Source organism: Benincasa hispida, chromosome 11 (assembly GCF_027475165.1).
Source record: "Benincasa hispida cultivar pf3 chromosome 11, pf3_genome.v1.1, whole genome shotgun sequence".
NCBI lineage: Eukaryota > Viridiplantae > Streptophyta > Magnoliopsida > Cucurbitales > Cucurbitaceae > Benincasa > Benincasa hispida.
The window spans coordinates 79510104-79565568 of NC_143488.1; the positions used below are offsets into that span (position 1 = coordinate 79510104).

Sequence of the window (55465 nt, forward strand, 5' to 3'; positions counted from 1 at the left end):
ATTATATATCCCATATACATGCTTAAGTTTACATATAATAACCATGGAGCTTTTTTTATTGGATATGAGTAAATACTAAATAAAATAACTCTTATTTTATTCATAATAATGTGTACAAATTACAAGCTACGAAACTCCGAGTGAATTAGGACACCAATCCCAACAATCTCCCACTTGTTCTAATGCCTCAGGAGACTAATGTACAATACATGATAAAATACAAGTACAATATGCAATAAACTAGGGCATATTTTATACCCCAGTATCATCTCCCACTTTCCCTAGACAAGATGCTACATGTCCCGTAGACCCAGACTCTCTAGGTGACCCTCAAACACTTTAGTCGTGAGGGCCGTTGTACATGGATCAGCAACATTGTGCGCCGACGCGATCTTCGTGACTATCACATCACCGTGATGCACAATCTCCCTGATCAAATGATATTTTCATTCTATATGCTTGCCTTGACGATGACTCCAAGATTCCTTCGAATTTTCCATAGCCCCGTTGTTATCACAATAAAGAGTGATCGAAAAATCCATATTTGGAACAACTTCCAAATTTGTAAGGAATTTCCTTGGCTAAATAACTTTCTTAGCAGCTTCACAAGTGGCTACGTATTCAGCTTCCATAGTGGAGCCTGCGATGCATCCTTTCTTGATACTTTGCCACATTGCAACCCCTCTATTCAGAGTGAACACTGACCCCGATGTCGATTTACGAGAATCTCTATCGGTCTGAAAGTCAGAGTCTATGTATCCTGTAAGGATTAGATCTTTATCTTCATACACGAGCATGTAGTTCCTCGTTTTTTGAAGATACTTGAGGATCGTCTTGACCGCTGTCCAGTGATCTAATCATGGATTCGACCGATAACGACTAACAATCCCTACTGCATAGCAAATGTCAGGTCTGGTACACAACATTGCATACATTAAGCTTCCAACGGCTGAAGCATAGGGAATCTGTCTCATATCCTCAACTTCTTGTGGTGTTGTAGGACATAGATATTTAGGCAAAACGATTCCATGCCTGAAGGGTAACAAACCCCTCTTGGAATCCTGTATCATGTACCTTATCAATATTTGATCTATGTACGATGCCTGAGACAAGGCTAACCTTTTGTTCTTACAGTCCCGAGTGATCTGAATCCTTAGAACATACTGAGCCTCACCCAAATCTTTACTTTGGAATTGGGCAGCTAGCCACTTTTTAATGCCAGTCAAAAACCCTACATCATTTCCAATGAGTAGGATATCATCCACATACAGTACCAGGAAAGCTACTGAGCTGTTGATGATCTTCTTGTAAACACAAGGCTCATCAATGTTCTGATCAAAACCAAACGATTTGACCACACTATCAAAGCTAATATTCCAAGATCTAGACGCTTGTTCCTATTAAGCTTGCAAACTCTTTGCTCTTGATCTGGAACTACGAACCCCTCTAGTTGAGCCATGTAGATGGTCTCCTCAAGATCACCATTAAGAAAGGCAGTCTTGACGTCCATTTGCCATATCTCGTAATCATAAAATGTGGCTATGGACAGGAGTATCCTGATAGACTTGAGCATGACAACAGGTGAGAAAGTTTCCTCATAGTCCACTCCCTCAACATGGGTATAACCCTTTGCCACGAGTCTAGCCTTAAAGGTTTGCACATTTCCATCTACACCTCGCTTTTTCTTATAGATCCACTTACACCTTATAGGTTTTACCCCATCAGGCCGATCCACAAGCTTCCAGACTTGATTGAAGTACATAGACTCCATCTCCTGGTTCATGGCCTTAATCCACCCATCCTTATCAACATCCTCCATTGTTTGCTTAAAAGATAATGGATCCTCGACCCATCATTAAAAATGACGTTCTGGGATTCAGTCAAACCCATGTAGCGATCTGGTGGGTTCATAACCTTCCCACTACGTCGAGGCAATCTCAACTGTTGAGCTGGTTGACTAGATGTACCGACATCAACAACTCTTGTTGATCTATCAACCTGTTCAACAACTCTTGTTGAACCCTCAGTAGTCTCAGTCTCACTAAAAATTTCACGTAAAACAAGCTTACTTCATGGCTTATGATCTTGGATGTGATCTTTCTTTCAAGAAGATAGCATTTGTAGAAATAAACACTTTGTTCTCACTCAGATCATAGAAGTATCCACCCCTTGTTACCCTAGGGTAGCCTACAAAGAGGCAAACATTCGAACGCGGTTCCAACTTTGGGATAATCACAAGCATATGAGTCGGACATCCTCAAATCCTGAAGTGGCGTAACTACCTTTACGGCCTCTCCACAACTCAAAAGTTGTTTCGGAAACACTTTTGTGAGGGAACGTTGTTCAAAATATAACATGCAGTCTCCACTGCAAAACCCCAAAACGAGTCTGGAAGATGAGCATAACTCATCATAGACCGAACCTTGTCCAACAAGGTTCTGTTTCTCTTTTCCGATACACCATTCTACTGAGGTGTACCCAAGGCCGAGAGTTGGGACGTAATTCCATATTCTATCATATAGTTCTGGAATTGGAGGTCCATATACTCTCCACCACGATCAGATCGTAGTGTTTTTATCTTCTTACCTTACAAGTTTTCAATTTTAGCCTTATACACCTCGAACTTGTCAAGGGCTTCAGTCTTACGTTGCATTAGGTAGATGATAACTTGTAGAAATATAAGTTATTTATACTGTTTTATTTAGATATTGCGGTCAAAAGAAAGGAAAGTTGTGTCAATTGTATGGAAATTAGCGAAGAAATGCAAGAATTATAAATTGTCGTCAATACACCCACTGACACCATTGTGATGGTAGAAAAGAATGTTTCAATTCTGTTTTGCAAGAATCAAGTCACCGCATGCGTTCATGGCCCAAGATAAATTGAACAACGCATCTACGTCGCATTGCGCCCATCATTAAGGAATGAATAGACGATCAACACAATGACGGCGCATGCAAAAATTGATCAAGAACTAAGCGATCAACGCAATCTCAACCGCATGAGATAATAAAAAACAACATCGCATGCAGGCAAACGATCGAAGATGTAAAGAGCAACGCAATTGCGGAAGATTCTGACGCGTGTACAGCTGATCGTTGTGCATTTCTGAAGGGATTGATTGCGTAACGAAAGGAATATTCACTCCACCATTTCCAGAATTGCCTTAACAATACAGTGAGGATCACAATGCAGAGAGTCAAAGCTTAGCCTATAAATAGCTCCGGCCATTCCACTGAGAAAAGATGCTTGAATATAGAGAAAAGTGTACATACTGATCTGAGAGAGAGACTGGTTGAGCGACTAATTAGAGTAGATCCGGGAAGAATTAAGAGACAAGGCCGAGAGGTGAGTCTCAGGGCAAGAATCCTTCTGATCCCCGTTGTTGAAGCTCTGTACGAAGGTCACTTCTACAGGACGAGCAAGCCTAAGAGGGAAGCTCTTCTCTTCATCCACTCCACATGCTGGCAAGCAAAACCACCGCCCAGATCTGTGTCAAGACGTTGACACTCTTCTGTATTTGTTTCTATCTCTTTATCATCAATTGTATTCATCTTCTTAGTCTATCATTCACACCATTTATCAGACGCTTAATTCTATAATTAAATGTTATGATCATTTTCATTTCCATCTCTTTGACTATTTCGGTTCATCCATATTTCACTTTCTCCACGATGTTTTCTTAATCCCTTGGATAATTAGAAATAATTGAGAAAATGAATTAATTGGGTTAAGGAAATAATTATGTTTAGTCAAAGCATGCTAGACGACATCTTCACTTGTGAGAGCAGAAGTGAAGAAGCCATTCTGCCTATCGAGAGAGGGTTGGGAGAATGTGTTAACTAAAGCGAGAAGTACTTTCAAAGATGGAAGCAACCTTGCGTTCACCACGTTCATCCTTGTTTCACCATAGAGATATGGAGACGCGATCAATCACCATGATGTGTATGCTAAGGGAAAACGGAACATTAGTTGTATCTTTAACGCAATTAACAAACTTGCGATGTTTGTACTAATTATTCTTTCTCTTTATGATTCATCCATTAAGCCTTGCCATCACATACCACGATCCTTTGTATAAACTTCATAGTCAGTCTCGAACTCAGCATCATGTATATCATGTATCCTGCATCTTGCATCACGTTAGCTTAGGTTTATTTTTATCGCACTCTATTTTATTACCACAACTTTAGTTTTTCTACACAATTTTACTTTACCACAATTGACTTTTCTGTACAAACACAACCTTTACTAATTGTAAAAACACCGGTCGCTATATCACAACTGTAACACATTAACGAAAACAATCCCTGTGTTCGACCTTGGATCACTTCGAGAAACTTGCGTTGGAATTATACTTGGTTTTAGCGCAAGGAAACTTGTGACAACGCATAGCATACTACAAGCATTTAGTTAACAACGCATATATCTAAAAGTAGTATCGCATAAAGTGTAAATAAGCATAACATAGCATCCATACTCCATCTCCATCTTTCCAAGTCAACAAGTTTATGGCAACATGAGCTTATAAGTTTCACATTCATATTTATCCACATGCTTATTTAAAGACAATCAAATTCAGCGTTACAGTAGAGATACCCATACCTTGGATAATCATCTATGAAAGAGATGAAATATTCATGTGGAGACATGCAAGTGGAGGTATCCTATACAAAGGAGTTTGTATAAGACCGGACGAAGAAGTGTTTAGTCTCGTTATATAACGCCATTTATGATAGAGATATTGAGTTGGAAACTCCTGTCTATGAGGGCAGTCCTTTGATTTGCATGGGTGTGAGTGGCCAGATTGCCAATTCAAACCTATCACTTACAAGATTCGTCTGATTTTGGAGTTGGGAATTCAGCTACACAAGATGGAATTCACTTCTTCCCTGAAGTAAGGGTAAGTAGATAAATTGTTCCCTTAAGGGCGGATTCCGGACTTGAACGATGTGGGGCCACACACCTTCTCATGGCCCAAAATGTGTCCACTCATAGTAAGACTATGATGTATTGTTCATTAGAGGAATCAGTGGTACTTAAGAAGTTAGATGTAACTATAGGGGCAAAACGGTAAATTGACCTAACTGTACTTACGAGCGATCTATGAATGGTTATCGTATTGTTGACTGGTTATATCCAATGACACAAAAATATATCTGTAGTGAGAAGAGTGCAGCTGTCGGTCTTTCGTGGAGTGTCCGATAGTTAACAGATGGTGGATCTCGTGATAAAAGAGTTTAGTCAGCTATTCACGTACCATTGGAGCTTCAAGCTACAAGTTCATAAGGTTCCCTTGGTAGCTCAATGGATTCAAGTTGAGAATCAGTTTTTTGGTTAGTTTGAAGTGTTTAAATTAACAAGAGGGAGTTTGATTATATATGATATAATTAAACAGGTTCAATTATATGTGATATAACTAATATGATGTATTACATTAATTGGAGGATTTTTATATAAATATAATTTATATTGAATAAAGGACAAAGGAACTATGGTTTAAATGTTACATATGATGTGATATTAAAACTATAGGTTATAAATATAATATGATAAGTTAATTATTATATTTATTTATAATTAAAATAATTATATGATAATTGTGTGTGGTTTCTCCTTTAACCGACGTGAAAGTGTGAGGTTATGTTCAGTTTTCATAACTAAAGGATAAAATGAAAAATGTTTTCATTTTGAATGAGATCGCTTCATTAAGTGTTTTACTAATCATCTAGCTAACTAAAGACTACACGATAGTCTTCTAAGCGATAGCCTAAACGATCGTGTAAGCGTCTTTCCCTAAACGATCGTGTAAAGTGATTTACTAAGCGATCTCGTACCAAGCAAGATTCACTAAACGATCATGTAAATGATCAAGCTTGTTTTACTAAATGATCGTGTAGCTGCTGAGTTTTACTAAACGATCAAGCACCTTAGTCTATGTCATAGACAGTATCATTCTCCCACTTGCTTGATCGTATAGTTCAGTCGTTACTTTCCTCCATCCCTTTACCAAGGTTGTCGAGTGTTGGTGTCTAAGGGGTTGCTTGTTCGTGGAGAAGATTGTTCGTGATCTAAGCGACACCGAGAGATTGGGTAGGCGTTCTAAGAGATAACGAGAGGTTGTTGTTCCAGTCTTCATGAGAGCGAAAGATCAGTAGAAGAAGAGTTCTTCAAAGGTATGTCTCTCGTTCCTTTTGTATTTAATTTTGAAAGCATGCTATAATTTGTTAGAAGATGCATAACTATTTTGTATGTTTGTGAATGCCTTTAATTATATCACAATGGGCTTAGAAAGATCATGCTTCCGCTCATGGGTTCTCTTGGATAAGAGTTCCTTCAATTGGTATCAAAGCCAAGTTCTGATATTCCAAATCCATTGTTGTATAGAATTGCATTTACTTACTTGGTGGGTGTTTAAAGCATGTCTATATTTTGTGTAAGTGTTAAATATATTTGTGGATGTGGATTAATGGAGTTTCTGGGATGATTGCCTCTGGTTATTAATTCTTTTACATTTTCAAAATTAATTGTAAAGGCCCCTGTGTTTTTGGGCATATTAACTTGCTATCGAGTCTGTAATTCAAAGTGTTTGAGTCGCTCGTGATGAAGCTTTGAGGCATGGTGATGCGCATTACTTCAAGGAAGTAGAAGACCAAGCGTTGGTCAGATCGTATAAACGATAGGGTAAGCGATCGTTGAGTATCGGATACTCGACTGCAAGGTAGATGTGTGCATACTAAACGATCGTGTAGGTCAGCATGCTTCATCACATAGTCACTGACTACACGATCGTGGGGTAAATGTTACTTAGCACCTCTTCTTCGATCGTCTAGACGATCATGCTTTATAGTATAGTAATCGTCTACACAATCGCTTAGACTTGCGTTTAAATTTGGTGCGCTAAACGATCGAGTAGCCTTCATGCTTCATCGCATAGTCAAAGGTACTCAATCGTGGCTACTCGACCATTTTACTAAACGATCAGCAAGAAGACTTCACCTGAGCAATTCAAGACTCGTTCGCTTGTGAACCAGTTTGCTCAATGGTTTTATGTAATAGATAGAATCTAATTCTGGTTTTTTAGGCTAATCATCCCGGTTCATTGATTTTTTGAATGTACATGAGATGTATGTTTTAAATTATATGTCATATAGTATGTCATATAGTTGAAATCCCACCATAGGTTATGCATTGGTCATAAATCATCTCTATATTGTAAGAGTTATAATATAATAGTTTGCATGATTAAAATTACTTCAAGATCATGTTCATGCATCATAAAATATAAGAATTATATTTATGCATGCATTAAGCATATTCATGCATCATCTTTATATTATAAATGTCATAGTATAAGGGTGTACGGAAGCATGTATGCTTAGTTCATTACAAAGTATATAAGAGTTATATATAGTAATAAATGGACATTGCATGAAGCATGATACATAGGTTAAATTTATAAGAGTTCTAAATATCTAGTTTTGCTTAGCAATGTGAATGATTTTGGTTGTTTCTTTTATAAGGGTTATATAGAAATTAGAACTAAATCAATAAGAAAGACATGCATGCAAACTTAGGCTTGAATCGTGTTTTAAAAGAGTTTTAAAATTTGATGGAGATAGAACTAAGATCACAGTTCTAATGAGATTTGAAACCTAAGGTTTAATCTTTTAGTCAGTTTAATAGGATTAAATTGACTAATAAAAGATTAAATATGTACCAAATCTATCTATAAAAGACCTTTTGTCTAAGGTAGGTTCATAAGGTCCCCTTGGTAGCTTAAAAGGATTTAGTTGAGAATCAGTTTTTTGGATTAATTTGAATTGTTCAAATTAATAAAAGGGGTTTTAATTATATATGATATAATTAAATTGATTCAATTATATATGATATAATTGATATAATGTATTTGATACATTATAATTTAATTGGAGGAATAAATATTTGAATATGATTCAAATATATTTTCTATGAATGAGATTCATAGTTGTTAAATTTAATATAAATATGATTTATGTTAAATGTCATAAAATACAGAAAAAGAACTATAGTTTATATTGTATATGTTGCAATATTAAAACTATAGGTTATAAATATAATATGATAAGTTGGTTATCATATTTATTTATATTATTTATTTTTTTGGATAATAAATTCTTTTTTCTCTCCAATCACCTTAGTAGGTGGTTAGTTGGTTTTCATGGCATAATGGAATAAATGAAAAACTAGTTTTTCTTTTATACTATACGAAACAAATCTACACGAAAAAACAGAGAGATTGTACGATTGAAGAACTTGGCTATACGATAGTGCTTCTTCTTCAACCATCTTCCTCCTCCAAACTCTCAAACTCCATCCTAACCAAAATAGTCAGAGCCCACAGCTTCTGAGTTCTCACCCCAAGTATACCAAGGAATCCAAGTGATCATGTCTAAGTTTTTGGTTCGTGATTTATTTGAAGAAGATTATCAAGTTCTTGTTGTTGTTTGAAGAGTTCGACTGTTCGAGGGTTGTACGAGAAGAAGTGTTCTTCAAAGGTATAATCACTTGAAACCTTTTTGTTGTTTAAAAAGCATGTTGTAATTTTACTTAGAATGCATAATCTGTATGTTTACTGTAAATTTTTGTTTTCAATCAAAATGGGATTCGGACGATCTGCTTTTGCACATGGATCTCTTGTAAACGAGTTCCTTTAAAGATAACTAGTCTTATCCATTTACTCGACCATTTAGGTTATCACTTAAACATGATCTACATGTATATCTCTACATACATGTTTAAGTTACAAAAGATAAAGTTGGATGTTAATTTATTGATTTTGTGGGTTAATGCTACTAAATATCAAAATAAAATATCTTAAATTTTATTAAATAAATAAATTATTGTACAATACAATTACAAACTACAGGGACCCACAAGATATAGGACATCAACCCCAACAGAAGGCACATCGAGTCAGGTACATCCTTCTTAAAAGTTGAGAGTGTCTCGATATAGTGAGAGGATTTTGAATCAACCTACATGTTACATGGGTTTAACTGAAGCCCAAGTTATCATACCAGATGATGATATTGAGGATCAATTGTCCTATAAACAGGTAATGGATGATGTTGACAAAAATGAGTGGATTAAAACCATTAATCTAAAAAAATTGAATCTATGTAATTCAATTCTGTCTGGGATCTTGTAGATCAACCTGATGGGGTAAAACCTATAAGTTGCAAATAGATCTACAAGAAGAAAAAAGTTGTAGATGGGAAGGTGTACCTGTAAGGCTAGATTAGTGGCAAAAGGTTATACCCAGGTTGAGGGAGTGGATTATGAAAAAACTTTCTCACCTGTTGCCATGTTAATATCTATCCGAATACTTTTATCCATTGTCTCATATTATGACTATGAGATATGATAAATGGATGTCAAGACTGCCTTTTTTAATGGTAATCTCAAAAAGTGTATCTATATGAAACAACTAGAGGGGTTAATTGAACAAGATCAGGAGCAAAAGTTTGCAAGCATAAACGGTCCATTTATGGGCTAAAACAAGAATCCAAATCTTAGAATATAAGGTTTGATACTGTGATCAAATCTTATGGTTTTGATCAAAATATTGATGAATTTTGTGTTCACAAGATAATCGTAATAGTTCAGTAACTTTTCTAGTGTTTTATGTGGATGATATCCTACTCATTGGGAATGATGTAGGTTTACTGGTGAATGTAAGGAAATGGCTAGTTGCCCAATTCCAAATGAAATATTTGGGTGAGACAGTTTTTTCTAAGAATCCAAATCATTAAGGATCATAAGAACAAAACATTGGCTTTGTCTCAACATCCTATATTGATAAGATGCTTGTCAAATATTCAATGCACAATTCTAAGAATGGTTTGTTACCTTTCAGGTATGGAATTTTATTGTCTAAGAAACAATGTCCTAGACTTTTCAAGAAGTAGAGGAAATAAGACGGATTTCTTACATCGGTGGTGGGCAACTATATATATGTCATGTTGTGTACAAGGCATGATATTTGCTATGCAGTGGGGATAGTCAGTAAACATCAATCCAATCCAGTTTTGATCACTGGACCGTAGTTAAGACCATCTTCAAGTATATTAGGAGAACGAGGGACTATATGTGTAGGAGGCTAAGAATTTGATCCTTATAAGATACATTGACTCTGATTGTCCACCTGATAGGGATTCTAGGAAATCCACATCAGAATCAGTGTTCAATTTTCATGGAGGAGCTATAGTTTGGCAGAGTGTCAAGGAAGGTTGTATTGTTGACTCCACCATGGAGGCTTTATATGTAGCTGCTTGTAAAGCTGCTAAAGAAGTCGTTTGGCTTAGAAAGTTTTTTATGGATTTGGAAGTTGTTCTAAATATGACTTTGTCCATCATACTTTATTGTGATAATAGTGGTGTTGTGGCAAACTCCAAAGAACCTCGAATCCATAAGTGTGGGAAGCATATTGAAACGAAATATCATTTGATATGGGAGATTGTGCAACGAGAAGACGTGATTGTCACGAAGATAGCTTCGGAGCACATGTTATTTATCCAATTACAAATGGTCATCTAGAGAGTCTAGGTCTGAAAGATATGCACCACATTGTCGAGGGCAATTGGAAGATATTACTGAGTATAGTGTATGCCCTAGTTTATTTTATTGTTTTGGGGTGTATGCCCTAGTTTATTTTATTGTTTTGGGGTGTATTCCCTAGTTTATTTTATTGTTTTGTCACCCCACTAGCTCTAGGTCAAGTGGGAGATTATTGGGATTTGTGCACTAAATCTTGTGGTTTGTAATATATAAACAAAATTAATTTATTTAATAAAATAATGAGTTATTTTATTTGTCATTTAGACTTACATAACTCAATCCAATAAACTAAAATCCGAGGTTATTTTATGTAACTTAAACATGTATGTGATTGACGTAAAGGTAGATCATGTTTAAGTAATAACTTAAATAGTCTGCAATATATGGATAAAATTGAGTGCCTTATCCTAATGACACTACGAACGTGACCCACTTTGTGATTGTTACAATAGTTGTAAAGTGTTACAAACAATGTGATCTTAATCGTTCATGTGGGGACAAGTGAGTGGGGGTTTTATATTAATGGGAATAATATAAAGTATGATGTATACAGATGCATTATAGTACATAGTTAATAATAAATATGGTTTATAATTAACACTATGTATAAAAGTGATAAATATTTGAATAAGATTCAAATTAATATGATGCATTGATACATTATAATATATAGTTAATTATAAATATGATTTATAATTAATACTGTATAATATTTTAGAGTAATATATTTGAATAAGATTTAAATATTAATTATATGAATGCGAATCATATAAATACTATATTTTAAAATTAATATGAAAGAGATTCATATTAAAACCATAGGTTATGTGAGAGAATGTCGTTTGAATATTATTCAAATGAAATTAAATATATGAATTTTAATGATTAATTAATTAATGTTAATTAATTAATATTATTAATTTAATTATATATTAAATTAGATTTAATATATGTTTAAATTAAATATACTAGGAATAACTCCCAAAGGGAGTTAGTCTGCGTTTAGTGGAGGGGAGTTACAACTCCCCCTCCAACGTTCTCATTCTCACGATATGCTTCATTATTCAGTAATTTTTACTGAAGGAAAAAGAGGATAGACAACTCTCCGAACAATTCTCTCTCTGAATTGTTTGCAAAAAATCTCTGTAAAATTTCTCTTCCTTTTCCAAGACAATAGATCCCACAATCTATTTCCATGTCCTGAGAATAGCAAGGAAGCCCAAATGATGGTGTCTAGAGGAGTGTTTATTCGAGGGAAGATTTTTGTAGTAAATTGAGTTCGAGGGAGAAGTTCATAACGCAGAGAGGATTTTCTTGAAGACAGTCTTCAAGGGTAAGTTCCTCTCATCCTTTCTCCTCTCTCAATAACATGTTTTGTCTTAAATGTTTGTCACGTTTCCGTCTCAGTATTTCTCTAAATTTTGTGTTTTTTGAAATTGTTTAACATTGGCACTATGTTTACACACCTCCGCTTGAAATTCAATTCCTTCAGTTACTTCCTTGGAGTATGTGAAGTCTGAGAGGAATTTGGTTGATCCTCTAATCAAAGACCTAACAAGGAAAATAATTTTAAAATCTTTAGAGAACATGGGGCTTAAACCCTTATAATGGTCCATAGCCCTTTATCTGTATGATCAAGTCTAATAGATTTGATGGTCCATAACTCTTTATTTGACTGGTCTATTGCAATAGACTTGATGGTCCATAGCCCATTATTTGGGTTGTCCTAGTACATATTTGATAGATAAAAATAAAACCTTTAAATGATTTGTAACCCTTTCTTTGGGTGGTCCTTATATGGACTTGATGAATAATGATGAAATCTTAAGCTTAGTATTTAAGTGGTTTGTCTTTGAAAGACTTGATGAAGTTGGTTCTAGTAGTGACTAGATGATGAAGTGTTATAGCTCAATTTTTGAGTAGTTTGTCTCTAACAAACTTGAAGAAGCATTTGATGTGATAGTGAAGGTGTGGTTGCCTTCTATGAAAGAGTTTAAGGGTCTCTTTCTAGAGCTTTCATGGTGACCCAAGATTTATGTGCATGGCCTTAATTAGCACACTCTATATCACAGAATCAAGAAAAACTCTAGGAGTAAAACGTGTTGTAAGGGTCTTAACCAACGTCATTGAAAATGCAAAAGCTAACTCACTTTCTCTAATAAAGTTGTTGCTCTACTTTACTATATATCAATTCAAATCGTTAGATATTGGTGCTTAAGTTTGATCTCTTATCTTTGCTTAGAATAGTATCTTCAAATAATTAGTTTTATTTTAATTTTGCTATAATAGTTATATGTGGGGATTGTTGGAAATAACTTTTGGGCTTAGGCCCATAGCAAAAGTTAAAAGGAAATGGGGGAATGTTGTCCCACATTTGAAAAGTAAGCAATGCTCAAAAGTTATAAATACCAAGGCATGCTAGAGGTGATTCCAAAGTGTGTTGGTGGTGAAAGTATAACCTTTTCACCACATGCTCGCCGCCACCGCCGTCCATCTATCCGGTCAGGCAGGCAAGTTCGGGTAACCGTGCTTGCATGAAAAAGAAATAAATTTTTGTTACTTATCTGTTTAATTTTTTAAATTGGCTTTATTAAAAAGTTAAACATTTGAATATTAAATGAGATTCATTATTTTGACTCATTTCTTCCCGTTTTATGCCCCTTTTTTCTTTCCATTCAACCCTAGTCATTTCGTATTCTTGCAACAGATCTAAAATATCAATCTGTAATCTATCCATCTAGATTCTAAGTTCTAATCTTCACTTTATTTGTTCTGAGTATTGTTTTTTATCTTTGTTTTATTTGTTCTGAGCATTGTTTTTCTTGCTTCCAATCCATTTTTTGGGAAGTAAACATCTGAAATTGGAAGTTGTGTTAACTTTAGAGAGCAACTGACAGTAGCGATTGACACTGAGGTCATGCCGATATTACTTTCAAAATAGTAGTTACTCAATGGTGCAACAACTTTTCAACATCTACATCTAACACATTATAATTATATCATGGCGGTTAGCAAGGGTTAGAGAGAGATTAAAGTAATTTAAATGGATAGTTTGCGACAAAAAAGGGTGAGAATTTTGCTTTTGCAAAATTGTACTTTTAACATATTCAAATTCATTATAGCATAGGCAAATACAAAAGTACGCATGTGAGTATGACAACTTTTCACGCTTTGAAAAGAAAGATTTTTCTAAGATTGATTTTTTAGAAAAGCTTTTTTTTCTTTTTTTTTTATTTTTTCCTTTTGAAACGACCACCAAATTCTAAGAATTTCCTAAAGATATTATATAGTTGGTGGGTTGTACCATAGAAAATGAAGATCCACTAAAAATATTAATTTAAAATCAATTAATTTTATTAAAAAATTTAGATGTATATTTTTTAATTACAAACTTACAACCTAATGTGAAATCTACTTTGGAGAGCAACAAAATAAAATAAGACCATATGGCGTGTGTGTTGCCGTGGAAAACACTACTATATCTAAATCATATGAATATAATTCAATTAAGTTAGGATGAGATGTCTAGCTTAATGTTAGAATTAAAAGAAAAAAAAAGACTAAAATTTAATTATATATTATTGATGTGAAAAACTCACACGCGTCTATCGACTCGCTTCTCTTAATCTGGTCTCACTTTTAGAGATAACTTGTGTGAGAGTTCTTTGTACCAATGTAATATCAAGGCTTTTGCTGTCTAAATTAGTATAAAGAGTGTGTAGTTCAGCTAAATAGATAAAAGTAAGGTTGGGTATTTCCTTGAAAGATTACTTACTTTTTTTCCTTCCTAGGTCGTCGAATGAGGCTATTTATTATGCTCTTTCTATGACATGCATTTGTGGTTATGTATAACTTTGACACTGTCAGGATATGTGTGGCACTCGAGGTTGCAAGGTGTCAAATTGAGCACGACTCAGTTATTTTTCGACTGGTATAATTTCACTAATTTAATTGAGCGGTCTGAAACTCGAGACTCTTACTTTTTTTCTTTTAAAATGCATGTTTTCCCATATCGCCTCCTAATTTCCTTTGAATTTAGGTTTGTCCGTGAATTTTAGGCTTTGCTCGAGACAATTCCCAACATTAATGATCTCCAAACACTTGAGTGTGAGAATTTAATGAATATAAGAATTGATGGCCCAGTGTTAAAGAGTTGGTGCAGTTGATAAATACATTTATTTCAAAAAGCTAAGCAAGGAAAAATGGTTGTCAAAATCTAGGGGGAAAATATATATATATAAAATGATACTATAAACATTGCTTCTCTTATTGAACATATAAATATGGATATATATATATATATATAATGATACTATAAACATTGCTTCTCTTATTGAACATATAAATATGGCTAGAGGATGCCCTTACATCAATTCACTACTTTATAAACTAAAAGTTAATAAAATAATAACTAGTTTGTGGTCTACAATACTGAAACGTCACCCATAGATACACAATAAAGTATATAATAAGAAACTATAATAATAGATGTGAAATATAGGTAACTAAAAAAATGAGAAATATAGAAGGATAATGTTCTCTTAAAAAAATCACAAATTGAAGAAAAGAAATTGTTTTCTATTGTTTTTTAAATGTTTATATTTATATTATCGTTTTATTTTTTTTTAAATAACTATTTTGATCTTTGTTATTACTCTACCATCAACAACTAAATATATAGATGACATGTCTTAACTCTATAGAACTATTTGGGGCGTTGAGATGATATAGGATGTTGACAATTCTGTCTGGAGAGTTCTGATGTGTATTTAGATGTGCAGAATTGTTATGTCTGAGTTCATATGTCTGTGTTTGTGTGTAGAGTTATTATGTCAGTGCTATGGTTCAATTTTTGTACTCTATAATAATTTGTCTGTATGAACACTATTTTTTTTAAATCTTATAATCCAATTATTGTATCTATCCTATTTGGAATAAGACATTGATTGCATTTTTTTAATTCTTTCCAATCTCAAGATATGGTATACAGTTCATTTTATATTAAAATAATTAAAAATGATTACATTGATAATTTATATTAAAATAATTTAAAATGATTATATTGATAATTTATATTATAATAATTAAAAATTGATTATATTAATTACTGAAATTTATTAAATCTAAGTAATATATTTATATTTATTAATTAATTAAGCTATATTTTTATTGTTCAATCTTCCAAAAATAAAACAACCAAAAATATAACTGAAATGGAGTATAGGGGAATAAAAAAAAAGTAACACACCAATATCAAACAAATTGAATATTCCATATTAGTTTGGACTGCATAACAAAACAATAAAAAGAAGTTAGAAAAAATATAAAAATATTTATAATATAGGAAGAGAACTAGTTCGAATAAAGAAGTATCTATGCTACTTCTATGAACTATGATATGGATGGAGTCCATGGGTTGCTGGATCAGAACACAATGAGGCACCCTACCACCCACCAAACAACCAAAAATTAAAAACTTAATAATATGAAAATAACATAACCAAACATTGACAAAATAAATCTTAGACAATGGAGGTTTTCAGCAAATAAAGAAGGGCCAATGTTGTAATATAGGAAAAGTGGAAGGAGATGGATGGTTGTTGAACATTAATAACAGCCCCAACAAATACTAAAAAAAAAAAAAGTGTGACCAGCTTCAGAATATTAAGTTTACACCATGATTGAACTCAAATCCAATTAATAAATTGGTTGAGTCATTAATGAATTAGTAGAATGAGTATGTTCAAGCATGATCGAGTATGAACGATCGAGTATGATCGAACATGATCGAGTATGATCAAGTATGATCGAGTATGTTCAAGCATGATCGAGTATGAACGATCGAATATGATTAAGTATGATTGAAAGAAACGGGGATATACGATACACGGAAGGAACATGACGATGAGTTACGAAATACGTTTAAAAAATAGGCTCACAAATAATTAAAATCGGTGAGATGGGATAATGGGTCTCCAAACACTAAAATGATATACCAACCCATGGTATACTATCTCATGTTGGGCTTTCAAACAGTTTGTATGTATTTAGATGTTGATATAAAAACTTAATGAATTCAACATATGCTAGTTGAGATGTGTATTGTGTACGTCATGAGTTTTCAATATTAACCTAATCATACCTTAAAATATGACTCATCTATTTAGATTGTTTGGTAGAGAATCTAAAAACAATGGATTAAATGAAAACCGAGTTATATTTCATGTTTTCAGATATGTGTTTAATAATAGAATTCAGAAATTGAATTCTAATTTGAACAATTGTAAATTAGTTGTAGTTACCCACTAAATATTAGCTAACAATAAATTATTATCAATTTATTTATGAACATATTTTATGTTTAAAAAATTGTATAATTATTGTTTTGTTATATTATATAATTTATAGAAAAAATTGAAATTTTAGTCCCAATAGTTTTGGAGTAAGTTAAAATTTAGGTTTTATGATTTATAATTGGAATTTACCACTCATGGATTGATAAGGTCCCATTTGATAACCATTTGATTTTTTTTGTTTTTGTTTTTTAAAATTAAGCTTATTTCATCTACATTTCTTATCATGATTTACATATTTCTTAAGTACAATGGTTGAATTTTTAGCCAAATTCCTAAAATAAATTCAACTTCTTAAAAGATGTTTTTTTAGTTCTCAAAATTTGACTTGATTTTTTAAACCATTGGTGAAAAGTATATGACAAAGGAAGAAATTTGGAGGTGTAAGTAGTGTCCATGAGCTTAATTTTCAAAAACAAAATCGAAAAATAAAATGATTACCAAATGGGGCCTAAAAGTTTCATAATAATTGGTCCCTATGGTAGAGACTATTTAAGAGAATTTAACGAACCGTAGAGCTATATATGAAGTTATATCAAACAATAGAAACTAAGTTCTAATTTTAAAATGGCTAACTTTATTCAAACTATAGGGACCAAACTTGGAATTTAACCTACTTTAATTTATAATACATTACATAATACATCTTTTAATTTAAAAAAATAAATAAATTGGATTTATAGCATGACATACTATATTTCCAAATGCTTTTATCTTTATTTAATATAATTTCAAAAAAATTTAAAATTCAAATTCTGAATACAAAGAAAACATAAAAATGTTATTTTCATATTTTGCATTGTTTAGATCACAGAATTCAAAAACAATTTTCAGAAATAGAATTTGGGATGTCTGTCAAAGATATATTCGTTGAATTCAGTAAATTTAAAAACATAAAATATGATCTGGATTGTAAACCAAACAGAACCTTTATATATCTCAATGGAACGTAAACTATGACTTGATATTTTTAATATTCTAAATAAAATAAATATATAGTAATACACATCTAATTCCAACCCAAAACCTTATAGTTTTAACTTTTACTATATGTTCATGGCATTATAATTTTAAAAATACCTTTGGAAATAGTTTCAAAATAATAGTCCTTGAATCAAGCCTTCCATTTCTTAGATTTATCTTTTGTACCTTTTTCCACTAGATAATGTTTGTGTGTAGATATTCATATTCTAAAAAATGTTTGTGTGTATAATTATTTTATTTATAACATATTTTGATGTGATGGTTTGTTTACTTAAAAAATTGATGGCTAAGCTGTCAATGGCATGAGTGCATTAGGTCACATCATCCAACTCTGATATTTGAAAGTTGAAATTAAAAATATTTTCAATTTGAAAATTATATATTTTTCCCACTTTTTCACTTTGGTCTCAAAAGAAAGACCACAATAGATTTTTTTCCCCATACATTTCAGTGTGATTGCAACTCTATACCTAATATGAAATGATCGACTCAAAAATTTTCAATTATACTATCTGATTTGACAAAAATCATCAACCATTGATACCTTTTCTTCTTCCTTTTTTTTTTAGAATTTGACTTATTTCATAAAATATTTAAATACTTTCATTGGACAATTTTTTTTTCCTTTTTTGAAAATACACTTTATGTACTTAGTTTGTGAGTTATCACATTTAATAACATATATGTTTTGTTTTTTATTTCTTTTAAAATTTTAGATTCTCTTTCATAATTATTTGAATTTCTTTAATAATAATTTAGTTTGGCTTGTTTTTCACAATTTATGTACAATCAATTTTTTTCTTTTTCAACAAAATATTTGAGTTCAAACCCAATTTGTATACACATATATAGATTTTTCTAAACTTTATTTGAATTTTTAAAATATCGTCAAAAAGAGTAAATAACAAAAACAAAAAAAAAAATCATAAATCGAAGTAGTGTTTTTAAGCCAAATATCTAAAACCTATTATTATTATTATTATTATTATTATTAGAAATTGTGTTTGTTATCTTCTTACAATTTATTAATAGTGGTTACCATATTTTCTAAGATGGAATTTACAATCAAGTTTCAGAAAAAAAAAAACAAATTTTGAAACGCTAGTTTTTAATTTTCAGAACTTTATTTAAATTTTAAAAACATGTGTAAAAGGTATTTTAAAACATAAAATTAAAAAAAAAAAATCAACAAGAAAGTGGTGCTTATAAGCTTAATTTTGAAAAAACAAAAAACCAAAAACTAAGATTCCATTTGGTAACCATTTAATTTTTTGTTTTTGTTTTTAAAAATTAAATCTATATCATTCACATTTCTTACCATAATTTGCATGTTGGTTAAGTACAATGATTGAATTCTTAGCTAAATTTCAAAAATAAAAATATTTTTTAGTTCTCGGCTTAATTTTTTAAACAATTGGTGAAAAGTAGATAACAAAGAAATAAATTTGGAGATAGAAGTAGTGTCTATAGATTTAATTTTCAAAAACAAAATGATTACCAAACAGTGTCTAGATTTTTAATTTTTGGCTTTTAAAAAATAAGTTACATTGTTATACATACTATTTATCATGAATTTCGTTATTTTGTTATCTACTTTCTAACAGTGTTTTCAAAATCGAAATAGTTGAAAAAGAGTAATTTTAAGAATGTTAGTTTCATAACTTGAACTAAAAACTCGAATGAAATCATGTCCAATCTCCCATAATCATCATCTAACAGCTGGATATACTTGAATCTTCCCCTAATTTTCCACTATATGACATTTGCCTAAAAGATGTTGTTGAGAGGGAGCATCAATAAAACAAGGCCAATTGAATTAGATTATTATTTTATTTAATGTATATTTTTGTTGATTATTTATGTTTTTGGATTCTTATCAATGTTACCCTTGAGTACTATTGGTTTACACCCTTTTAAATTCCTTCTTCCATCCATACCTAAATGATCTAGAATGTTTGATCAATTATTGGCAAGGGAAAAATGGTTTATGTAAGAAGAAATAATAAAGTGATAAAAGGATCTTCAAATTCAAAGGAAGAAAAAATTCTACTTTATTGCTTAGTTATCTTCTATTTCTAATTCAAATTTAATAGAATTTTCATTATTGGACACTTTGCTTAAATTACAACACAACCTATTCCCTTTCTCTATCGCGATGGATGTCAAATTTTGGATAGGAAAATCACATACAATATATGTTATGTAAATTTGTCTAATTTTAAACTTGACATATATCATACGGACTCGATAAAATAAAGATTTTAGGATCTAACATGTATTCCTCTCAACAAATTTTGTAAGAAAATTACTACTTGTTTGAAATGAATTTTTAAATGCATAAAAATATTTTTTTTCTATCATAAAATATTTATCAGGTATTTAAAAATCCATTCCCAACAAGCTCATTGTCTCAAATTTGGTGACCCAAATTGCAAAGATAAAAGATTTACAATAACCATGGAGGGGTCTATGAGGAGGATTCTTCATGTATAAGAATGAAAGAAAAGATTTCCATTCAAAGGAAGAATCCAGATAATTGATGGTCTCTTTTAATATATATATATAATTATTACTATTATTCAAAGATTTGGAATTTGTGAATGTTAAAGTGAATGGAATCTTGCAAAATGTCCCACATCCTTCTTCATAAGTTGATAGCTAATTTGGACACTCATCTCACCCAACAGTCCTTTTCTGCCATTAATAAAGCCTTCAAGTAGCAAAAAATTATTAGATATGAAAAAGAACCCTAGCTTTTAACCCCCTCCCATTGCATCATCATTATCTTTTCTTCTACAAAGATTATAATTCTTCTCTCTCTTATATGATTGCTTCATACCATACATGTATTTATATATATTTCATATGAGGGTGAAGTTGCTTTCTAAGGGGGTTTTTTGATGGAAAGAAGAGCAACTTCTAAGATGAGCCTCATTAATGGAGGCTTATCTGAGAAAACAGTCTTTGGCTACAACAATAATAATGATATGAGAGAGAAAAGAGAGCCTTCTAATTCCATTCCATCTTATCTCACTCATTCTGATCATCAACCTCACCATTTTCTTGCTCGTTGCACCATTGTTGATGATTCTTCTGAGCTTAGTATTTTTGATGCCAAGAAGTATTTCAATGAAGTTTCAGCCAACAATATCAACAAGGTTTCTCCCATAACGCACATCGAGTCGATGTCAATGTCGATGTCGAAGCAGTGTGTTGATCATTCAGTAGCGTCGTCTCTGGACCATGATTCAGATAAGGATTATGAATTATCTAAATCTAAACCCTGGACTTGTGGTGTTGCCCACCCGTCGCCTGCGCTGGTTTCTAAATTTTCACCCACTTCTAGCTCCATTGATGGGTATCATCGTCGAAGCTACCGAGCTCGATCTTTCCATTCTGCAACGCCGACTGCTTCGTCGGAGGCTAGTTGGAACAGCCAGACGGGATTGCTCTCAAACCCTCCTGGAGCAATCTCGGTGTCGGTTTTACGTGGGGATTCTGATCATCATTCTGGGAGGAAAACTCGAAAGCCGCCCTCGTCATCATCGGTAGCATCGAGATGGATATTTAGAAGCTCTAAATGCCCTTGTACTGGGAAGAAGTCGGTTCAAGTTGAGGAATCTAAAGTCGTACTAGACCCAAAAACAAGTCCTCCTTATATCAACAACAACACTACCACCGTCAGTGGCCATTCTCAATCTCAATCAGAGTCGCCGCCATCTGAGAAAACCTCCAGAGAAAACACAATGCTTTTGCAGCATCCAGATAACGACGTCGTTTGGAGTAGTCAAAGACGTTTTCCTCCAAATTTGCTTCTTCAAGGACACACAACACAACGTGTAATAGCCTCCACGGGCTTCACTTTTCCCATCTTGAAAAACAACACTAACAACAATGGAGATATTGCAACGAGACCTATAAGCCATGTTTTGATCGAAGAACCACCTCGAGATTCTCTAGAAGTTTTCAAACCAAGCACTGCTAGAGACAATGGCAATAGTGGTTGCAGCAGTTTAAAGTCACGAATTCTAGCTAGTGTAGCAGCATCGGGCGGCAACGCCACCATTGTGAACGACATCGATGATGTGGCAAGTGATGCTAGCTCCGACTTATTTGAAATTGAAAGTTTCTCCACTCAAACTGCTAGCACTACCACTGTCTCATACCCTGCCATGTTCCACCGACGAGACTCGATGGAACTAGAAGCAAGAAGACTAGGGTTGGCCCCTGCATCCACACGTCGCAGCCTCGACGAGCCGATGACACCGTCAACTGATTGGTATGAGCCAAGCGAGGCGAGCATTGACTGGAGCGTCACCACAGCCGAGGGCTTCGATCGAGCGAGCATCGCCAACATGTCAGAGGCTGAGGAGCCCTGGACTGAGAAAAACAACAACATCAACAATAATAATAACAGAAGAAGATCGTCATCGGGAAATGGGTTGTTGAGTTGTCGGTCGGAGAAGGCGGTGAGTGTCGGCCCACAGCCGGTGACGAAGCATGTGAGTAGTAGGCCACCATTGGGAAAGAAGCCACCACTAGCAAGGTCTAATTCAGCTCACCTCTCTCTTACTTTTGCTGCCTGATATGGGAGCACTCTTTTCTCTTGTGAGTGTGATGGAGGATGATACATGATTTTTCTCCACCAAACCCTCTCTCCCAACACACCATTTCTTGATTTTCTTATCTTGTCTCTTCAATTCTTTTTCTTTTCTTTTCATTTTTCCCCCTCTTCATTATAGTGCTGTGCCTCTTCAATAATTGTGCCAACCATAGTTTGATGTACTTTTCAATTTTTTTTACACGTTCTCCTGTTTTTTCCCCCCTTCTATCATTCGATTATTTTACTTACTACATTGAATAAATTCATTTTAAATCTAGAGTTGAATTTAGTTGGAAGCTTTTATTAGGTTTTGTTAGTTTGACGCCCATATTTCATCATGTTGAGTTTTCTTTTAAACCTTGGTAGAGATTGAATGATGTGTTGAGAGAACCTAATCTGAGAGCTTTCCACTAAAGCATAGGTGTTGTTGATAGAGCAAACTAGCACAAGCAATAATGACTAAAATGCTAATTATAATCAAAATTAGTCTCAGGCTTGAGAGAATAAATATAAAATAAAATGATAAAAGATTAGTAACATACCAGATTTACAGGAGACTTAAAATACAATAATGGATGGATGGATACACCTAACGTGTGCCCGCGAACTTATGATACGTTGGTAGGGGACAAAAGTTTGGAAGGCAAGAGTTCAAAGCATTCAATAGACTGATACTTGGTAAATGAACAACTCGGGAAGTGAATTAATTTCTACATGCCTGGTCCGAACACGAGAAACACAGATTGAAAGCTAGTTGAATAGATGATTGATTATCATCCCAAAGTGAGAGCTTAAAGATGGGAATAACCGAAGATCCTTGCAAAGTCGAGGAAGCCGCAGCAGTGGTAGATCAAGTTACCCAATTCCCTACATATTCTATAATCTACAAGCAAGAGAAGAAACATGCACAGATGCACACAAACAAGAAAACGTTCTCACTCAAGTCTTTCTTTTTTGGTTTTTTGAGTACAAGTCTTTCTTTTATACTATTCTTGTGCTTTCATAATTTTCTGATTTTTCTTTTCCTTCTGTTCAGTGAGTTCATTGGAAAACAGAAACATGAGTATAACCTTCTTCGAATCAATAGTTCCTCTCTTGTTGTAATGTGCTTTTGGTATCACTAAAAGCAACTCTGATATAGAAGCAGGTCCAATCTGCAAATATGAAGTCATATACAAGCAGAAGATCTAAATATGAGGTACAAAGTCTTGTCAAATATGAATACTTTGATTTTCATTAAGTGCATAAAACTAGAAACAAATTTACAGTATAACTAGTAATAATGGAGAATCTACAGTAGAATCAAAACGAAAAGTAGTGTGAAATGTCACGCTTTATGATGGAACTAAATTCATCGGCATAATTCCAGCAAATAGCTGCAGAGAATCGAAACTGGATATATTACAAGTGTGTACACTAAATGAAAATAGTTACAAGGAAAAAACACCAATACTTAAACAAAAGCTACAAAAATGCCATATACTAACAGAATTAAGAAGAAGAGGAAGAAAAACCTCTTCATCATCAGGTTTGAAAACAGTCTCATCAACCTTACTGGTGTTCTCAATGGTCCTCCTTCCTAGAAGGAGGCTACAGAAGGAATAAAAATAAAAGAGAAAGTCAGAATCTCTTAGATAGAAGATAAACATAGTAGATGAGTAGATGTTAAAGATACTTTTTCTCCATATTCAAGAGCTTGCTTCTCAGCTGCATCACGAGCCTCGGCCCCTTTGCATTTCTCACGCTTCTTTTCGTTTTTGAAGTTCAGTGTGCACTTCTACTCTCTATTCCTTTTTCTCCATGTTCATAAACTTGCTTCTCGGCAGCATCACGAGCCTCAGCCCTTTTGCATTTCTCAAGCATCTTTTCATTTTTGAGGTTGGGAGTGCACTTCTGCTCTCTTTTCCTTGTTCTTTATCAATGATGGGATTGTATCCTTGTTCTTCTCCTTCTCCTCTCCCATTTATACTCCTTGATCAACCTCTTAACATAAATTAGAAATCGGTGACAAGAGAACAAAATATGGAAGCAAATAACACAGGAGAAAGCCATCATGAGAAGAAAGAACAATTTTTACTCTACCCATGTCAAATCTCAATTGCAGCAAAAAGTGGACAAAGTCCAATTTTTTCATTTATATCTTAAATATTATATTGTCCAACTTCAAGGATAAACTAAACATGTAATCAATGGAATATACTTTGACAAGATTAAAAAAAACTAGCTCTACTTTTAAAAGAAGTCAATGTGACTATGCAAGTATGAAACCAAAAACAATATCTGTTAAGCAGCATTTGACTAGGAACTGAGATAAATCATTAATCAAAGCCTAAAATTTTCAACTCGAGAAAACTTCTTTTAAGGGAACAAAAAGATAGCCCAATTGACAAAAATGTACACTATGGATACAAGTAAAGTTAAGAAGCATATCATATATGACTGGAAGTCCAAAATTAAAGAAAAGAAGGGGATGTCGAGCATTTTTCCTACTTATGAACATTGAATTATTTAGCTTAGTCTAAATAAGACATAATAAAACATATCACAATTAGTCTTTTCTTTTTCTTTTTCTTCTCAAGGATAATTAGTCTCTCTTGAAACTACGTTATTACATCAGCACTAACAAATTTTTGTGGTTCTTATATACTTCATCAAGGTTCAAAATAAAAAACCATCAAAATGAATGAGTTGGGAGGGATCATCCTTCTGCTGAACATGGTTTTAGAAAGAACTGCAAAATTGGAATTTATAAGTCAAATTACACAAAGTTGAAAACACATCATAATTGTACACTCTTAAGACTCCAATACTCTATAAACTTTAAGAGCAACCATTGAGGTTCCTAAAATTCTTAAAATTTAAACATACGAACCATAATTTATTGTCCAAAAAAAACCATAATTGCAACCATTGAAAAAAAAAAAGTAATCAAGTCAGTCAAATTATGTCCTCAAATTCAGAACATCAAAAATCGTTCTAAGACTGAAAATCAAGTAAAAACAAGTTTAGAAACTAGTCCTAATTTGCCCAGATAAAATGATGAGTAGAGGCAACAATACGTGAAAAATAGGATGAAATGCAAGATGAATCACGAGAGTGGAAAAGAACAAAGATGAACAGTATGAAGCAAGAAGAAGTCAAAGCATGGATTGAATGAATTATTGAAGTCGGGTTAGGAAGATTATTAATAAATGACAATAGTCGGTCCCTAACCCTTAAAGGGAACAACGTGAATCGCCATTGTTGTATTCGACTAAGTTGATTTTATAATTGCAGAAGGAACACACAAAGCAATCGATGGATGAAAAACTGGAAAACAGGAGCAAACCTGAAATGTCGATTTGGGAAGAAGAAGAACATGCCGCCGGTGGTGAAGGGCGGCTTGAAGTTAAGACCGCCGATTGAAGGTTTCTGTTTTTTTGTTTTATTAATTAGAGAATAGAGAATAGAAATCAAGCAATTGTAAATAAATCGAAGGGAAAAAAAATTTAATGGCCCATGCAGGTTTCGAACCTGCGACCTTCGCGTTATTAGCACGACGCTCTAACCAACTGAGCTAATAGGCCAACTTGAAATCAAATTACTTTTATTTAATGTTGAAATCTAAGACAAGGTGAATGAAAATGATGGATGGATTTGAAGTGTTGTTGTTAACTTAATATAATTTGCAATTAAAAAAAAACAGTTAAATCAATCATTTATTTTATGAAAAAATTTAATTAATTATGTTAGTGGGCTTGGAACATAGGTTATATAAAAAAAAAAATTAAAAGGAATTGAAATATGTAGGCACGATTTAAGTTTCATTGGGAAAAATGTTAAAACCGAAAAATAATAAGATTTTTCACGTATAGATCACGTGTGGGATATTTTCTGAATTCAATGTTTTATCTTTAATAGGGTCATTGGTTTTGTAGTTCGTGTTCTTATAAATACAGTGTAATTGTTGAAGTTGAAGTAAGGATGTAGTTATGGATACAATGTAGTTGTTGAATTATCTGATTTGAAATGCACTGATTCAATAAAAAAACAAAATAAATGAAACCCTAGATTGTAAAACCGTGAATTATCATATTTCCATTTAATCAAATTATTCTTTTGATTTTTCTTCCCAAATATCTAAATTTCTTTTTATTTGTTCATATATTTATCTGTTTTTATCGTTTTTCTATTCATTTGTTTACCTTCCTATCATGTTTTGTTCTTTTTTTCATTTGTTTATTCATATTGGTATTAGATTCACTTATATTTTTCCATTTTTTTATTGGTGAATATATTTTTATCCCATTTTATCTCATATTATATTATTATACAATAACGTTTTGAAATATATTTTTTTGTTATTTTACATTTCATTATTTGAAAATCATGTTTTTGTTATTGACGCATAAGTAAGATTGAATTTACACATTTATTTTTTTTTTCTTATTTCAATTTTTTTCACTCTCATCTTTTGATTTTACCAAACGATTCTATCCATCGATTTTCCTCTTTTTCCCTCATATGTTTTTGTATGGCGATTCAATCCTCTTTTGCTTTATTATTATAATCAACTTTGTTCGTTTTTCGGCAAAAGAAGATAAAATCTTGTTCATCAGGAGAATAAGAGTTAGACACAACAATAAAATCTTGTGCATGCCGGAGAGTCAAAGTTATGATTTTTGTGTGGTAGTTGACTACTATCTAATGTGTTTGTGGATATTTGAATATTAATTCAGTATAAACATATCATTCTCTCCAACATTCTTATCACATTATTATTAAATTTGGTTTATCTAACTCTTTTTCAATTGGTTTAATCTTTTGTTACTGGATTTAGTTTTATCTAAATCTTTTTTCATTGGTTTAAACATATTGTTATCAAATTCAAAATGTAATATGAAGTTAAATGTATTTTCAATTTTCTCTCGACGTGCTATGGAAATTAACTAATATGCATTTACACATACATCGTAATTTTAATTATGAGATTAACTATCTACATTTATACATATGGTGTAATTGTAATATGAAGTTATTCAATTTTAACCCTCGTTTTTCGTGTTTGGTGATTTAATTAGAGATTCTCCTTGATTTTTCTCCAACAATATTTGTTTGAATATATCTTTTGTTATCAAATTTTGTTTTATCTTATTCTTTTTTTTATTTGTTTATACATTTTGCTGTCATATTCATATTTTTTTATATAATATTATTATTTTTATAGTTTATACTTTTTAAAATGTAATCTAATGATATAACAATATATCGTTAGTATGTAAAACATCTTTATACCCTTATCTATTATTTTGATAATATTTGTTTTACATTGTTTTATTAGGGAAAAAAAAAACTAGCCATCATTTCCAAAGTTCCAATATATTTATAATTCTTTTTGTGAAAAAAAAAAAATAAGCACTCTTCTCACTACATATTTATATATATATATATATATATATATATTTTAAAATCATAATTCTACTTTACCTCCCTCTCATCCTTCCTTTTCTTTCTCTCTTTCCTATTTCTCATCTGTAGCAAGCATATAGCTATAACATATCTATGTTAGCACACCCTCTTCGTCACAGTCACATATTGGGTCACCTTCTTTAGAACATCTAAGTCTTTCTTCTTTCACCATCACCCTCTATGCTACATAGCTACATGGCAGTTGTCCATCGAAGAAGTAGCCGCCAATTGATTGTCGATGAGGACCCGTTTTTGGATTTTGGAACCCTTTCTAAGATTTTGACCATGTTATTTGTTTTTTAGTTTTTGATTGAGATTTTTTTTTTTTTTTTTTCTGCTTATAGAATGTTTAGATATAGTGTATTTGCTGGTTTTGAGTTGTTTTTGAATCATTGTCTATTTGTACTAAGAATAGCAATGGGGTCAGGTGATGATGCACTCCCCATCCCCCGTCCTTGTGGGGATCCTCGTCCCCGCCCCATTCCCCATTTTGAGGAGTCGGGGTTGGGAAATCTGGTTCGAAGATTCGGGTCCCTGCTTTTTATTTTATTATTTTATTATTTTTATTATTTAAAATTAACTAAATTTAATATTTATATTGAAATTGTAAATTTTATATTGAAAATTAGTATTGTTGTTACATATAATTGTTTAAACTAAACCTTACATATTTTTTTATTATAAATTAATAAAAGTTAAATTTATTATATTAGATTTTTAATTTTTCTTTTGAAAAAACCGAAATAGAGCTATGTTTCAGTAATATATAATTTTTTTAATTATTATTATTATTATTATTAACAATTAAAAAATCGGATTCGGGGTCGGGGACAGGGCGAGGATCCCCTCCCCGTCCCCGAATGGGAACCCGATTTAAATCCCCGATTTGACCCCCGTCCCCGATCAAACCGGAGATTCCCCGCCTCACGGGGAATTTTGTCATCCTTAATTTGTACTCAATTTATTAGTCTTTGAGATAGTTTGGTCATTTACTAATTAGTATTTTCTTTATTTAAATTTGTTCTGTTATTTTTATAATTTTGAAACGTTTTTGCCATTTTTTCAAATGAAATTTTAAAAATTATTATTTCTTTTGTCAATCCAAAAATAAATCAATCAATCACTAAGGCAGCAGACTTAGGCTGCTTTTATACTCTTTTTTTTTCTTTTTAAGAAAAACCCTAATATACGTTTGTCAATAAATTTTCAATTTTTTTATAGGAAAACTGACAATTAACTAACCTTAATTCACTCGGTCGAATTGGTTTTCGATGTTTTTATGTACACCCCTAGATAACTATAACAGTAAATGTGACATATTCATAATTTCAAGTAAACGTGATAAAAAACAATCTAATTACATTTGTGATTTTGGCCTATTACGATTGATCTATCAAAAAAATTCTATTACGACTATACCAATTTTTATTACGGATCGATAAAACATGACTTAAATTAAAGTTTTTTGAAAATACATAAACTACACTTGAGATTTATTTGAATTTTGGATTTAGCACACAATTCACAACATTTTTCTACATCCCTATGACCTAGCCACGCTACCTAAAATTTTTTGTAGACTAATATGGATTCCTCCAACAATGATAAGATCTAAAATTATTTTATTTTAGGGTGACTTTATATATTTTGGTATCAGTTTATTTCATAAAACTATGTAATTTTTATATTACTATATTTTGTTAGTAATTTTAGAAATTCATATTTGTATTTTAAGTCTACATTTTGATACTTACAAAGAATGTCTCGTTTGACTGTGTTCAATACTTCACTTTAAAAAATGAAAACTTTTAGGGAAAGTTTAAGTTACAACATTTAAAAAATTAAAAAGAAAAATAGAACTGAATTCTGAATTTACAAAATTGTTTTTTTAAGAGAACAAAATTGTATTTAAATTATGGAAAAGAGAACGATGAATGCTTTTTCATGAAAATTAAACTCCGGAAGTACTCATAGAAATTTAATATTTTCGTTACGATATATTTATTTTATATCTTCATTTAGATAATTATAAACAACGTCTCATTTGACACTAGTATTTCACTTATGAAAATTGAATAATTTTAATTTTAATGAAAAAGTCTTAAGTTACAAAAATTTAAAAAATAAATTCCTCTCATACTCTAGAATAATTAAATTCAATTCATTAAATATGTTTTTAGATAAAAAGTTATCTCTTATATGGCCTTTTATCTATAGTTTTAATGTATGTGGTACTAAATATATGTCGACATGTCTATTTTGATCGATATTTCCACAATTTCATCATTTTAACATCAATATAAGGAGCGAATTGATATTTTCATTATATTATAAGAAAATCCATAAAACATTAAAAGAAAACCAGTAAAATGTCGTTAATGTGTATATAACATAAATAATAAAGAGAAAAAATCTTTTTGATCTCTAAGTTTATTGTCTAGATTTTATTTAGTTTCTAGATTTCAAAATGTTATATTTTAAGTAGTTTTCAGCTTGGTTTTAATTTAGTCTTATCTCAAAATATTACAATTTTACCTTTGAGATTTGAGTTTATAAATTAATTAAAAATAATTAAATTTAATTAAGTTTCACTATTTTTTTTTATCACTATTCAAATTAAAATTTGAAATTTCACTTCACAATTATTGCAAATTAATTAATAGACATTAATGTTGAAGATTGAAAGTGAATATTTAATGAAAAATCAAGATTAAAAGTGTAAATCTTGAAATATAGAGATCAAATTAAAACAAAACTAAAAAATTAAGGACTAAAAGGGTAATATTTTGAAATTTATGGACCAAATAAATCTAGATCTAAAAACTAGGGACCAAAGAGATATATTTTTTTTCCAAATAAGAAATATTTTAACTTGTTTAAAAAGCGTATAATATTTAATTATTAATTTAAATATATTTTTTTAAAAAAAAATTTATTCTTATAAATATTACACAAATATATATCAACAAGGGAATTCAAAAATAGAAAAATAAGGAAGTCTATCATTGATACTATGTGATAAATGCCGATAGAAGTCTATCAGTGTCTATTAATGTTTTGTTTTGTTATTTATGTAAATAGTTTGACATTTTTTTCTATCTGTGAAAATTTCCCTATCATAAAATTAATATTTTATTGATATTTGAAAAAAAGTTCAACGGCTTATCAAACCCATGTTCTTTGACTTTTTTTTTTTTTTTTGAGTACAATGATTGAACCTACGAATACATGCCAATACCACGGACTAGTTTTTTATTATTATTATTATTTGTTAAACAAACATTTGAAGAAGTGTACATATACTTGAAAACTAATGCATGAATAATTCTCAAAAGTAATTGTAATGAATGATCTAAATTGATCGAGATTAATCGAGTTAAATCATAAGTTCCACAAAATAATGATCGATCAAAATGTGGAGGAAGGCGTAAACTGATACGCTTTAGAGTTTTAATTGATAGAGCCCATAGTTTAAAATTTCAGTTGAAATCTTGAAATTTAAACTCAAAATTTTATTAGGGAGAATTTCGATTTTCCTTTAATTTCTCGAAATTTTGAAATTTTCATTGAAATTTAAAATTTCTAGATTTTTTTAGTAATTAGCTATGTTAGTTCAAAGGAATTGCAAAGGAAATTTGATATCAAGAGAATTGCAAAGGAAATTTTTTCTCTTTTATCATACAAAATCTTTATTTTCAAGAAACAATATATTTTCATTCAAATATTTTCCATCAAATTTTCACATCATTTCACTTCAAACTTAATTAATGTGAGTTCTCTAATATTTCTCTCATTTTCTATGAAGTTCTATCTAGTTGCAGAGTTTTCTTTTTATTCTTTATTTTCCATTTTGTTGTGTTATGTGTGACCATTTTTCTATTCTTATTATGTTATGTTAGTTTCATGCTATGATTTTTCATTGTATCCATTTTATTTTATAGTAAACAATTTACAATTATTTTATATGCAAATATTTTCATGTCGTTAATTTTGTAATTAATTCCTAATATTATATATTATTTTGTAACTATTTTTTCATTTTTTAAATTCCTGTTCTCGTATCAATATTTTTATTTTACAATATACATCTAAATGTTATCTTACTTTATGGAATTGATGATTAAAAAATGGTCATTTATAGTCTAAATTTCTATGGATATCAATATTTCATAATAAAGGGTTGTTTGGTTTAAGGTTTTATAAATGTCTGGGAATAAAGTAGGCATGAGAATAGGATATCTGATAATCAAAGATAATTGTGTTTGATTGTGCATGAGAAATGTTATGAACAAAAATTATGTTTGTATTTAATTTACGAAATTAAGCATGAAAATCTTATATAATTTTAATAGATTAATTAATTAAATAATAAATATCATTTAATATATTGATAAAAATTAATTAATTAAGAATCAATAATATTTTTAATTATAAATATTTGAAAATCGTGTAATTTATTATAAAAATTAATTAATTAATATATTTAAGAAATTGTCATATTAATTATAATCTAATACATAATTATTGTTATAATTAATTAAGTTTAACATTAGTAATTTTGAATTTAAGTAAATAATAGAAGAAAATATATTTTAACAAACAATGTACTAAAAAAAATGATAAATGAGATCAAACTATGATATATTAATAAAGAATACTAAAAAAAGTTTTATAAATATTATATGTTAATAATGATTGAAGTAATATAAATTAATTATAATAAATAATCAATCGATTATGAATAATCAATAATGATTATATGTTCATAATGAAAGATCAAATTGAAATTAATCTCAATAAATAATTGTTTGATTATTAAAAAATAATAAAGTAATCAATTATTATTATTGAAAAATGAAGTTTATACTAACTAAATTTAATTAATCATAGGTTACTAATTAAATATATTTAAGATATTTTAAGCTAATTAATTAATAATTTATGTAAAAAAATAATTGCATTGATCTAATAAAATTTTATTATAAAAATAAATTAAGTAAATGTTTTAATAGATTACTATTGATTATTAGAATAAATATTTACTATTAATTTTGTCATATCGATATTAATTAATTAATTATATTCCGATTAGCTTATTCCTATATAAAATGTTGAAAACAGTCCAACAAACATGAAATTTGGATGTATGTGTCAATTTCCATGTAGAAAATCAAATGACCTTTAAAATTTCAATGGATATCAATATTTCTATAAAACTAGGATCTCTATATTTCATGAATATTGATATTTCCAATGTTGCACTCTAAAGTAATTGTTTTCTTTTAAAAAAAAACTTTAATCAACTGGATACATCACATTTTCGTTGACATTTTAAACTTGAGTTTTGTATAAATTTATTTTATTATTATTATTTGAATCTCAAATATGATGAATTAATAGGGTCCGTCGGATGGATGACCCAAAAATTAAGCGAAAAATGTGAAATGACCCGGTTTTTTAAAAAAATGTCGAATGACCTTTGCTGACGTCAAATTCGAGTTAAATTACTAAAATATACTCACGTGCACATGAAAAAGTAGTCTCGCTCTTGCTCGTCTCGCTTTCTCTTCTTTTTTTCACTCATAAATCACTATCTCCCACTCTAGCTTGTCTCTCTCTCTTTGTTTCATCACTTAATAAATCACTTCTCTCTCTTGTCTTTTGCTCATCAGAGTTAGTCACATCGGAGCTGCTTATATAGACTCGTCGTGTCGGAGAAGAAGAAGAAGACTACAGAGGAGAAGAGGCCGAAGAAGAAAAAGACAACATGCAGAGGAAGATTCCTCGTATCGAAGAAGAGGAAAAAGAAAAAAGAAGGACAATAATGTAACTTCACGTGGTCATGTCATCAACAAAGGGACATTTGACATTTTTTTCAAAAACGGGATCATTTGCCATTTTGGACCTTTAAAATGGGTATTTTGAGCCATTATTTCGAATTAATAGTAGAAACATGTCTTCATTTCCTTCTTGACTTCCCTATGCCTTACAAAATTCTAAAAACAGACAGAGTATTCCCAGTTCCAATTTTTTACCCTCACAGCTCGATGAATGGAAACCTTTCAAGTGCTTCGTACCCTTTGAATTTATCATCCTTTAATTTGACGGGACAATCAATGAATTCCAGAACTCTTAGGGGGTGTTTGGTTCACCAACATGAGTTGAGTTGAGTTGGTATAATATACCAACTCATTGTTTGGCCCACCTGAAGAATCCCAATGAAGGGTCCTTGAGTGGAAGCAAAGGGTCGTCCCAAATCCCAGTTTTGTAAATCCATAATTTTACAAAGAAATAAGAAATTATGCATTTAACAAACCAAAAATAATACAACATGCTTTTAATGAAAATTTCAGAAATATAAAAGGGTTTTAAGAACCTTTTACCTCTGAAGAACCAAATTTTCACGAATCCACTTCTCTATGAAAATCATGAACAACTCCAAATAGGCACTACCACGAGATGATCTCGGTATTCTCTAGATAGAATCCAGGAGTTTGTGATGCTCTGGTGATTTTGGTGAAGGAAGGGAATTTTTTAGAGAGTAAGAGATGGAGGATGTTTCCTGTATTTTTCTTTTTGTAGGATGAAGAAGAAGATCTCTGGAACTGTTTTTCCCACTTACGTGAAGTGGAGAGAGAAAGGGGGGGGGGGGGGGGACTCCCATGAATTAATTTTAAAAAATAAATAATTAATTAATTAATTAATTAATTAATATAAATTAATATGATGATCACCTTATCATATAATATATATTAAACTATATGTTATATCAAATATAACATATAATCTATAGTTTTAATATTGTATCATATATAATATTAATGACATTGTATATAACTTATAGTTTGTTTTAATATAACATGTACAGTATCATATACAATATAACTTATAGTTTCTTTTCTCTCACTAATGACATTTAATATAAATCACATTTATATTAAATTTAACAATATGAATCCAATTTATATAATTAATATTTGAATCATATTCAAATATTTATTTCCTCTCATAAATAGTTAATATTATAATGTATCAAATACATTATAGTAATTATATCACATATAATTAAAATTTTAGTAATTATATCATATATAAATAATTCCCTCAATTAATTTGAAAAATTCAAATTAATCCAAAAACAGATTCTCATAAAATCCCGTTGAGCTACCGAGGGGACCTCATGAACTTGTAGCTTGAAGATCCAACGGTACGTGAATAATTAATTATTAAAATTTTTAATTAAATTATTCACCATCCGTTAACTGTTAGGCACTCAACTAAAGAACGATAGCTGCACTATTCGCACTACAGATATATTTTCGTGTCCATTGGATATAACCAATCATGAGTACGATAACCCTTCACAGATGCTTTGTAAGTACAATAGGGTCATTTTGTAAAATGAAAATGGTTTTCATTTTGCAAGATACACATAATTGCTCACAATGTGTTAGCCTTCTATCGCTTAGTGTTTGAAAGCCTATACGATAGCGCCCGCTTACTAAGCAATCACATACCCGCGCGCCCGTATCTAAATGATCGCTTACCTTTTCATAGACGATTGTTTAGGGCTTGAGCGTAACTGAACGATCGGTTACCTTTTCATAGACGATCGCTTAGCTTTTATTACACGATCGTGTACCCCACACTAAACGATCAAGCACCCCATTATATGATAGTCTTTCCTTTTCTTCCACTTGCTTGATCCTTTATACATGACTGCCTTTCCTCCTCCACTCTACCAATTCCCTCAAAGCCCACCATTTGGATTCTCACTCCGAGAATACTAAGGGCTTCGAGTGGTGGTGTCGTCCCCATTGCCTGTTGTTCATGCGAAGTTGTTCGTCTAGACGACCTTGGTGTTGCTAGATGATTACTTGCTAAACTAGAAAAAGAGAGAGGAGTTCGTTCAAGGTGAGACCGAGTTTTGTGAAGAAAATCTTCAACTGGTATGTTCTTTCGGTCTTTTGTTTTTATCTTTTAAGCATGCCAATAATTTAGTGTTATCAATGCATATCTATATGTTTGAATATATATGTGAAAATTCTGTCACAATGAAGTGGAAAGATCCGCTTTTGCTTATAGGTACTCTTGTATATGAGTTCCTTCAATTGGTATCAGAGCCAGGTTTCTGATATTCCAATTTCATTGATGCAAAGAATTGCACATACATTCTCGATGGGTGCAGCATGCCTACTTTCTATTTTAATTGTTAAATTGTTTGTGGATGTGTGGATTAATGGAATTTTCTGGGATATAACATTGGTTTGTTAAATTCTTTTATATTTTCAGTTAATTGTAAAGGCCCCTGCGTTTTGGCCATAATTAATTGCTATCGAGACTGTAATTTCAAAGTTAGTTTGAGTTTTGAGTCGTTCGTGAAGAATTTCGGAGCAAGGGTTGTTGTTCTTCGAGGAAGAAGACAACCAAGCATTGATCGAGTCGTGTAAACAATGGGGTAGACGATCGCTGAGTATCGGATGCTCGGGTATCATTTGATGTGCGCGCACTAGACGATCGTATAGCTCAGCAAACCTCATAGCTTAGTTACTGACTATACGATCACGGAGTAAATCATTTACCTTTTCGCGTGTTAAGCGATTGTCTAAACGATTAGGCTTCGCAACCTCACTGTCGTCTAAGCGATCGTTAGCTTTCGCGCTATCGTCTAGTGTGCGCTACACGATCATTTACCTGGAGGCGTTTACTAAACGATGGAGCTTTGCCCGGTGGTTCAAGACCTGGTTCGCCTGTGAATCGGTTTGCTCGATGGAAAAATGTAATAGATAGAATTTTTCATACCGATTTTGTGTTAGTTCATCCCGATCCATTAATCTGTGATTTAATACATGAGATGTATGTTTAATTATGTGTCATATGGTATGCACATATAGAAAATTCCCACCTTAGGTTATGCACTGGTTATGCATCATCTCTTTATTATAAATGTTATGATTTAGAGAAGCATGATTTAAATTACGTAAGAGCATGCTCATGCATCATATAATATAAGAGTTATATTTATTCATGCATAAAAAGCCTTGACATACATTATCTTTATATTATAATTGTTATAGTTTAAGGGTGTATAGAAAGCATGTTTGCTTGATTGTTACTTGTATATAAAAGTCATGAATAGTAATGACTGAACATTGCATGAAGCATGACACATAGGTTACTTTATAAGCATTATAAATACCTTGTTATGTGGCAATGTGTTTTAGTTGTTTCTTTTCAAAGGTTAAAGAGAAATTAGAACTAAAAACAATAAGAAAGACATGCATGCTCATGATAACTTGTAGAAATACAAGTTATTGTGGCTCAAAAGTTGGAACAATTAGGGTCTTTAATGATAAAATCTCATCATTTTTAGAGAAAACGCATGAAATTACTCGAACACTATCAAACTCATGCAAAAGAATGTTTATTGCTAAAATACTGCACTGACGCATGATATTGCAGGATTTCAACAAAGATTCTAAGTGTTGCAGGCAAAGTCTAACGCATGGAGCATGTGTTGAAGGGATTCAATACAAGGAAGATTCATTAATTCAGGCTGTTTGGTCAAATCATCATTTGCAAGCATGGGCATCTACAGTGGGCGGCATCTGAAAAGCATCTGAGTGTCAGGCGGCTGACAACGGTATGAAATTTAATTATGCCCATCATCAAGTTGGAGAAGACCGACGCCTATAAATAGAAGAAATCCCACCAGATGAACGATCCTTTTAGCTCATTGCATAATTTTGAAACTTCGAGACTTTAGAGCTGTGCTGTGGTGACGAGAAGAACGAGAGGGAAGAGAACCACCACCATTGCCGATCAATGAGCGGAGAAAGATGAGCTCGAGAGAGAACTTTCTTCCAATTCTTCCACAAGTGGTTGTACACAAACTAGAATTGAGCCATTTCGGTTTGACTCCTCTCTGCAGTTTGACTCCTTTCATTTCATCTTACTTATCGTTTTCATCTTCTCATTTGATTAAGTGTTGGTTTTGTAAAGACAATCAGTTTCTTTATAAATTCACATATTTGATCTATCATACTTTGTCACTGTTTATTTCTTGTTTTATGTTGGATTCATCTATAACTTCATGGAAAATTCCATTTCGGAACGTTTAAGCTAACTAAATCAATTGGTAAAAGTAACTTTAGCTTAAATTATTCGAGAGAATAAGTAAGCCAACATTAAGTTAGAAACGTTTAGTACATCTGGAGATAGACACACTAGTGATTTATTGCATCCTGTGAGTGACGCATACATCCTAGAGATAGGTATTGTATGACATTCACATTGAGAAGTGCTGAATAGAAGTCTAACGCATAAATGGTGATAAGCAAGTCATCTCATACGCATCATATTCTTGTTCGTGTACATCTAACTTAGACCGACGCATATCATTTGCATCAAAATCCATTTTCACACGACCCCTTATTCTCTACTTAACCCTTTTATATCTTCTTGCATGCACACAACAACTTAGTGTAAATAATTCATTTTTACATTCACTTAGGATATTTCTACAACAGTTACAATGCAAGGTCTGCGTTAGCTTTAATCTGAATCCCTGAGTTCGACCCTGGACTTACGAGGAACCTGAGTTGGATTTATACTTGGATCTGATTCAGGAAAACTTGAATGCCTATAGAGGAGTTTCATGCGTGCTGTTGCACATCATTAACGCATCAACGCGTCACTAACGCATCATAAACGCATCAACGCATCATTCACATTTACACTTATTTGTCCAATTACTTTATACAATACACTCATAAGCTCGGATCACGAAATTGACGAACAGCTCATTTAGGTTTAATTCATGGTTTTAAAATGTTTAAAACTTGGATGATATAAACCTAAGATCACATTTTTAATATGATTAGCAATCCTTAGGCTTTAATCTTTTAATCGGTTTAATAGGATTAAATTGACTAATAAAAGGTTAAAGTGTAGAACATTTATCTATAAGGGACCTTTTGTTTAAGGGGGGTTCTGTCTAGGCTGGGGTATTTAAGTTGACAGAAACGTAATATCTCTACTTAAGAACCTACCTAGAAAGATGAATTAGATAGATTTAATGCATGCATGCAAGTTAAGGACAGTCCATTAAAGTTTTTAAATATGACTACTTGAACTTGTTCATATTTCATAGATAAAATTTGTTTATGAGCAGACTTAAAAGATGACTTAGACTAAAATCAGTAGCCGAATTGTCTAGGTTAATGAACCACTAGGTAGAACATTCAGTGGAAGGTACTTGAGGCATATGATGCTTCATTTAAACCTTTCACGTTTCTCCCTTATAGTCCAAACCATGAGATCTAGCCTTGGCTTCATGGCATCCTAGGAGTATCCCCCTAAAGGATGGTATTTGGGTAGGTCAATATCAAGGTGGATGGAGAAAATGTTCATAGTAAGTGGGAGCGAGAATTGTGACAACATATCCCACGGTCTCCCTCGTTGGATTTAATAAAGTTTCTGCGCATCGTCTCGAGGTATCCTGGGAGTGTCTGCCTATAGGATGGCAGTTTTGCGCGTTACTTTATTTGATCTTCTGTAAGAGGAAAAGATTACTTAGTCAGTCTCTTGTCCTAATCTGCTTCTTCCCTACGGTGGGCTCATTAAGGTGGGATTCTGGCACCGAAAGCGATGGGTCACACTTACGCGGAATTGTTAAGGGTTAACAGTTCTGTACCAAATAAATGGTGGTTGTTAGGTTTAGTTCCAAGAGTTGGTTCTACTTGATGGTTGAGAATGTCTCATCCTAATGAAGGGGCCTTTGACCATCCCACCGGTGACGTTTGTCCTTCCTCGCTGGGGCATCATTGCAAAATAGAAGTCTTAAACAATTAAGGACTTGGAAACTGTTTTGCTAAAATTAATTAGTTATCGTACTGCTTTACGATTGCTAAAATTAATTGAGGCATCACTGCTTCACGAGTGATTTGTGAAGGGTCATCGTACGGTTGATTGGTTGTATTCAATGGACAAAAAAATATAGTTGTAGTGCAAAGAGTTAAGTTGACGGTCTATAGTGGAGTGCCTGACAGTTAACGGATGGTGGATATCGTGATTAAAGAGTTTAGTCAATTATTCACGTACCGTTGGAACTTCAAGCTACAAGTCCATAAGGTCCCTTTGGTAACTCAATGGATTCCAATTGAGAATAAGTTTTTGGATTAGTTTGAAATGTTCAAATTAACAATAGAGAATTTAATTGTATATGATATAATTAAATTAATTCAATTATATATGATATAATTGATTTAATGTATTTGATACATTATTATTTGATTGGAGAAATTAATATAAATATGATTTATATTAAATGTCATAAAATAGAAAAAGAACTATGCTTTATATGTTGCATATGATACAATATTAAAACTATAGGTTATAAATATAATATGATAAGTTAGTTATTGTATTTATCTATAATTTATTAATTATGAGATAATTGATAATTCTTTTTCTCCGATAACTGACTTTGGGTGGTTACTCAGTTATTATGGAAAAGTGGATAAAATGAAAAATAGTTTTTTCAAATTCATAACGCGCAATCCACGAAACAAGTAATCAAATTACTTTTGAAAGACAAAACGATCGAATGTCGAGTTCACTACATGATAGTGCTTATAACTACACGATCGATTGTCAAATTTATACGATAGACTTCTTCCTCTATATGATTGTTCATCGCATACTTGATCGTTTACTTCTTCAATTCCTCCATCCATTTACTAAAATCATACAGAGCCCACAACTCCTGGATTCTCACACCGAGAATACCAAGGTAACCTTGTGGTGGTGTCGAGTTTTGTTCGACGATTAAGGGTCGAGTTGTAATCTCTGGTGATTGAGGATTTTCCAGTTGCTCGTTGCGTTCGTGCTTGTTTGCTGAGTTACCGAATGATCGAGGGAAATGCATGAAGAAAGGGTTCTTCAAGGGTATTGTTTACTTGATCCCTTGTATGTTTGTTAAGAAGCATGCTGTAATTTAGTCTTTAATGCATAATCGTTTCTGTCAGATTGTAAATGTTTATGTTCTTTTATAATGGAGTTTGGAATGATCCGCTGCCGCTTCACTGGTTCTCTAGATTTTAAACTGACATTGTAGAGGTACCTATAATGTCGGTTTAAAATCGACATTGTAGGTGGCCATCTTTTTTAATTCCAAAACAACTTTTAATCTTGATTTTTTCCCTCCCTCCCCATTTTCATTTTCCTCTCAAATTTATTTATATTTTAATTTAGGTTTTGTTTTATTAAGAAAAGAAAGTCTCACTCCTTCTTTTACCCCTTCTCTCTTCCTCCCTCTCTATCTTCCTCCCTTACATTACCCACACAAAACCATTCCCCTTTGCATGTTGTTGCAACTCGACCGACACGCCCATTTCCTGCAGCAACCGACGATGGTACAACAACCACTAGCGAACAATGACGACAATGCTTGTCCGGCAACGCATGCAGTACAGACAACCATCTTCACATCCGACGCAGCCTATAACCACGAACGACATTCATGAAGACCAACCCACGGCATCGTGATCTCCGACAACCGTGAAGTAGCTACCCACTCAACACAATGCATACCAACAGTAGCATTTCTCCTATTTGGTGTGTTTTGACTCTTACCCATCGAATTTTGACAATGGATTTGAAATACCCACTTCTAACGCCTCTAAATATGTAGGATTAAGTGAGTTCAAACACTAACCAACGAGGATTTGGGCCGTTTTGGGTCAGATCCAGTGGGTATATCACTCTAAATCCCTTTTTGAAATAGTTGAAGGTTCTTTATATTGGTCTCTAACGCTTGAAAGCTTTTAATTGTAGATTTAGAATGGTTTCAAGGTTATTTGAACATCTTTCAGCATGGACCCAAGCCTGTTTTGGTGAATATTAAGCATTATAGCTATATTTAGAGCCTTTGGAACCAAATTTAGATGATGAAATTAGCTTTTAACTCTTCGTTTTTCCTTGTTTGTAGTTTAGGCTTGATTTGGGGTGTCCGGATTGAGGTATATTAGATGCTCTTTTTTTTGTAAATTTACCAAAAGGTTTGAATTTTAAGCTCACGGGTTTAATGTTATAAGAAAGCAATAAGAGAAATGTGTGGTATTCTAAAAACTGCTAAGTAGGTAAGAATCTTGCTTGGATTCATAAAGTTTATTTATTTTCATTAAGTTGTTTGAGTTTATAAGCTTATGGATTCATGGTATGTCATCCAACTTTGTCTTCTTCCACTGATTTATATCATAAGCAACAATTTTGTTTCTTTGTTCATTTATTTTTCAAATGCTTTGCTCTTCTTAGCTTCTCCTATTTGCTTTTGGTCTTGTTCTCCACCTTTATTTCCATGTGTGACGTTTGTTGTACCTCTTTTATGATAAAATGAAATGGGAATGATTTATGATTAAATAGTACAATGAGAGCATGAGTTCGGCGGTCCATTTCTTCAAAATTCTTGCTTTTTTGTTTGCGTGATGCTTGGAGTTAAAGAAACCATTTGCTTTCATAAAATGAAATAGGAATGATCTAAGCCACCATCGAACATGTTGTATTGGGCTTTTTTATACTGGAATTTATTAAAGAAGATGTTCCAATTATGAAATTATTAGATAGTGAGTTGTTATGTTCGATGGTAGCTTGATTTTGATTCTTTGTTTTGTTTTTCATTTCTTTTTAGCTACATTGGTGGTTGTCTTGAGTCTTGTTCTTGTCATATGTGCTTTAGTAACCATGAGGATGTAAATATTGTTATTATAGACTTTTCTATAATAATAATTGAATATAATAATAGTTTTTCTATCTATTTTTCCTTTATGTCCAAGAAAACACTCCATATTTCATCTATTGTTCTTGTAGGTTCTTGAATATATGTATTGAATAATCAAATGGAAGAGTTTTGTAGGGGAATGAGAATAATCAAAATGCTCGACATTGTAAGCCTCTATTTTGTTTGTTTGTTTGTTGAGAGGGAGTGGCAATATAAGAATTTAAGAGAATTGTGCCTGTTTCAAGAAAACTCTTGCTTCCTTAGTTATACTCCTACGAGTTTAGCTTTAGTTCATATTGATTGAAATTGCCTCACATTTGTGTTCTCTCAATCTCTTCCTCTACCATAACATGATATATATTGAAACTCTCCTTGTAGGTCGGTCTTGAAATTCAAAAGAAGGTAGTTTGGTTATCCATTATGTCGTCTCCCTCACCTCCATGATCTATTTCAAGTTATAACTTATGGTTTGCCGATGTTAGTTTAATGATTTTGTATGTATATATAATTTTGGGGGAGGTTTCTTCAGACATTCTTCACGTAGGGTAGTGTAGGGATTTGTGGAGTCATTTCGTAATTTTTGAGAAATAGAAGTGTTATGCAATTATTTCTATTATTGTTTCAAAACAATTTATGAACTTGAAGAAGCAATAAAATTTAATTTCATATTAGAGAAAATCTCTTTTTCCAAATACCATAGGTTTTAAAGAACATCACTCGGAGAAGAGCAAATGTCAAGAACATCTTTTTGATGTTTATGAGAAATGCAAGAAGAGAGAGGTATTTTCTTAACTTAGTTATGTGTAAATTGTGATCTATTGATTGATTATTGGATATTTAGATCTTGTTATTGATCCATAGAACTACATGTTAAATTTGGATGGAGAAGGAACTTAAGCTATTCAAGTCTTGTTCTCTTTGTGGTAATAGAATTTTAGTTTGAAGTTCCGATTTTCCCTTGGATCATCCTATTGCATTCTCCCTTCTTTCTTTCATTCATTTTTTTTTCTTTTTAGTTTGCTTTGATCTTACTTGGAATTTAGTTTAGGGATAAATCTTCTCATTTCTTGTAGTTGTAGGCACTCTTGTTTAGTTGGTGTATTTTTTTGGAAACAAGAAATTGTTGAAAAATGATCAAGTTCAAACTTCTGTAAAAGCTAGTGGAAGAAGTCATTCCATTCTCCAAGGGAGGATTCACCTTACCCAGTTTGAAGCAAGCAAAATAAGATTGTATTGCATTTATTAGCCACAAGCAACTTGGTATGAGTGATTTCCTTCGTGGCATACACTTGTGCATGATCTATTTTCTCTTAAACTTGTTTAGTTAATATGATTGATCGAGTTGTCTAAGAAATCTAAAATGAAAAAAAGAACTCCTTTGCTGAATTTATTGTTTGGATTCTTTATAAGATCTAAATGAAGTTGCATGTTTGTTTACAAATTTTGAAGTCCTGGCTTTGTATTTTGAAGTTATTCTTTTTCGACTCTTGCAAATCGTGATATTTATCATATTTTTCTCAATTGTGTTGTTGATTGTTGTCATACTTAAAAATTTCGTTGGGTCCTGGTGAAGGTGTGAAATAAGGATTTATTTAATTTGTTTCAAAGTCCATTGCTATACATTATATCTATAGAAGTTGTGACCAACATAAAACTTCTTTCCTTTCCTTTCCTTTGTTTTGTACTTCTATTTGGAATTTTCTTAATACTTCTCTTAGGTGAAGTGATTGGAAACTGGAGAGAATTTTGCCATAAAGAAAGTCTCGCAGGACAGGCATTAAGATAACTTGAAATTTTCTTATAAAAATCTTGCAGGACATTTTTTTTTACTCTTTTCCATCTTCATTCAGACACTAAATTGATTGGGTATTTTTGTTGTCGACAGGTATTTTCTCTTTTTTTTTTTTCTTCTTTTTTTTGTGCTTGAGATCTTGTATCCTTGGTATATTACGTGAAAGACATAATAGAGTTGGAAACAAATCAATGAGATGGTATGCTTCTCTAAATGCACTCTTTGAGTTTATTTAAAGTTAAAGAATACTATTGTTATTTTGCTTTGGATCATAGTGAATGCAATTACCAATATCAAGTCAAACTTATGGGATAAAGAGGGATTGGCAAGGAAATCCATATGTGCCAGTGGAATACACTAGGAGTGGATTGAATTGTAGCAATGCAATTACTTCAAGAATCATTTACTTGTAAGTGCAAGTTCAAGTCCTTTATGAAGTTTCTTTGTACTTTTTAGATGCCATCGAATTCCTGTTTCTAAAACTAAGTTTTAAGGTCTTGTTGTTCTGCTAGCTTTAAAATGTTGTCATGTTCTTTAGATGTCTAGGGTGAATTTTACTTTATTTCAAATATTTGGAATTTAAAAGTGTTTTAAATTTAAGTTGGTTCTTAATTAGATGTTTGAGTTGAGAACTTATAATAGGTATTTGTTTAGTTTACTTGAGTTGTTATTGAATACAGTTGGTTAGTTTTAACAAGTTTTATTGGATTCGTTTTATGAAGTATTGAATATTCGTTTTTTGAGAATTTTGGTAGTTCTATTGAGAAGTAGTGGTTGTGGAATATTATTGGGAGTGTGTTTCTTAGAACAGGTTCAAAGTTTTTTTTTTTTTTTTTTTTTTTTGTGGTAACGTTGTTATGCAGCCGAAAATTTTCAAAATATAAGAGTAATAAACTTGATTTCTTGATTGTTTGAGTAACACTTTTAAAACACTTAGGTAAGTAGAATTCTATCCATTAGGGTTTGTTTTCTTGCGTGCTAACCTAATCCTTGATTTACGTATTTGTTCAAATTATTGTTTTTTTTTACTTATTTCTTCAAATTGTTGTTTTATCTACTTCGTAGGTAGGAGAATAGTCCCTAGCTCTAGAAATTGACATCAGAGAACTTGGGAAGACATTGTTGAACACTATTAATTTATCTTTAGCTTATTTTTAATCATTTTAACCATTTTGTAATTCATTTATTTTGAATGCTATTCTTGTGTACAACTTAGCATATATACTCTACTTGTTCAGTGTAGAATATATATGTATACTTCATAGATGATAAGTTGGAATTTGCTATGTAACCATATGAAGTTGATTTGGATAAAGAATATAACAAGCACGCATTACAATGAACAATTTTTTATATTTTTTTAAATAAAAACAATGACGGACATTTCCTGATCCAACATGAGACATAAAGTCGTTTTTAAATTTTTGACCGACATTGAAAATGGATTCGACAATGGCATTTAAAAAAAAGGACAATAATTGAAAAAAAAAGGGATAATAATTATGGGCCTTAATATTAGTTTAAAATTGACATTAAAGGACTTTAATGTCGGTTGACAATTGATATTGAAGATCATGTTATAAAAGGTCTTTAATGTTGGTTGTCTTTAATGTCGGTTTTAGACTGACATTGAAGATGGAATACAATGTTGGTTTAAAACCGATATTAAAGACAACCGACATTAAAGACCTTTTATAACATGATCTTCAATGTCGATTGTCAATCGACATTAAAGCTTTTTAATATCAGTTTTAAACCGACATTAAAGCCCAAAATTCTTGTCGTGTAATAATTAAAACTGATGTGCTAAGGCAAAACATTAGGTCATATGAAAACTTTGTCAAATAGTTCCTGGATCTGTGACTTAGACTACTTCAATTTTGTTAGAACCACTCTATAAAAGGCCTTGAGAATGGAAGTGCTTTATTCTAAAATTCATTTCTTGTGCCAGTGGTCATTTTGGGAGATCTAACTTACTCACTTAACCTTAATTCTCGTACAATTGGATCTTTACTTGGATCCATATTACTTTCACCTTTAAATCAAATTGATTGATTGTTATTTTCTAGTTATAACTTGTGTCCAAAGTCACCATCTTTTAATCTTCGTTAATACCTTCAATGATTATATCTTTTCTAACCAAACCTAATCCTTCCATTTCCATAGTTTCTGGAAACTATCATTACCAAACTCCTTCAAAGAAGATATTATCTCTACAATCTGAAGAAGCTTGTCAAGCACCCTTCCAATGCTCATTTGTCTCTACTTGATATTTTATTTTGAGAATGAGTTTTTCATGCTAACATTGAGTTCCACAACCAACAACCTAAGAAAGCTATCTTTTCAACCAACAAATACCAAGCTCCAAAGTTGCAAGTCGTAACGATATTATTTATACCCATGCCAAGGCTAGTAAATACCCCAATCCTATCGTAGAAAGTCAAATCAAACTTATGTACTTGTAGTCTTCAAACATCGATTTCCTTTATCTTCTCAAAATAATAAATCCTTTCCTAAATAATTTTCTTTGTCCTCACATCTACCTTTGATAAGATTGAAAAACTCAAGGTGCTCTTTTCACTTTTCAAACGAAACATAATATCGATATCAAAATATGTAACTACTTATTAACCGCTCATAATCTACAACTCAATTCCAAATTTGAAACTTTAATAGGGTATTCTTCATAAGTTGTCATTGCTTTTAAATTCCAAATACTAATCCTGATCACATTAACTAAACTAGAACGGCTTACTTACTACCACAAAAGTATGGATATAGTCAAAGTACCATGAGGTACCTTGAAACAACTCCTCAATTCAAACCATCACTTTGCTTTCTCCTTGAAGTCCTAAAGTCATTTTAAACGATTTTTGCTTCCTTTGATATCAACAACTAAATTGGGTACTATAAAATGTGATCTTAATATTACCACTTGTATTCTAACTAAAAGTTTTTCTTTCTTTTAAGCACAATTCAAAGATCCAAAATACCAAGTACCTTGGTCAGTCCACCAACCTTTAGTACCACATAAGTGATCAAGACTTAATAATCCTTTTAAAATTCCTCTTGAAACATTTGATTTTAATATCTAATAACATTTAATAAAACCAATCTCTTCTTATTTTCCTTATCTACAAAGAGACTTTAATCTTGTACCTATGTACGTGATTTGTCGTGATAGAGTCTCTTGTAGTACCACTAATCTCATTCTTCACAATAAAGCACAACAATCAACTAGTTTGTTAGGTTTTTATTTTCTATGTTAATTTCCCCCAAAATTGTGTTGATTATTTACTTTAATTGCGAATTTTATAGGTAAAACATTCCCCGAAGCATTTTGGAGTCATTATAAGAAAATTGTGTCAAAAAGATAAAAAAATGACCAAGAAAATCAACAAATTGAAGAGAATTGAGTAAACACCCAGAAGAGCATCGAGTAAGGCTGTTGGATCATCGACCATCGAGTATTTAGCAGAATACTATTAAATACCATCGAATAAAGATTGTCAAGTATTCTATCATCGAGTCATCGATTTCTTCTTATTCTTTTTCCATCAAGTTAAAGCTATCAAGTAAATGGCATCCAACATCAAGCATTAAATATTCTACCATTAAGCATCGAGGATCGAATATGAAATAGGAAGCTCGCTTTTTAAACTGCAGAAAACTAGATGTGTTCATTCTTTTTCGGATTTTGATGTGATTCATCCTCGCGCCTCACGACGCTTTGCTGTTGGTATAATTGAGTTCAATTCTTCAGCAAAACGGAGGAGATATCATTTTTTAAGAAAAGAATCCATCATTCTCAAGAGAGAAACTTTGAAGAAGAGAAACCCATTTTTTAGAGAGAGACTTCAATTTCCAAGAGCAATTCTTGTAATTTTCTGTGAAATTAAGTCGATTTGTACTCAGACTTGTATCAATATGTAACTATCAATAGATTGCTTGAAGAATTTCATCCTCTATGAGTAGGTAATTCTTTTTCTTGAGGAACTATGTAATTAGGCATTTTCTTAAGACTTTTCTTGAATTTTGTTTCATGTAAATACTTTCTTTTGAATGTTCTTGTTGAGATTTAGAATAAAATTGATTTAGATTGAATTGATGACTCAAGATTAATCAATTTTTGTATGTAAAAATTACATGATTCTATGATTAATCAATTTTTGTATGTAAAAATTACATGATTCTATAACAAAATTGTAATTGTAGTTGCAAGAATGAGTAGTCTTCATAGAAAATATGGACTTCTTTTCCTCTTTTCTTTAAAGAATTTATTAATTTAGAACATTCATGTAATCAATCTTGAATTTTCAGTCTTTTGATTCAAGATTGAAATAGTTAAGAAAACCCATAAGTTTAATGCAATTTAGAGATTAATTATGAAATATCTTTAGAAAGCAATTAAGACCTAGATTAGGGTTGTGAAATTAGCTAATTAGGGTATTGAAATTTATTCTTAATGAACTATTGAATAATCTAATTACATGATTTCTTATTAAGTCAATTATAGAATTGCCTAGTTACATAAAATCCCTAAGATTTCATTTCAATTGAATCTTGTTTCATAATCTCTCTTATTTCTCTCATCAATAGACTTCTTATATCAATTCTTGTCTATTTACTTAGTTTTTAGTTCTTAAAACAACAACCCCATTTAATCATCAATAATCTAATTCTTGTCTAATTTTAGGCCAATTAATTGCGTTTATCTTGGGATCGACCTCTTACTTCCACTAATACTACGTGTTAGTTCTAGTTGTAGTTAGAGTTTATAAATTTTATTTGTTTTGAGTAGATAGAATTAGCGACACCTATTTCACCCTTAACATAGTTCATAAAGCCTAATCAAATACTTTCATGCACAACTATCATAAAACTTTCAATTGGTAGGACATACCTAGTGATGACGAATAATTGGTTAATCGACCATAGGGACAATCTAGACTTACGGGTTGTTACGATGTAAGTCAATGTACAGAACCTAAAAACTCTAGGCTCTGATACCAACTGTAACGACCTGACTTCCTATGACTTGTACTGGTACGTTACTACATGCATGCATACACCTCAAACGACCTTTTATATATATATATATATATAACTTAAAAAACCAAAAGAATTTTATAGATTAAATAACTTTTATAAAATTTAAATAACTGAAATATTTGATCGAGGTACCCCTAAAATTATAAAACAAAACTAGAAGATTTTGCATAAAGCATCTAACAAGGCAAAAACTAGAACTCTGGGTTCAAACATCAAGACTAGAATTTAAAACATAAAAACATGAAAACAAAAGCAGAAGCATTTTTCTGGTCCCAATTACACGACCACAGATTCCTTCTGTCATTAGCCGATGTGTCCTTATCCTTACTTGAAAAACATAACATAATAAAGAATGAGTATAAAATAATTAATAAGTAACCTGGTACCAGGGTTAAGCTATGCATACATATTTGCAAATGCATGCATATTGGTGGGACTAGCATAATGTAATTCATCAAAGAAACATGAGACCATGAACAATTGAAAACATGAAAACATGGATGACCATCTAATGCAAACCCATTCTAACACATATTTGGTGGCTCGAAAGCACACAAATGTGATAGAGAGCCCGTCAGTCTTCAAAACTGAACATGGTAGTGAAGCTAAAGGATCACAGTAACGTGGTAGAAACTCGTCGGCTTTAGGTAATATAGTGATGAACTGAAATGATCATGAAAATTGGTTAGTGTTAGAACGACAATTGTCACCGCTGAATAAGAGTCGTATAACATTTATCTATGGTCCCACATCGTAACGAATAGAACATTCTCATGGTTCCGACATGCACATAACTGAATCATTCAACATACATCATATTCATAAAGTCTAATACATGCTTCCGAATTTACTTATTTCCAATTGAAACTAAGAAACTAAAATGTCCAGCATGAAGGTTTCTGGTAGTAAAGTCACTTTCCTCGAGATTTAGCCCAAATAATTAGCAATTTATCTTTTTCTCGGATTATAGTAATCTTAGATCAAACCCCTACTACAAAATCATAACACTACAAGAATTTTGATAATTCTCGATGACATTAATCTTGATGATCAAAAAACCGTCGACAGTTTCGACCACTCTCGACAGTCTAGACAAGGGGTCGGGATAAAATTTAATCCCGATGGTCCACGAACAGATCGTCGAGCTTTTTAATCTGTCCCAATGGTAAGCAAACATCGTTGGGCTTTTTGGTTTAAACCCGATCGTTACCACTCGACCGTTAGGCACGGTGTGCAGAACCTATTGTAATTTGTTAAGTTTGCCCGACGGTAAGCGCAAATGCGTTGGATTTTCATTATAAAGGTTGACAACTCCATGTAACCATTGGGGTTCTAAGTTCTAATATAAATATTAATTTTTTTTTTATAGGAATTGGGGAATCATTGGCTGATGGTGAGACAAGAACCGTCGGGATACGTTGAATTCTCGACAGTGTTTAGTCGACCGTCAAGAGTTTTAAGAAATATAAAAATATTTTTTTTGGGGAATTTGGGTAGGTTCCTCCGACGGTGGTGTCAGGAAACCGTCGGGTGTACCTTGTTCGCCCGATGGTTTTGAGCGACCATCGGTCGTTGTTGTATTCTCGACGGTGCTCAGTCAACCATCGGGGATTCTAATTTTTCTTTTGGAATTGATGATTTTTTGTCGACAGTCGTGTCAGAAAACTGTCAGGCTTGGTAAGTTTGGCCGACGATTTGGAAATGACTGTTGGGATTGCTTACACATATCCCGATGGTTGCAGACAACCGTCGGGAAAAATACGATTTAAAATCTCGATTCTTCTTCTTCCCTCTCTCGCTGGTTCTTCTTCTTCTTGTTGTTCCATTCATCGTTCTCCCTCTCTTCGTCTGCCGCCATTCGTTCCCCTCTCACCATCCATTTGTTCCCTCTGGCAGCCGTTTCCGTCCGTTCGTTCCCTCTGGCAGCCGTTTCCGTCCGTTCGTTCCCTCTGGCAGCCGTCCATTTGTTCCCTAGCCGTCCGTTCGTTTCCTCTGGCAGTCGTTCCCCTCTCGCTGTTCATCGCTGATCGTCTGTTGGTCTGCCGTCCGTTGGTTCCCCATCTCGCCAGTTGGTTTATTCTCTCGCCGTCTATCACCATCTCCGATTTCCCCCTCGCCAGAAAGGTAACTCTTTTTTACTTATTTACTTGATATTCTTGGTATTCTTGGTATTGAGTACTGCCATAAACAAATTACTTGTAATATAGATTTGTTGTGATTCTAAAATCAACAAAAAATAGAGGTTGATTCTAAAATAGGAGAAGCTAATGATGTTAGTGATTTGTTAAGTAGAAATAAATTGGTTGGAATTGGATGTTGAGTTTTTGTCTATTAGATGGTTGATTGTAATGTATATTTGTTATGGATCATAGAATGAAGGTACTCTATTAACTAAAGAACAATCCAATTCTATATAATGTGATATCCTCTGTTTATGTAGACAACCAATGGACTATGGTAGTTTTTTTTCTTGCTAGATTTCTCACTAAATGAATTTGTGTCAATAACTTGGATATTCGAGTTAGTTTATGGGGCGATTTGATTAACTCTATAGAATAGTTTAGTGTTGAAAATAGGGGATTTTTTCTGTATTCCTTAGTTACTCTTTCTTTATTCTTTCCGTGTTTGTATTTCTGTGTTTTATTGTTTGAGGAATCTCCCTCTATTACTCCTGTGGTTTATTTAGTGCAACATGCTTCTATTCTTTGTGATACAATCTTAGATAATTTTGTCTGGTTCTTTGAACATCGATTTTGTCATTTTTGGGTTGCTGAACTACCTATTCTTCATACATATATGAAGCTAAACATTATCAATTCTTGTCATCAATTTGACTTCAACTAGCACTATCATAAGAATGATAACACTAACATTGATTTTGTCATCAATTTGACTTCAACTATAAATCTCTATCTGAGTGGATATCATTTGGTTGTCTTTACAATAATTTGGCTTTAACCTTTAGGACTTCAACTAGCATTTTGAAACTATCTCCAAACATCTCAAGCCTTTCTATCCTTAGATCTACTTTTATAAGAGCAAATTGTATAAGCTCAAAAGAGGAATAAGGATGTGTTTAGGAGTGATTCTAAAATAGTTAAAATGACTTTTGTCATTTTCAAAATGACACTTAAATGTACTTTTAATCGTTCAAAACCACGAACAAGAAGTAAATTAAATTAAATTAAAAGTTAGAAATTGGAACTATATGTTCTAATATAACTAATTGTCTAAATCATCAGGTTCAATTTATCGCATATATTATTAAAAATGGATAAAGAGTGGATTAAGATTAAGAACAAGTTATCAACTGAATATGCAGAAGGAGTATATCAATTCCTTGATGTTGCAAAACTTCATGTTAATAAGTTAGGAAAAACAAGATGTCCATGCAGAAAATGTATGAATGCTAGGTAGGAGCCAATAGATAGAGTAAGACATTTATTCATTAATGGAATTTCTCCATCTTATCATCAATAGGTATATCATGGAGACCCAGTCGACTTGTCTAGGGGATACGATAGTCATATATCTCAATCGACACATGATGATGGATTAAGTATGACAGAGATGAATATCATAGATGAAGAAAATGAAATTTTGAATATTATAAATGATCTACAGTATCCAATTGCTAATGTAAATGAAGAAGAAAATGAGGATGAGATGTAGACCAATGCCCAAGAAAGAGATAACAATTCAAGCTTATTTGAAGACCTGATGAATGAAGAATGCAACCAGTTGTACCCTGGTTATACAAATTTCTCGTCATTGTTGTTCTTGGTGAAGTTGATGCATATTAAAGTTTTTAGCGGTTGGACTAACAAGTCGTTTGATTTGTTACTTGAATTGTTAAAAGAAGCATTTCCTGTTGGAGCATCTATACCTAGTTCATTTTATGAAGCTAAAAGAAAATTACGTGACTTAGGACTTAGTTATGAGTGTATTCATGCTTGCAAATACGATTGCATCCTATATTGGAAAGAATTTTTTGATTTGGAACAGTGTCCAGTATGTGGTGAATCTCGATACAAAGTTGAATCTGGAAAAAGTAAAAAGTTTCCACATAAAATTTTATGACATTTTTCTTTAATACCAAGATTGAAGCGATTGTTTCCATCTAAGCATATTGCACATGAAATGAGGTGGCATAAAGATAAACGTGTTGAAACTAATGGAGTGTTGTGACATCTAGCTGATGTTGAAGGGTGGAAGCATTTTGATCGTGAGTTTCCTCAGCTTGCTTCAGATCCACGTAATGTTCATTTAGGACTAGCTTTAGATGGATTCAATCCATTTGGGAATATGAGTACTTCATATAGTATGTAGCCAATGGTGCTCATTCCTTACAACTTGCCACCTTGGAAATGCATGAAAGAGACAAATTTCATTGTCTTCCTTCTTATACTCGGTCCAAAATCTCCTGGAAAAGAAATTGATATTTACTTACAGCCATTGATTGAAGACTTAAATGAGTTATGGAATGATGGAGTGCACATTTACAATTGTGTTAACAACGAATACTTTCAACTACGTGCTTGCTTATTGTGGACTATTAACGACTTCTCTGCGTATGGTGACTTATTTGAATGGAGTACTAAAGGTTTACCAAACATTCCCTATTTGTAAAGAGGATACATTATCAATGAGGCTAAGAGGAAAACAATATTTTATGGGGCATCGGCGTTATCTTCCAGATAATCACAATTGGCGTAAAAGTAAAAAATTGGATGGAAAAGTGGAACGTAGACCTCCTCCAGTTGACATGGATGGAGAAGATATCTTACGAGAGGTGATTTTGTTAAACTTTCCTATGCTTAGCAAACATCCAGAGAAATGTGATAAAAAAAGGAAACGAAGTTTAAATTAGAATAAAAAAAAAGTATATTTTTCCAACTTCCATATTGGTTGAAACTTTTATTGAGACATAAGTTGATTGTTATACATATTGAAAAGAATATTTGTGATAATTTGGTAGGTACATTATTAAATATTGAGCAAAAGAATAAAGGATACAACTAATGCTTGTTTGGATCTAGAAGATCTAAATATACGGAAAGAATTACACCTGCAAAAGGTAGGAGACAAAGTTGTAAAGCCACACGCTGCATACGTATTGACTACTAATGATAAGGTTGCATTCTATAAGTGGATCAAATCAGTCAAATTTCCTGATAGGTTTGTATCCAATATATCAAGATGTGTGAGTGAGAAAGATGGAAAGCTACGGGGGCTAAAAACTCACGACTCGCATGTTCTGCTTCAGAGGTTTCTTCCAATTGGTGTTCGAGCATATTTGAAAAAAGACGTGTCCACTGTTGTTATTGAGTTATGCAAATTTTTCTGTGATCTATGTGCAAAAACAATATCTATTGGGATTGATTACAAAGAGACATTATAATCATACTTTGTAAGTTAGAAAAAATATTTTCACCGACAATTTTTGATATAATAGTGCACCTAGCAATCCATTTGCCCTATGAAACAAAAGTTGCAGATCCAGTTAGTTATAGTTGGATGTACCCTATTGAAAGAAGCTTGCGGACATTGAAACAATATGTAAGAAACAAAGCACGTCCTAATGGTTTTATAGCAGAAGCATATATAGTGAATGAATCGTTGGAATTTTGTTCTTTGCACATAACTGAAATTGAGACAAGGTTCAATAGAGATGAAAGAAATGATGATAGACTTCTAGAGGATGAGATATGTGGTGAATGTTCGATGTTCAGACAAAATGCGCAACCGTTAGAAGCACCAAGAGTAAGGACATTATCGAGAGAAGAGAAATGTAGTGCATATTGGTACATCTTGAATAATTGCATGGAAATTAAATCTTATTGAACGTAAGTTTT

The 55465-nt window shown here is 32.1% G+C and overlaps 1 protein-coding gene, 2 long non-coding RNA genes and 1 other non-coding gene across 5 annotated transcripts; 2 read left to right on the forward strand and 2 right to left on the reverse strand.

The window, feature by feature from the left end:
* Positions 1-20503: 20503 nt before the first annotated feature.
* PKS4 (phytochrome kinase substrate 4) lies at positions 20504-22816 on the forward strand. The gene has a single exon (XM_039048792.2). The coding sequence runs from the start codon at positions 20837-20839 to the stop codon at positions 22520-22522; it is 1686 nt and encodes a 561-aa protein (XP_038904720.1). The 5' UTR covers positions 20504-20836; the 3' UTR covers positions 22523-22816.
* Positions 22817-23854: 1038 nt separating this feature from the next.
* LOC150032932 (uncharacterized) lies at positions 23855-25990 on the reverse strand. The gene is made up of 2 exons (XR_016524787.1): positions 25868-25990; positions 23855-24522 (listed from the first exon to the last, which is right to left on the reverse strand). It is a non-coding gene; the product is annotated as an uncharacterized LOC150032932 (long non-coding RNA).
* A 41-nt stretch (positions 25991-26031) lies between these two features.
* TRNAI-AAU (transfer RNA isoleucine (anticodon AAU)) lies at positions 26032-26105 on the reverse strand. Its single transcript has one exon. It is a non-coding gene; the product is annotated as a tRNA-Ile (tRNA).
* A 15146-nt stretch (positions 26106-41251) lies between these two features.
* On the forward strand, positions 41252-45822 carry LOC120091497 (uncharacterized). 2 transcript variants are annotated; one of them, XR_016524348.1, is made up of 4 exons: positions 41252-41604; positions 41681-44757; positions 44834-44967; positions 45624-45822. It is a non-coding gene; the product is annotated as an uncharacterized LOC120091497 (long non-coding RNA). The 2 variants fall into 2 exon arrangements; XR_005485720.2 differs by having other exon boundaries at positions 41255-44757.
* Positions 45823-55465: the final 9643 nt, after the last annotated feature.

Bases quoted from the DNA above. Each gene is read 5' to 3' on its own strand.
- PKS4 (XM_039048792.2), top strand. From the start codon at position 20,837: ATGGAAAGAAGAGCAACTTCTAAGATGAGCCTCATTAATGGAGGCTTA.